General features: G+C 36.3%; 1 protein-coding gene across 9 annotated transcripts; it reads left to right on the top strand.

Moving 5' to 3' along the window:
* The first annotated feature begins 1817 nt into the window (after positions 1-1817).
* Positions 1818-51114, top strand: si:ch211-266o15.1. Of its 9 annotated transcripts, none has more exons than XM_073928260.1 (29): positions 1818-1961; positions 8205-8253; positions 8390-8572; positions 10786-10881; positions 11274-11332; positions 11428-11592; positions 11678-11753; positions 13600-14020; positions 17393-17555; positions 20797-21003; positions 21202-21346; positions 22985-23100; positions 23737-24108; positions 26190-26340; positions 26546-26718; positions 27104-27248; positions 28743-28859; positions 28934-28977; positions 30865-31012; positions 31103-31233; positions 31728-31860; positions 31954-32163; positions 34760-34854; positions 42885-43029; positions 43181-43329; positions 45299-45413; positions 47585-47833; positions 47935-48058; positions 50600-51114. In XM_073928260.1, the coding sequence occupies exons 2-29, from the start codon at positions 8238-8240 to the stop codon at positions 50808-50810; spliced, it is 4359 nt and encodes a 1452-aa protein (XP_073784361.1). In that variant the 5' UTR covers positions 1818-1961; positions 8205-8237; the 3' UTR covers positions 50811-51114. The 9 variants fall into 9 exon arrangements, with proteins under 9 accessions (XP_073784361.1, XP_073784359.1, XP_073784360.1 ...); XM_073928258.1 differs by having other exon boundaries at positions 43178-43329; XM_073928259.1 differs by having other exon boundaries at positions 21199-21346.
* Positions 51115-54584: the final 3470 nt, after the last annotated feature.

Raw genomic sequence — 54584 nt, 5'->3', positions numbered from 1 at the left:
GAGAAAATGCAGCCTGTTTCATTAATTTGTTTGTGTTGTGAGAAAATGCAGCACGATTCAGTAATTTGTTTGTGTTGTGAGAAAATGCAGCACGATTCAGTAATTTGTTTGTGTTTTGAGAAAATGCAGCACGATTCAGTAATTTGTTTGTGTTGTGAGAAAATGCAGCATGTTTCATTAATTTGTTTGTGTTGTGAGAAAATGCAGCACGTTTTATAAATTTGTTTGTGTTGTGATTGCATTAAAAATTGCAGTGCATTAAGCGCTCTTGGCCACTGTAAGAAAGCTCCAAAACAATGACATTCATCAATGATTAATGACTTTGAGTACATCCCTCTGCACATCAGACTCATTATATTTTTTGCCTAGTTAAAGTCTGCGTGAGCCGTAAATTGTTGAGTTTTTTTATTTTAGTAAGGTTCCAACTGAAACAGAATATTGAGTGGGGGAGGGGCTTTCTTTTTTGCCTTGTAGCAAACTAATAGTAAGAGGATCGTGGTTAACAATATTGTGGGTGAAGCTCTTGAACTGATGTCAACAGACAAGGACTGCCACTTCAAACAGAAGCAAATGGTCAGACTTTAATTGAAGACTACGAAACAATTTTTTTTAGCAGCACCGATTTTTCTAGCATCGATTAATTGTTTGCTCTAATGCTCTTTAGAATCTTAAGCACCCGTCCTCTTTGGTATAAATAACCTCAAACAACTTTCTCATCAAATCATGACCAATCAAATGCTCTATCTGACATGCACCCTTTAAGACTCTTCTCAATTGCCTGTCATTTTGATGCACTTGAGCTTATCCACTCTCATTGGCAGAGCAGTGATAAAAACAAAACACTATTGGCTGTTTTTTTTAAAAAGGGGAGGAGTTACACTATGTCCCACCCTCTCTTCGTGTTTCGGTTAAAATTACGTCATACATTGGATAAAAGAGCATATTTCAAAGCACTTCAAGGGACCTTTAAACAATATTGATGATGAACTTTTCAGACACCATAAATGTTTTCCATTGAGACTTTTATTTTTCAGTAAGCCAGCTATAGCGCTTCTTACGGACTGCCACATTACAAAATTGGCATTTTTAGGATCTTCATATGTCTGTCTATATCTATATAGAATAATGTGTTTATTGCTGTTAATGTACTTCAGATTGAAGAAGAATATTAAGTAGGGGCGGGGCTATTTTTTGAGCATCATTTACAAATGGCGAACTAACTAATAAAGGGGCGTGGTTACGCACATTGTGGCTGAAGCTGCCAAACTGATGTCAGAAGTAACTGGACTGCCTCTCTAAACGAGGATAAAAAGGTCAAGCTCTGATTGAAGATTACCAAAACAAACCTCTCCGTGGTTATCCGAGAAACTTGCACAGATTTCCTGTTCATCTAAACAATAACAATGTGTGCTAGCAGAATAAGCATTGTAAATTTTGATTTCACTTGGAGTTTAAAGCGATTTTTTTTTTAAGATTTAGACCAATTTTAGACTTTATTATTAGTCTGTGATTGTCATTATGATGTAAACAAAACTCTATTGGCCACTTTTTAAAAGGGGAGGATCTATTTGATATGCTCCGCCCCATCTTGTTTCAGTGAAAATTCGTCAACATATTGAATAACGTTACGTGTTTTAGGGCATTTCAGAGGAACTTTAATGTTCTACTAAAGAAAAATCTCACCTACATCTTCAATGGCCAAAGGGTGAGTAAATAATCAGCAAATTGTCATTTTCATTTACCGGTGAGCTATCACTTTAAGACCCTGCATTTATCCTCCTGGACAGCAGGGTGCAGCAGAACACACCGAGCTTGTTGGGAAGCAGCAGGAGCTCGAATCCCGTTGTGTTGCTTTGGCGAAAGGCTTTGTACGTACAATACAACAGTGAAAACCGAAAGACGTTGAAAACACCAGAAGAACGCATGAAAGCCCCCGTTTGACAGCCGAACTTCACCTTTTCGTGAGTATACATTTGAACGCGCCACTTTCCTTTAAATTAAAGCCCCATTTCCTCTGTGTTCCCTCTCAAATGTAGCCTGCTAGCACGCATGCGAAGGCAGAACGCGGGTACGATGCTGATGGTTAGCAGTTTCTTGCTCAGATTGTTTGATAAACCTTTTATAAGCGCTCATAGGCACCTAGTATCGCTATTAATAAAGATATTGGGTTACATTATTAACATAGCGAAATAATGCAGTGCATCCAGGGAGTCTGCAGCAGGCATCTCTCAATGCAGATGCAGAGTCAGAACACACACACACACACAACAGAGCGTGCACGTGTGGCTCGGTTTCCAGGGCAGTGCTGGTGAAACAAATGCTTAAATAAATGTAAACACACACGTGTGAGCTTCATGTTTGGGTATGTATGTGCTCTAGAAGAGATTTGCATTCTCGGTGCACTATGACGTCACGCACACTCCGAGGCAGGGGACCGGAAATACGTCATTACATGATGCTAGCCTTGGCCTTGGAATTTTGCCTCCAAAAATAAAAGAATTTTGCCTCCAAAACTCCATGGACTCTATTATTCTGTTGATAATTAGCATTTCTGTTGTAATCCTGTACTCTTAATATGTTGTCAATATCAAAAGTGCCACATCTACTGAAATATTAAAGCTAATTAGGTAATTGTGGCTTTAAATCTTTTCTTCTGTATTGTAATGTGAATATCAGTTGAAAAGATTATTGAAAAATAATAAAAGAGGGTTGACTCTACAGGTTTTTTAATCAGTGGCCACCCCCTTTTTTAGTAGTGATGGGTCGTTCATGAACAATTTGTTAATTTCGAACGAATCTTCAATATGACTCGGGAGCTACGAGTCCTCTCAGGGAGTGATTCGTTCATCCGAGCGTGCGCACATATGTGCAGGTGGTATTGTTCATTTCAAGTCTTTTGAGTCGTTCATCGCGGAAAGGCAGAAGCCCATCATATGCGTTTAGAGCCTGAAAAAGAATTGATCCGTTCATCTCTCGAGTCCTCTATCGCAGGGGTTCCCAAACTTTTCAGCCCGCGACCCCCAAAATGTCAATGCCAGTGACTCGTGACCCCCAATATTCTCTGAGGTGGTGGTTATAAATACAGAAACCTTGTATGCAATGACGCGCACAAACACACCAATAGACCCAAGTCTATTCTTTGTTTTATTTAATGTATGTCAGTGTTGTAAATGGGCTAGAAAGTTTAAGCTGGTGTTACAAAATCTGCTGCATCTGACAGTATTGCTGTGTCTTTAGTATAATGTAATTACCCGAGAAGTCGCAATCCAATAGAACTACTAACTATAAGCTACTATAGTAACTATAAACGACTATTTTTTTCTCTTCAGTAGGTTATTGATAAAATACAGTAAGTCTTAAGGTTTCATAAAAATTAATTGATTTTTAAAAATCACCAGGCGACCCCCCCTTCATTGTCCCGCGACCCCTCGGGGGGTCCCGACCCCCACTTTGAGAACCTCTGCTCTATCGGGTCTGAGTCATTCGTTCATCACAGGCCAATCATATGCATTTAGAGCTGGAAAAAGAATTGATCCGTTCATCTCTAGAGTCCTCTATCGCAGGGGTTCTCAACTGGTTTGGCCATGGGACCCACATTTTTACCTGGTCATCAAGCCGCGACCCAAATTTTTAGGAACTATAATACAATTATAGGTATTATAATTCATTTGTATTTATTTATTTACATACACAAGTTGTGACAGATAAATTATAAGAAAATCACCAAGACTTACAAATAAACAATATTTTATTGCTGTCATTGAACAAAATGTATTAAATTATAGAAATATTGCAAAGTAAAAATGACAAATACTGTAAACAGTGGTTAGGTTAAGGAAAGGTTCAGTTACCATTAACTAAACTGAACTGTTAATAAAACATGGTGTCTGGTTTCTAAATCTCGTTTTAATTTAGAAGGTTTTGTGCTCTCTTGTGAGAGCACCTCGCTACTTATGACACACTGAGGCTTTAAGCCTTTTTTGTCATCAGTATATGTAAATCCATACTTTACATATTCAGGTTCGTACTTGCGCTTCAACATATTTGTTACTATAATTAAATTAAATTTCACATCTCAAACGGGAGGGTTGTCGTGCACGCATTTCAAAATAAAAGTCAAAATAAGTAAAAAATTGAACTTTTGTTGTTTTTTTTGACCACACACTCCGCGATCCACTGAAAATGTTCCCGGCCCACCAGTTGAGAAATACTGCTCTATCGGGTCTGAGTCATTCGTTCTTCACGGGCCAATCATGCGTTTAGAGCTGGAAAAATAATTGAACTGTTCATCTCTTGAGTCCTTAGGTTTGAGTCATTCTGTCACGTGATGAACGTACGACTCAAGAACTAGAAGACTTAAAAGGTGAACTAATTATCATGGCTCTTATCGACTCAGACTGTGTACATTGTTTAAGATTATATGTGACTGTCAGTGTAACGTGAACGAACCACTGACATTTGAAGACATGAAGAGGTGAGACCAAAGAGATAAAAATACCTTTATAGACAAAAGAGGAGGTAAACATTGAATTATTATTTTCTACTTATAGTATTCCATTTACGACTTATTTGTCATGTGATCAACCTTTTGGGCTAGTTGTGTTTGGAACCAATTCGTAACATTTTAATAATATTTTGGCAAATTGAACCAAATGAACGAAATGACTCGGGGAAAAAAGACTCGTTCATCTAGATAAACGAGACTCAAAGATCCGAGTCAGTAAAATAATCCGAACTTCCCATGACTACTTTTTAGTAGCTATAATTCCAGAAATTGCTTGAATTGAAACGGCTTGCAATACCCAATTTTTTGTCATCCTTTTTAAAACATTAAAAAACTATGAACCAAACCAACCAGCTACATACAGATTTTTTTTTTGGGCTGTTTCTCAATATGCGTTATTGCGTCCTCGTTTAACAACATCAGCTGTTAAAGTTCAGTTCCAAAACTCAATACAGCAAGAAAGGACGACATGGGAAACTTCCCGGATGTGTTCTTGGTATCGAGGACGCATGGATGCAGACTTGAGCACTGAACTCGCTCTAGTCCCAGAAGTAATTTTCAGTGGAGGTGGAAAGCACAGCGTTTTATATAGATTTATTATTAAAGTTCAGAGATATAACTTATCTCTCTTACAAGTCTCTCTAAATGAAACTGTGAATATAAACATTACAGGACATCTTAATAAAGGAATAAACACATTAGGGTGTTTATTTGCTGAAATTCGTATTGAAATCATTTTTATTTATATTGTGCAATGTATATTTGTAAGGTCTTTATGCAGGATGCAGACTTGAGCACTTGTCCAGCAAATGCACAATTTCTGCGTTTTTAAGTAGTTGGAGCGATTAAATTACTCGCGCTCGCCTCCCTCGCTGTAGTATTCTGAACCGATACCAAATTGTCTGCGTCTGCATCACGGTGCACCAAAAAAACAATACATTTTGACACCCTTAATTTTAATAAGCACAATTGTTTGTAGAGCAAAGCATTTTCTGCCAGTTCTTGCTCCATATTACTTCAGTCACACAGTCTTTACATTGGCTGCCTGTTCATTATAGACTTCAGTTTAAAATATAATTTTATTTTTAAATCTCTAAATGGTACAACTCCCATTTACCTCCATGAGCTACTGACACGGTATCAGCCTACCAGATCTCTTCAGTCCTCCGATTAGGATCTGCTGTGCACCCTAAAATCAAGACTTAAATGTAGAGGAGGTCATGCTCTCTGCGATGTGGCCTCCAGACTTTGGAATGCCTTACCACCATCAATAAGACAAGCACCTTCTATCACCTGACTTAAGACAATTTGTTCACAAAGGCATTTGGCTGTTAGGCGGTTTGATCATTATTTTTAGTCTGTTTGTGGTTGTACTTCCGCATTATAAAATAAAGTCAATAGAAGCTCATCCATATTTGTAATAGTAAAGCATTCAGCGTTTGCATCTTTATTATTATGAACTGTTTGCATTTTTACTATGATTATTTGACAATTATTTTATTTGTTTTATTTTTAAGCTTTTTTTTATTCTAAATATAACTGTAATCATTTATTCCTGAGATTTTCAAGCTGCTTTGCTGTGTTAAATATTGACTACAGCGTATTTTTCGGTTCCAGCAGTGAGCCCACGTAATGTCACAAAGATCTGAATGTTATCGTGAGGCGGCGACTACAGGTTTGCTGTCAGATTCATTCTCTCTGATTTTCATATTGCTTGCGAATGAATCATCGACTGCTAAATATAGGGCTAAATATGAATAGGACTCATTCACTGAATAGAGAGAAAAGAAAGGTTTGAACGGGGGCCTGGCAGTGCTAATGCTTTTTCATGTGTTAATGTAGTATTCCTGAATCTTGCATATGTATTTTTACTGTGTCCAATTATGCTTACTTGTAAAATGATGGAGACCAAAAAAAGACAAGACTGCAAATATACTGTAGAAATGTTAATTCAACTTTAGTCTTTTTTTTGTAGTCCCTTTTAATAAATATTTAAAATGTTTTACTCTGTTATCAGGGTGTCAGTGGGGTCTTGAGTTGTTTAAAATTGTAGGTCTTAAGAAGTCTTACATTTATTTAATTATTGTAATTTAAACTGGTCTTAATTTGTCTTAATTTCCTGTGTCCATGTAAATCTACCCAATTTGACCAATAAACATTCAGTCTTCAATAATTAGGGTTTGCACAATATATTTTTTCAGCATTGATTTCGCAATGTGATCTTTCGCAGGTCATGCAGTGATGTGCAAAATGTAAATTTATATGGGTTTTTGAGGTGTGTGACTGTATAATGATTTTTTGAAGTATTCAGGCATAAGAGATTGTACAGTTTGTAACTTTAATAAAGATTAATTTATTTAAATATTTTTATTATTCAATTACTGCTCCTAAATACGGTTAGACTCGAAAAAGAATTCAACTGTTTATTTCATTTGTGATTTTTTTCCCTTTACTGTATTTATCTATATTTGTAGATTATTTTTAAAGTTTTGTGTACATGCACTTCTCTACTGAATCATCACACTCGATCTAAAATGATAATTTTTTCCAGTCATTTGCTGAAATTGTAGTCATATCGCAATATTTATTGCAGAATAACAAATCATCGCGATGTTAGATTTTTCCAATATTGTGCAGCCCTACTAACAATCCAACTTTAACAAAAGTTTTATTAGTTTATTTGTTAAGTTCTAATTACCTGTATGGTATAATTAGCTTGTATATTAATATTTGTAATGTAATGTGTATTTATATAGCGCATTTATTGTGTATGGCCATATACCCAAAGCGTTTCACAATCATGAGTGGGGTCTCTCCATACCACCACCAGTGTGCAGCATCCACGGGGTGATGTGACGGCTAAAACACTGTTTATTTGAATGATAAGATTTTATGCAGATTCACAAATAAGGCCAGGACACTGGGGTTACACCCCCTACTTTTTAATGATGCCATGGGATTTTTAATGATTGTAGAAAGTCAGGACCTCAGTTTAAAGTCTCTTCTGAAAGACAGCCTTACTGACAGTATAGTGTCCCCTTCACTTTACTGGGGCGTTCGGACTCACACAGACTGCTATTTGAGCGCCCCCTGCTGGTCTCACTAACACCACTTTCAACTTCAACCTAGTTTTCCCATGTGGTCTCCCATCCAGGTACTGACTAGGCTCAGCCCTGCTTAGCTTTAGCGAGTAACCGGTCTTGGGCTGCAAGGTGATATGTTTAAACGTTCACCATGTATTTATAGCTAAATGGTGAGGACAGACCTGGACAGACTGTTGTGCATACATTTTAGTTTATTATTGTTTTGAAAACTTGTCAAATTTCTTTTAAAGAAGAAACAATTTGGTTGTTTTGTCACAGTATTTAAAATATGTGGCTTAGAAATAACTACATTTGAATTTTCTAATAGGGCAGGTAAAACTATAAAAAAAATCTTTGGGCCATTAGAAATAATCCTTGGTGTTAAAAATGTCTTTTAAAAAGTCTTCAGTTTGACGTGGTAAAACCTGCAGAAACTCTAGTTATTTCATGCTTTGAATTATTTTTCTGAATTAAATGTTTTGAGAGACTGAAAGCCTACACTTTTGCATATAATGGAAGATTTATTAATTTAATTGTGTTCAAACTGTGGTTGCTTTACCCAATATGTTGATACCAAAAATAAACCTGTCATTCTTTTCATGTCTGTCTAACTCTAGCAATTCAGCACTCTTTGAGCAGATCTGGGCCAGATGGACCAGCCATCAGGTACAAAACTCTCACCGCTCAGTTTCACTGCTGTTTACTCTACTTTTACCACTGTTTGGAGTTGCTGTTAGTAAGTGTTTGCTTGTTTCATCTCTCATCCTGCTATTAAAACACAGCGGTTTTCTTTCTAATGTAGAGCTTGAGGTGAAATCATCTGGTGATCAGGGTGAGAGCAGCAGTGGTCAGCTGGGGGACGAGGAGCTTGATGGACTTCCTGTGTTTGGAACGGATGAAGACGACTGGGAAGTAGACAGTAGTTTTGCTCAGAAGGCTTTCAGTCAGACTGATGGAAACAGCAATGATAAGAATGATGCTGCAGGTGAGTTTTAGAAGTTGAATTTGAGCAAAACATAATATGCTAAATAGTTTCTATGGTGACTGAGTCTTATTTGCAACACTTGATGATTCATCAATAAACTGCACACTAGTGTTTTTTTATTTTTATTAAATCAAGGTAAATGCATGTTATGTTTTTCCTAGACTATTAGTAGTTATAAAAGACTGCATTAAAACAGGTGTTAAACAAACCATAAAGTTTTCACTTTGCAGCCATATTTGGGCAGCTATTTCGAGCATGCAAGTCCTTTCTACTTGACTCTGAAAATCCTTGTATGGAGTTGACGTGGGCATGTTTTATGCAAATGACTAACCTCATCTGTGCAGTAAAACACCAAATTCACTAACTTTAAAATAAGGTTATGAGCAAATTTATGCGCAAGTTAGGTGTGTAAGGAATCGCTGTTGATTAAGATTAATATCTTTCATTCAATTAATTTATTTAATTCATTAATAACTTGTAGATTTATTCATCATTTGTAACATTGCAGAGAAATTCAGCGCCTCCTGCAGAGCCTCCTGTGTCATTCAAATGGCATGTATGAAAGCATTGTGGATTTCCTGTTAAATATATTGATGGCAGAGAAGGCTGTGATGTGATGGCACCTAAATGCTTTCTTATGTTATTAATTGGGTCTTCTGTTACTAATTGTTTAGACTGCATTAATGCATTCAGTTTAGCTGCACAATTAAACATGAAAAGATCGGGTTTTCAATTCAAACGTCCAAGCAACAAATAAGATGATGATTTGCATGTTAAATATTTTTTTTTAAATCTTTTTATTGAAATGTAATAAACATATGACAATATAACATCATAATCATATTTGCATCTTTGTTTTCAATTTAGAGAAAAAAGACAAAAATTATGGGAAAAAAAGCAAAAAAAAAAAGATTTAAAAAAAGGGAAAGGGGGGCACAGGTTGTTTGAATTAGTAACAGATTATTTTAGAGAAAACATTAGGAAGAAATTGTTAAAAATACAAATCTTCTATAGAAGGCATGTATCAAATCATTAATATGACAATGGCTTGTTTAAACAAATCTTTGGAAATGGGGGGAATATGTAAATAAGCTAAATCAATGTCAGTTTATTTCTTCTTTTCCTGTTTCATTTAATAAATTGCTGAAATTTAAAGTAAGATATATATAAAGGGTGTCCACGTTTCTCAAAGACTGTAAGTTTGCCTTTTAACATGTATAATATATTTTCCATATCTAAACAGAAGGACATATTAGTGATTCACTGTACAATAGATGGCCTTTCCATTTTCCTGCAGTACACAGCTTTTAAACGCTTTGCTTGGAGTATACTTATATCGATACGTTTACGAGTACTGATGTGGCGCTCAATATTTTCACAAGTAATTATTTGCGTGTTCATTAATCTTTTGAAGCACTGCATTCAAGTCTGCTTTTGATCGAGGAAGAGATTCAGTTTTTACCCTTTTTCAGTTAGTTACAAAGTTACAAACAAATAACCCAGAAGTACTGGGAGAACAGTATATAGTTTAGATATAAATGTTTATGTTTATGGTAAAAATTCAAATCACTGTTTAATCACCGTCACACACCTTTAACTTGATGCTGAAAAATAAAAGCTGTAGCAATTACATTTTTTAACCAACCATCAATAATATGCCCCTGAATAATTATTTGAAAGTTATATATCTAGTAATTAAACATGAAACATTACATTAGTAATGTAACATTAATTAAAAATGAGACAAATTATGATTTTAGATTTGTACAATTAGCAACAGTAGCTAAGATCATTTTACTACTTTTTTTATTCAGCTGGTTATTTCATGATTTTATTTGTATTAAAATGAAATGTTTTAAGTTCTGTTTGTTAAAACCAAAAGTTCTTTTAACACTATTTTTGTAATAAATGGCAAGCAAATTACATTAGTCTCCTCCTTTTTGGCTTATCTAAAGAAATGGTCCGATCTGTGACTAAAAAATCTGTTCTGTTACATCACTAGTGTTAATGCATGTGTTCTGAAAATGCTCATGAAGTTTTATTTGAGAGTATAAATACAAATGAATCCATGCAATGGTTACTGAATGAGACCTGTTGCTTTATAGTGATTATTTAGGTTATTTAATTATATAGGTGAAATTTTAGAATGAGAGAGAGGGGAATTAGTTCTAGTAAAGTCCACTAATCTGGTCTCTGCTTTTCTTTAGCTACAGAAGAGAATAGCTCCTCTGCCAATGAAGAAATGGATGTGGAGACTGAGAGGGAGAAGGTTTCAGAGGACACCCGGGTCACCCCTTCATCTGTTATAGGTAAAACCTAAAATTATAGTTTACAATGTGCTTAAAAAAGGAGAGTTCACCCAAAACTAAAAATCCTTACAATGAAGTGTTTCTAAAGATGAATTAATCCCTTTCTTCTCTTAAACACAAAACAAGATATTTCAAAGAATGTTGGAAATCAGCAGCCGTTGACTTCCACATTAGGAATTAAAAAAACCAATGAAGTCGATATCTGTTTTTCCAATATTCTCCAGTATATCTTCAGTATATCTTCCTTTCTGTTCAACAGAAGAAAGAAACTTAAGTTTAGACGTGGAGGATTAGTAAATGATGGCTGAGTTTAAAATTTTGGGTGAACTGTCCCTTTAATGACACGTGAAGAAAAAATATATAAAAGGGCTACTTTTGTTGTCCTTTGTCAGATCTTCAAGAAGAAATACAGTCTGAGCTTAGGATCGAGTCATCGCGAAGTGATGCTATTGTAAGTTTCAATGAAGAACCAATATTTCACAATATTGGCTGCTTGTTAAAGATGTTGTCCTTTTTCATAATAATATCTTTTGTTTTTAATTACAGCCAGAGCCGCATTTAGAAACCACAGACAGAGATACAAGTTACTCACCTGTTATAAGAATTAAGGATGAGCCTATTGATGAAGACTATGATAAAGCGTTAATGCCAGAGTCAGACTTGAGCCGAATTAAACAGGAGCTTGACGGGTCTGATAATAATGAGACAGAGGTAAGTTTGGTTTTCGTGTGGAAGTGCTGTTTTTATCTCATGTAAAATGTGTTAAATGTGATAAAAGACGTCTGCCTCATTTCAGGCCTCCTCTGCATCAGATGAACTGAGGATTAGCTCTGTTTATTCTGTCAGTGGGAACAGCAGTGATGCAGTTTCTGGTAGGAGTCTACAGTGTTTTTTATGTTAATGTACAGTGCCCTACGCTAATATAAGCACCCTTGATAAATATGAGGATATGAGGCTGTAAAAAAAAAAGTCATTATTGTTTAAAGTCTGCGTGAAATTAAAAATAGCGCACATTGTTATTCTTTAGGTGAACAATTATTAAATTTTGACTGCTGTAGTCACAATATTCTTAACCACACCTCCATATTCTTAACCTCTAATGGCGATGATACACAGGGGAACTTTTTGGGCAATTTTGCAAAGCGATATTGCTTGGCTACATTTCTACCAAAAATTGGTAAGAATATTGTATCATTAACTCATTGCCCAAATTAGTTACCGTTTCCCACCTGGTTTCCAATTTATGGCATTATTTCAACAAATATAACAAAGTTGCCCAGAAATATTGCTCAAAAAGTTGCCTTGTGCATAATCAGCTTTAGCGTTAGTTTGTTATGAGGGAATGATGTTTAAAAAAAAAAAGCCCTGACCCTACTCAATATTTTGATTTAGTTGGAAGTACATCGACAAATAAAGCTTTAAATAAAATAAATAATAAAAAAAAAAAACTAAAATAAGTCTCAGCAAATTCCAGTTCACATGCACTTTAACCTTTTTTGAACTTATGCTCAAGATTTAACTATATCGTTACGTGTTTATGTTGTTATATTGGATGAGACGTAACTTTAAGTGAGTTTCTACTACTGCTGGGTGAAAATAAGAAAAATCACAGCAAACGGATATGTGAAACAATTTATTAAACAATAAATATATGAATTGAGAATGTAATTTAAATGACTGAATCAAACGAAAGACTGAAATGTTGCAGAAACAAATAAATAAAACAATCCAACTAAACCCCAACCCACTAAACTAACTAATCAAAGAAAAATGTGGAAATGTGTTGCTGAAATCCGTAATCTTCAGTGTATGCAACGCTTAACTAAACTACTCAAAATATTCAAAACATAGTTACAGGTGTGGCAACTCCGTAAACTAACACAAAAGACGATTCTACTAGAGTTCTCGTAAAGTACACACTGTTAGCAATTAGCAAAACAAAAGCTTATATGATAATCCGATTCTCATAAAGATTGTTCGACTTCTTAATAATCGAGTTAATTGAGCTACAAAAGCTTATCTTAACATTAAAGCACTTAATGAGGGACAAACTACACAACAACAAATCCAAACACGAAAGAACAGGCTGGTTGACACAAGTGAGGAATTTGGTGTTGAGTCAGGTGCTGAACAGTGAATGCTTTTTATACTCTGCGTACCAGCTCCCGATTGGTGCACCGTGCGACATTAGAATAATTATTGACGGCCATTTTAACCAATGTTGGCACATATGGGGCAGGACAGAATACACAACTGGAAAGAAAAGAGAAAACAAAACGCAAAAAAATGTGTGAAATGTAATAATATATATATAAAGCTTTCATTAGGGCTGTGCAAATAATTTAAATTCAATTTCGCTTTAGAAACAGTAATCCTTATAAGAAAAATCAAATAATCACAGCTGGAGAATTGCAGAAGTCAGTTTAGTCCTGGGGTTAGAAACTCTCCAAAACTACAACTCAACTCTCAAATCTCTTACATCTCCACAAACTGTTTTAAACAAAGGTTTTCAAGAAAGAAGCCTCTACTGTCATCCATAAACGCACATAGGCATCATTGTTCAGCCTTTGCATTTGCATCCTCAAAATATATTAACAAAAGACGTTTTTTCAAAACCTTCTCTTATGTAAACCGTGTAGATTGTGACTTTTCGATTAAAAACAATTTCAATGGTGTACAGGATTTGTCTACTATTCTAATGAGTTTGTTTTCACGCAGCATCCGTGGCACCTTCCCAGCAGTCTTCCTTCTCAGTAATCTCCCAGAGCGCTGCATCACTCAGAGGAACCACTATACTCCTGCCAGCCCAAGCCCAAACTCCACTTCAGCTCCAACTGCAGCATAAGGCCCAGATGCATTCTCAAATCCAGGCACAGGCTCGAATGCAGCCACCCATGATGGCCCAGGCCCAGCTGCAGGCTGTTCCTCCTCAGCCGCCCCAGATCCACGCTCCTCCACCCACAGTCAGGATCTGCTGCTCGGGCTGCTCGAAGGTCCTCCAGAAGGGGCAAACGGCGTTCCAGCGAAAAGGCTCCAACCAGCTGTTTTGCTCCACCGTGTGTCTAACGAGTTTCAGTTTACCCTCGGTTCAGTTTACACCCATCATCGCCCCCAAGAAAACCTGCCACCTCTGCCTTAAGTGAGTTATCATGTAGAATAATTGTTCTGCTTTTGGGTGTATACGTAACCCTTGTGTGATGTTGAGTGGGGCTGTGCGATTTGGGGAAAATATTAAATTGTGATTTTATTTATGTATTTGTTTTTATTTTTTTCACAATTATTGCGATTTCGATTTGATTTGCTATTTTAATTTTGTAGTCAATCTTCAGCTCAATATTGTGTATTGTTGCTTCTTACAGCTAAAATGCAGTGAGTGTTAGTTAAAAAAAGAAACTGAAAAGATATTAACTTAAACATTTATTCAAATTTGTTTTTAAGCATTCAGAAATTAAACACTTGTTTTTCTGTAGAGCAAACCGTAAGCACAAATAACATGACCTAACCTGTCTGTAAACAAGTTCAACTTAAAATAGGGAGATAGTGCAGCTTATTATACAAACAGAAAATAATAATTATTAAAATACAGAACACGCAGCAAACCAATGGCTGATAAGAGCCTTTCTGTAGCTTCTATTGTCTAAAAGAAAATAATTATCCCAGATGCCACACAAAATATCACAACGTTAAATTTACAGCTGTGGTACTCCAAAATGGCTAAAATAGGTGCGAGATGGAAGCAATCCTGACCCTCTTTGGTCACTGCATTAAAAGGCACCGTGTCTTTAGCGAGGTAGTGCGTTATGGAATTAGTTATTTTCTGGGTAGGGTTGCACCAGCTGTTTGTAAGTTCTTTCTAAACTGGAAGATAAAATCAACACTAGGGGCATTGTAACTACTAGCTAGTTTGTAACTAAATTTATTTACATGTTCAAACCGTAATTAGTAGGTCGTAAGCTTTACGCAAAGTTGCAGTGAACGACGTAATATCCAATAAGAAGCATTTAAATCGTTTAACGGCTATAAAATTTTGCACCTAATGCATCTACATGTATCTGTCCTATGAAAATGAAATGACTAATTATATTTTTGTAGTACATTACATTACAGTCAGTCACTACAGATGACTCGCACACGAGATACACGAAATACACATGAACATTAAACTTACATTTTTTGTGACTTTAAAACCAAAATATCCCCATATGACTGATGTCCTTTTTCTTTGATATTAATTTATCTATTAATGCTTATGAAGCAGCAGACGCCATAAACCCAGTCAACTGCGCTTTCCTGTTCCTGTTTTTTGTGGGCGTTCTGCATAGTTCAGTTGCACAATTCTGATTGGCCAGAACGAAAGTATGCTCACTGAATTGGCTAGTACAGGGGTCGACGAGCCGCATGCGGCTCTTTAGCGCTGCCCCAGTGGCTCCCTGGAGCTTTTTCAAAAAATGTTTGAAAACGGAAAAAGATGGGGGAGGTAAATATATTTTTGTTTTAATATGGTTTCTATAGGAGGACAAACAATCTTAACGTTTTCCAATGCTGTAAAAGTGTGTAGAATATTTATTTTCAACATTTCTGTCAACGAAGATTTGCGTCATAGCCTGCGACACACGGAATAGGCAGGTGGCTGTTGTAAACTATCCGGCGGCTGTGTGATGCGCCATGGAGCGCAAGCTGTCTTTGCCAAAGATGTACAGCGGGGCACGCTCTCTCATTTTCCCTCCCTGAGAGAATTCAAAGAAGCCCATCCCGATCACTCACTCGACTGTGATTATTTACAAGGTGCGATCGTTGATATGCAAACTGCATTTGGGAGCAGATTTTGCGAGTGGCGAAAGGAAAAAACGAGACTGTCTTTCCTTGTCACACACCCCTGGAGATTGACCCTTCCTTGTTGAGCACATTCCCAGTAAGGGGCACGTTATGCACGTTCATTTTGATGTTGTTTTTTGGAATCCTCAAAATAAAAAACATCAAAAATCTGATTTCTTTACTGCATTTCTTTAATTTCATCAAAGCAAAACATGATGCATTAATATTGTAATGAAGTTAAACTTGAACATTAAACATAATTCATTGATATTGTAATAAAGTTAAACTTTAACATTAAACATAATTCATTAATATTGTAATGAAGTTAAACTCGAACATTAAACATAATGCATTAATATTGCAATTAAGGTAAACTTGAGACGGCATCGTACAACAGAGTAGTCACGTGGTGCGTCATTCTCTACAGGATGCACTGCAGGGAAAAAAAAACATTTAATCATGAAGGCTCAGTATGTATTTGTAGCCAACTAAATCATTTTTATAGTAGGCTAATATAGCTAATATAAATACATACAGCATGTGTTGCCTTCATTATAAGGCTTATATAAGGCTTTTAATTTTTTGCGGCTCCAGACATATTTGTTTTTATTTTTTTTGGTCCAGTATGGCTCTTTCAACATTTTGGGTTGCCGACCCCTGGGCTAGTAAGACACCATGCATGCACTTGTTAAAATAAATAATACATATTTCATATCGCAGCCTCTTGCGATTAGCTAATTGCAACGTTTCAAATTCAATTAATCGCACAGCTCTACTGTTGAGGATGTTTTCATCCACTCTGAGGTGATTTTTAAGTCTTAATTTGTCCACAACTTTCTCTGTTTCAGCAAATTGAATGATTTTTTGGTGACAGATCTTATTGTCACTTATTTTGTAATGGTCTGAAAGTTTTCAAAAACTCAACAATACACTCTTGAAAAATTTACTACCTTACTCAATAGAACTTTATATAAAGGCTAGAAACTTTTTTGCACATGCCTATCTGAGTGGTTAATGATGTCAACTAATGATCAACAGTAAAAATGACATAATAATAAAATAATATTTTTACCTCTTCCCAACAGGGAAAGCCACAAACAATTAAAAAATGCCTAATTAGATGGTGTCATGGTTTTGAAATAAAAATAAATATAACCTTTATAATGGAAGTCAATGGGGCTTGATTTGAACAATACAAAAGGGTTAAAAATGAGGCAGAGCATTTATAACATGACATCGCGGGCATTCAGCAATGAATATAAAAATTGGCTTATTTTCCAAAATGAGTTAGTGTTTGCCAATTAAGATGTTAAGATGTATATATTATTACTGTAAGACTACTGAAAAAAACAATATATATTGCATTATGCAAAATCTTTATTGCATTGTTTTTTTACATAAATACATTTTTAAATGTATTATTTAGCATGTTTCATTTTCAAAAAATTCGTCTTATATTCTGAAAAATGCACTATTCAGGTTTTTAGTTGCAAAAGATGCTAATTTAAAAGGACATGCATTGGAATGCAAATTTGAAGGGTAAACTATCCTTTTAAGACAAACTTTTACTCTCCCTTTAAAATTGTATAACTGATTGTTCAGATGAAATTATGGAAATTAGATTTGACCATGTATAAATGAATGCAAATTAAATGAATGGTGGAACTGATATTTTTTTTCCTCTGTTGTCTCAAAGGGTCATTGTCAATCTAAAGGACTTGATTACCATCCCTGTGGGCTCCATGAACACACTAAAGGAATTCTGCAGCCAGGCTTGTCTAAGTATTTATAGAGACCGATATGAAGATGCACCTCCAGATCTGTTCACACACTGCAATGTCTGCAAGTTAGTCAAAGAGGTAAAGCTTAACCACGCATTAAAAAAAAAAAAAAAAAAAAGCATTTCATTGTTTGACTTTGCTCCCCCATGGGCTTAATTAATTTGATTACAGCATTAGCTCACTGGAAAATGAATATTCTGTTATTAATTACTCATCCTCATGTTGTTCCAATCTCCCAAGACCTTTGTTCATCTTCAAAACACAAATTAAAATATTTTTCTAATAGATGAATTTCGAGAGCCGTCTGACTCTACATAGACAATAACAATCCAGAAATGTTCAGAAAAGGAACCAAAAACATTTTCAAAATGCTCCACGTGACTTCAGTGGTTAAACTTAAGTTATTTGAAGCTTCAAAAACACTTTTGTGCACCAAAAAGAACTGCAAAATCTACTTTGTTAGCCTCTTCTGCATCAAATAAGGGTGCTAATTGGGCAGAACAACATATTCCCATTTAATTCAGCTGCAGCACAATATGCAAGCATCTGTAGTAAATGTGCAGTCTGTAGTCTTGTCATCTATCCAAATTTTAGGAACAACAAATAATAACTTGTCTTCTGGTTGATCATTTGGAATCAGAAGTAGTTTATTTAAAAGGCAAAGGCCTCTAGATTACACTTATTTTACCAAAATACAATATGATCATGCCTTGATTTTTAATTATTTAATTAGAGCAGTAAGGTCTGGCTTCGCTTAGAAAACAGAAGTGATGTACAGTATTGAATTTAAAGGGCTGTGAAACCCCCTTGTTTCAGCAGGGTTTTTCACACCTCTACTTTGGAAAAAATCTGGAAAGTGGGCGTATCCAGCTCTGTTTAGAGGGGAGTGCCGGAGGAGCAAAAGAGGGAGAGTATGTAAAAATTTTGCATAAATATGGGAGTGTTGATTGGGGCACGCCCTGATTTTCAGAGTCAACACATTTGATTCATTTTATTTGGAATGACTAATACTATTAAAACAACACAGCATCCAAATAATCGTAAGGAGCCCAATACAAGCAGCATGCAACCATTGATGATCTTTTGCCTGGCACTATTAGACACTCAATCCATTCTGCGTGCAGTATTAAGTAAATGGATTAAGGATAGAGATGGCATCGTCTTCTCCACACATGAAGACTGCCTATTATTGCAGAAACAGAACAATACTTTGCAATTTGTTTAGAGTTTTTTTTACTGAGTCCGGCAATTTGTAGTCCTCTCACACACAGTTTATGAACATGCCCAAGGCTACCGTAAATTAAAACCACCAACTTTGTGTTGTAACACACACACACACACAGGTGAAAAGACAGTGACTGTGTTTACTTGCACATCAGTAATCGAATTATTTGACATTATTAATTGGTGGACTTTAACTGCAGTTTGGCTCTTTCATTCAGGAATTTCATTCATGTCCCTCTTGACAAACTAGATATTTGATTCGAGGAACTGCTCTAAGCGTGTAATTTTCCTGCAATGTTTGATACCGCAAGGAGAATGAGAGAAAAAAACCCTCTGCATTTCCCAGAAACTTATGCCTCGTTTCCACTGACTCGTATAGTATGGTACGGTTCGGGTCGGTACGACAAGGTTTGTTTGAGCCCGGTTCATCCATGGCTGGTTATAATGTGCATGTAGTTTTTCCATGTAATTTCTCAGCTTTGTATTTAAAAAAACATGGAGGTTCCTTTGTTGTTCTGTGTAGCTCCACGAGCTAGTGCTTGATGTATCTCTGTAACCAATCAGCGTTCAGCTGCACGTGTAGCTCCACCTTTTGGTACCCTTTCTCCGAAAGGGTGCCAAAAAAGTGGTGGCTTTTGACAGTGGCAGTGTCTCCGTCATCTGAGCCATAAAAGCGTACCGTACCGTACCGTAACACTCAGTGGAAACTGGCCATTAGATGCACTCGGCAGGTAGCGCCAGAAAGCTGTGTGTGTTATTCCTGTCACAAAATGCGGTGAAAATCCTACACGACGGTAAGTTTGATTGTGGTGCTAACATGTGCTAACTCGGTGTAATAGTTAGTACAATACGAACTAATTACGCTCTCGGGTAAACAATGTTCCTTAGACGCGTACTGTTGTCGAGCGTCGCGTGGACTGTAATCCACATGTGAATCCAGCTGTGCTCTCATAGAGAGAAAATGAAAACAAAACCTTTACTGCAGCAAATTATAAAAGCAACACTGCTTGTTTTGGCAACACAACGTGGCGTCTCTCTGCCGTCTGAACACTGTAACTTTAATAAATATTAATGAAGTTGCACGATAGAGTGCACTGATTGGTTTAAACCAAGTCTTACTCATGCATTAATGCAGCACACTCAGAGATGTAATAAGGCACCAGTCTACAAGCTGGAATACAGATCTAAGATCTCATGGGTGTGACGCAGCTTCAAAAATTTGTTTTAAACCGGAAGTACGAATTTGCTCGAATAAACGCAAAATCAATCAATTTTCACTTTTTACTGTAATATATGTGTCCTAATAGTGTTTTTGGCAGTCTGGGACTCATATACGACTGTCAACAGATCAAAAAATGTGTCTTGGTGTTTTGTGACCCTTTAAGGTCACTGCAGTGGAAAAAGAAAGAATATTGTGTATGACTGCATCCATATATCTCTGCAATGAATCAAATAACTTGATAAAATCGTCTGGAATGGCAAAGAAAGCATTCCTGCAGGACTCTCAGAGTTCATCAAGAACCTTTGGATTTATCTTTAATGCCTCCTCCTTCATTTTATTCCAGACATGCTCAATAATGTTTATGTTTGGTGACTAGGCTGGCCAATGATCAATGACCATGATTTGTCCTTCAGCTAACTTTCAGCTACTGATTTCTATAAGAATCTTGGGTCCATGCAGGTTCCAGTTGGTCTTCTGGAGTATTTGTGGGGACTAAGATGCAGTTCAGCAGATGATTTTTCAGGAAAACCAACCTGCTAAAATCTGCCTTCTGATCAACTAGAAATCAAGTTATTATTTGTTGCTTTTACAACTGGGATCAACAACAAGACTTTCGTCATGTAGTGTACATGTGCAGAGTATGGTAATTAAAAACTAAACAGACCAAAAAATAACTCAGATAAACAATTCATGCTTGTGCTCAGCCTATGCATCATGTTAAAAAACACAACACTTATGGCACACTGATGTCATGCAAGGCTTGTATAAATAACACTTTAACCCAACACAAGGTCAGAGAAGGTCAAAGCGACTTGGACTCCACGCAGTTAAATGCAGCATTTAAGCCATGAGCTGTTTTTCTTTTCATTCCAGATTCAGCATGAAGTGACTCATTTGGGTGCCGTGCACAAGCTGTGCAGCGATGAATGCTTTGCACGCTTCAGATCCTCCCGAAACCTCTACATGAGCTACTGTGAAAACTGTGGCAACTGTAAAGCCTCAGGAAACTATCACCTGGTTCAGATAGACGATAGTATTAAGAAGTTTTGCTGCGTCGAATGCATCGCCAATTATAAACAGGTACTTCATTATTGCACAAAAGAACTGTAGTTATGGGATAATGGGATGTGCGGGTTAAATTTTTTTTCCTGATCATATTTTCTAATTTATTGTAAAAGGAATAAAAGTAAAAAAACAATGAACAGGACATAAATGTGACTTTAGAAACCAAATCACTGTGGAGTTAAATCTGTTGTCTTTCTTATGGTGACGAAGAAGAGTGGCAAGCGGCTTCACTGTCCATACTGCCAAGATATCAGAAACATTGATCAGATGATGGAGGGCACGAACATACAGGGCGTCACTGAGTTCTTCTGCTCTCAGAGATGTGTGGCTTTGAGTCAAGCATCTCCCAGTTTGACAGGTAAATAAGCATCATTACAAATGTCCTTTCTTATGTGTCCAGGTCACAGTTTATCACAAAATTACAAGACATTGCTTTGCAAGAGCAAAAAAGGTTTTTTTTAGCTGTACATTTTTTTGTTTATTTCTCATTTTTATTATTCTTATTACTCTAAAATGGATACTCACCGGCCACTTTATTAGGTACACCTTACTAGTACTGCAGATATGTCGGCTGCACATCCATGATGCGAATCTCCCGTTCCACCACATCCCAAAGGTGTTTATTGGATTGAGATCTGGTGACTGTGAAGGCCAGTACAGTGTACTCCTTGTCAGGTTCAAGAAACCATTCTGAGATGATTAGGGCTTTATGACAAGGAGCATTATCCTGCTGGAAGTAGCCATTAGAAGTTGGGTACACTGTGGTCATAAAGGAATGGAACAATACTCAAATTGGCTGTGGCATTGTCATGATGCTCAATTGTAACTAATGGGCCAGAAGTGTGCCAAGAAAATATCCCCCACACCATTACACCACCAGCCTGAACCGTTGATTTAAGGCAGGATGGAACCATCCTTTCATGTTATGGACGCCAAATTCTGATCCTACCATCCGAATGTTGCAGCAGAAATCGAGACTCTTCAGACCAGGCAACGTTTTTTCCAATCTTCTAATGTCCAGTTTTGGTGAGCCTTTGCGAATTGTAGCCTCGGTTTCCTGTTTTTAGCTGACAGGAGTGCCACCCGGTGTGATATTTTGCTGCTGTAGCCCATCTGCTTCATAGTTGGATGGTTTCAGAGATGCTCTTCTGCATACCTTGGTTTGTAACGAGTTACTTTTGCCTTTCTATCAGCTTGAACCAGTCTGGCCATTTTCCTCTGACCTCTGGCATCAACAAGGCATTTACGTCCACAGAACTGCCACTCACTGGATATTTTCGGACCATTCTCCGTAAACCCTAGAGATGGTTGTTTGTGAAAATTACAGTAAATCAGCAGTTTCTGAAATACTCAGACCAGCTTGTCTGGCACCACAACCACACCACGTTCAAAGTCACTTAAATTGCCTTCCTTCCTTAATCTGGTGCTCAGTTTGAACTGCAGCAGATCGTCTTGACCATAAATGCATTAAGCTGCTGCTATGTGATTGGCTGATTAAAAATTTGAGTTAAGGAGCAGTCGGACAGGTGTACCTAATAAAGTGGTCGGTGAGTGTATATGTATTATTTATTTTTTTTAATTGAAATGTTTGATCTAGCTTTGGTTGTGTAAAAGTAACACAATTATTTATTAAATGAAATTTTGACAATGTAAAAGTAAACTCTGATTTTTAAAATAAGTTTTAATGAATCTGAGGAATGCTCAAAATATCACCACCTGTGTGAATTATTACATATTTATCATTTTTGTTTTGATAGCTTATTTCAGTTTTCATTTAGCTAAAAGTTTTATTTTCCAGAATGTTCATTTGTAAATAAAAAAATAAAGAAAGAAAACGTTATTGCCTTCAATGTATGACAAACATGCTTTTTTGTTAATATTGTTAGTGAAAGTAAATTATATTTTTTTCAGTCTTCTCTTTAGATTTTGCATTTATTTGTTTGAGATTAACTTGTTCATTTGTTCTTTATTACTAAGCAATCTTGCTTTTCTTTAGGCACTGCTTTCCCATGCACATCTTGCAAGAAGGTTGTCATTCCTCAGTATCATCTTGCCATTTCTGATGGCTCTATCAGAAACTTCTGCTCATTAGATTGTGTGGGCAAATTCCAGGTACAAATCCTTAATTTGCTGTTTCCAATATACATTTTATTATGATGAGTGGTTAGAATGATTTAGCATATTTTGTATATTGTTATAAATTAGTAGAGAATATATATAAAAGAAAGTCATTTAATTCTGTGATTCAAAGCTAAATTTTCAGCATCATTAGCATTACTTCATTCTATATTATTCTTCCCTGTAACATGATTCTACAGAAATCATTTGAATATTTTTTTGTGTTCAGGAATCATTTCTGATTATAATAACATCAGTTACGTTGTGAATGTCTTCATAACTCCAAATGTCATTTAAAAACTCTGATGTTGATTTTCCTGATCAAAGCAGTGTATTTGAAGCATTAGTTTCTCGCTTCCTCACACTGCTGGGTTCAGAATCTACAATATCAGTTTAATTTTTGCATGATCATAGGGTGTTGAGATGATTCATAAACAACACAATAGAGGCACAGTAATTGATTGTTTAATCTTGAATAGTGAGTCATAATAAACAACAACACTTCAGGACGTCATGACAGAAAGAATAGCTTGTTCACATGTTTGTTTTCATGTGTACGTTGCATCTGCTCTCTTTTGTCTTCAATATTCTAATACAACAAATCATGATTTTTTTTTTTCTTTCCTGCAGGAGAAGCTAAACTCTCCTGTGCCTCATAATCAGATGAATGGTACTTCACATACACCCCAGCCCCAGAGTGCCGTTCCCCCTCCACCTCGTCCCACTGCTGACCATCTCCAGCCCATTCAAAACTCATCCAGCACAAGCCACAATCCTCCTCCTCCTCCTCCTCCTCTTCCACCTCCTCCACCATTTGTACCACCATCAAACCCAAATCCAGTTCCCACATACGTGCCTGCTCCTGGTGTGATGAACTCGCAGGACACCCAGCAGCAGCAGCAGTGGCCGAGCAAACCTCCCTCGTCCTCAGACCCGATGCGACTGACATGCAGACAGTGCCAGAACCACTTCAGCTCCAAGCCTGAGGTCTTCCAGTTCAAGGTACAGCTGCTGGCTGAATCACAGCTATGCAACACTAACAGTAATGCAACTGAAAGTGTTATTTTATTTTTATAAAACACCTTTATAATAAGCTCCAGACAGTATTGGATGCTTTTTTTTTCTGTTTTGTGAAATCATACTTAAAGGTGAGACTGTGCAGACAAAAACACTTCATTCAATATTGAGATTTGGGGCTTTTTGGCTTTTTATAAAGCATTTTTACACTTTAATATGAAGAACATGTAAAAAATTCACTTTTAAGTGTTTTTTTGTCATACTTGATCAATTTGTGTCTGCAGATTTTAATTGTAATTTATATTTAAGGGTAATTTTCTCAGAATTAGTTTTTTGTCCTTCATCAATTCATAATTTAGTTTTTTTACAGAGACGTAGGTCGTTAGGCCTGTCATGATATCTATTGTTTGGTTTAGGATATATTGCATCAAGATATATTGCAAAAAATGATATTATTGTTATTTTAAGACCATTTTATGCCGCTCATTATACAATGCCAGAATGACACTATAATATCACAATGCAAGTACACTCCTCCAAAGAACACATCATTTTTTATTCTTAAGAATATTTAAAAAAATTATCATGATTATTTTAACAATTTAATAAATAGAAATTGGAATCATTATGTGAAAATGCATATCTTAATAATAAATGTTAACAAAAAAGTGCAAGGTAAAAAGTAATGCTGTGTTCACACCAGGCGCAGCATTTTGAGATTGCTCGCTTCATTTACATGTCTAATTCGCATCACAATAAATGTGAATTCGCATCATGGGCAGGGCATCTGTCTGCCCGGTGACTCTAGCTTCATTGCTAAATGGCTAACATGGATTTTATTGAGATAGTAGTTGTGCTTTATGTGCTTTAGAAAGGCTAAAAAACAGTGTATATTTGTTAGTTGCAGTGTCTGTGTCTGCTAGACCCTTTAAGAGATGCACCTGTGAGTTCATCAACTCCTCTAGAAATAATACCTGGATGACGGAAGCTTTCCTCTGTGCTTCTGACTGAGCCGAGCCCAATTTGATGAACTATTGTCAAGTGCCAGCAAGAGGACTTCCAACAACAGGCACTACGTCACAATTACTCCCCTACAAGAGCAAGCTTTGATGATTGGTTAACACGTCGTGAATCTCTACTGAAGTTCAGATTTTCCAACTTGAGCAATTCGTGCGAAACACGCCAGTACCCATTTAAACATGCAAAACGTTCAACTCGCGCCAGCTCATTCTTGCGAATCACATCATTTGTGCGCCACAGGATGACTTTTCGCGTCTTTGTAACTGGTGTTAACACAGCATAACAGAGGCTGCGATATCTGCTACCAGATTTATTTTCAGTTGTCAGACACCCACACGAAAATGTTCTATAGTAATTTATAGTAAATAATATAGTGTATTTTTTAACCATACTGACACTGACAACTCCAATATATATATATATATATATATATATATATATATATATATATATATATATATATATATATATATATATATATATATATATATATATATATATATATATATATATATATATATATATATATATATATATTTGTCATGTCTTTGTGTTGTGTAATAAGTCGATATATTGCTTATTGTGACAGGCCTTGTGTTCGTTAATAGTTTGTTTGTATGCATATTATTTCACAACAATTAGTAAATATTTTTTCCCCCTGGCTTTTAACAGTATTTTCTGAATTATGGAGTAATTAAAATTGATTCCCCAAATCCTCTTTTTAAAAACTTTTGACTCTAATGTGTCCAAAGAAAAACAAGAATTTTGAACCTTACCAATACAATGTTCAAATTGTTGTGCTAAAAATGTATTCAGATTAGCGCATATTTAATTAAACCACCTCATTTTTTATATTTAAACTTGTATTTTAGAAAACCTTTTTGATACAGAATACTTTCATAATTCCTTATACAATCATTCAGTTTTGGAAGTATGGTTATAAATTACCACATTTGTTACCCAATTCTCCAGCAGTTTCTTGTATTAATATATAAATAACCTAAACATATAAATAATATGTTCATGATATTTCTTTTCTTTCTCAGGGTCATGCAGGTTTGTTCTGTTCGCGAGCGTGCTGTGACACATATAAGAAGGAAGGCAACGTAAAAGCTTTATGCGAGTACTGCAAACTAGAGAAAGTGGTCAAAGACATTATTACATACGAAAAACAGCCCAGATCTTTCTGTTGTGAAGGTTGGTTATACTTATGTTATATATTTATTATGCTTGCATTGGTATAATTGTATACTTATGTCATAATACTAACATGTTTATAAGTGTCTTTGGTTAAGAGTCGAACCATGTGATTTAATTGTAAATTTAACGTGGTTCACGTGCCATTGTTACAATTAAATGTTGAATTACTCTAGTTAATTTACATTCATTTTTCTTTTTATAGGCTGTAAACTTCTTTTCAAGCATGAGCTTGCCAAACGACATGGAGGTCAATGCCGGGTTTGTGCCTACTGTCAAAACATGACCCACAAAACCATTCAGAACTTTTTTGGGGGGAAACTGGAGGAGTTTTGCACAGAGGAATGCATGTCGCTCTACACTGTCCTCTTTTATGAGGTTAGAGATGCAGCTTTTTAAAAATATTTCTTTCTTTTTTTTTTTGGATTCTGTTCTTAATTTTTTATGTATATATGCATTTATTTATATGTGTTTTTTTATTTTTGTATTGAAAAAATATATATAATAAAACAATAGAACCAATATACTTATGTAAAACAATAGACTAATGTATTTGAGTATGCCAAATGTATTAATGAATGTTCAAATCCAGAGAAAGAATCTATTTTAAGTAGTGACAAGAACTATGTACGATTTGGTGATGCATGCTCAGACTGCACAGAGCAGCATTATAACAGAGTAATGATATTGCAAATTGAGGGACAATTGTTTTTTTCTCATACTAGTCATTTTTGATTATTCACACATGAATTTGTCGTGTCAGATGGCCAAGTGTAGCGGCTGTAAGAATCAGGGCTCGCTAAAGGAAAGCCTTGTCTGGGATGGAGTCACAAGACACTTTTGTAACCTGTCCTGTTTGCTGCAGTTCTGTTCAAAGTGCATTACACCTCATCAGCCATTGAGCAACGGTACGTCACCATGTAGTTCTTCATGTAGCTTTGCCAAGTTACAATATGTATGGGTCCCATTGTATGTTTTACTAACTCAATTTCACTTAGCAGTTTCTAAATTCACCTTAATTGTAGTTCAGATATTTCTTCCATGTATGTGCAAATCATAATATTCCCCAGGTGTTTGTTTTTGCTTTTGCCAAATTGGTTTATTTAAAGGGATAGTTCACCCAAAAATGTAAGCTCTTTCATCATTTACTTACCCTTTACTTAAACACAAACTAAGATATTTTGGAGAAAGCTGATGTTACGGCCCAAAATCCAAAACTGACTCCATTAATGAAATCATGATTTGAGCCAAACATATGAATGAGACAGACAAATTGACGTCCCCGTCAATATATTTTTAATCTAATTTAAATCAACCTTACAAGAAGAAACAGAAATTAGTAGCAAATAACAGTGGCACTGCAACAAAACAGTTCCCTGACGATAGCTGTTCTTTTAGGAGAGATCTTACCTAGCTCCCGTAAAAAAAAGAATAAAAAATCTTCCGGGCCACTGCTTCCCTTGGTGAACTAAATAAATAATGTAACTATAAAAGTTAATATCCACTACTTGCTACAAAAATAAACAAAGTATTAAAATAAATAAATAAAGCAAAAAAGTAACACATTAACAGCCAGACAGTGTGAGAGAGAGATACTGAGCCGACATTGCCATTGGCCTTATATAGAATCCCAATGAGGTCACCTGTGTCAACCAATATGGGCAAGCTTTTGCAAGCTTCACCCAAAACAAGCGCAGAAACAAAACACACAACCATACCAAAACAATCTACACTGATCCACATAACAGCTGAAAACCTGTTACCATTGACTTCCATAATGTTTGTTTTTTCTACCATGGAAGTGAATGGTTACTTGTTTTCAGCATTCTTCATAATATCTTTTAGTATTCTTATCTAATATCAAAACTAAGAATCTCAAAGTTTTGGAAAGAATGAGTACATTTTTGGGTGAACTGTCTCTTAACACGAAAGTGAACTGTGTTTAATAGTTCTGGGATAACCAGCTTTTTGTGCAGCTTTTAATTGTGCATTTATAAAACCTTAAATCAAGGCTCTAACTTGACCAGGTTTTTAAACGCAAGCCAGTGTTTTGTTTGTTGATGGAGTAACATGCACAAGCCGTAGAGACTCCATCCTCTTATCTGGAATAAAGGTTGGGACTCGGCTCATTTGCATATAAAGAAACACACAAAAAACATTTTTACTTTCACCCAAAAAGAGGCATTTACAGCATGGTATTATAATCAATGAGGTGTTTTGAGTTAAAACGTCAGACACATTCTAGGATTTCAGACTTTTATTACATCTTGAAAGCATAAAAGGATTTCTTTAACCATATTTTTATTTAGCAAAATGAGTCATGTTTATGAAAATGTTAAATGTGATTATCAAAACTGGTTGTATATAGACACAGACTCACACATGCTGTTTTTTTATTGAAGGTACTGTTTCTAACACCACTACAGTTCAAGCTCCGTTATCTCTGTCAAAAGACATGCCTGTAATCGGTGGTGTGGTGTCACTGGCCTCCACATTACCAGGGAATACCGCTCTCACAGGTATTCATTTCTCATGTTTCATTTTTTCGTTATTACAAAATTGTATGTTTTAATTAAATACAATTTCTTTGCAGGAGCTCTGCCTACCTCAAATGCCAGCTCAAAAAATATTGGCGAAGTAAGTACTGATGCACACATACATTGGGTTACAAAATGTTTAACAAAGTATTTAATAGGGCTTTAGAACAGACGTCACTAAACTTTTCAGCTCTTGGCCCCGAAATAGCAATGCAATCACTTGCAACCCCCAAATTCCTCAGTGGTGGTTATAGCTATACAAATGTTGCGCACACAACAATAGACCTATACACACACAAACATATTGGCAACACAAAAAAGTGCAACAGTCTAACAACCATATCATTTTTATAATCATTTATTAATTTGTTTAATTAATATTAACCTTGCCTAAAGAGACTGGGGGTCACAATGTTTTCAGCACAAGTCTATTCTTGGTTTAATTTTTGAGAACGCCACTCCGAGATCATCCTCAATGTTCAGTTGTGGTCTGCATTCATTTTTAATGTATTTGATTGCCATAAAGGTGTCAAAGTTTAACCTGGTGCTATAAAATCAATCTGCTGCAGCTGACAGTGTTGCTTGTGTTGGTAATCTAACGTAAACACACCAATACTATGAAAAAAAATCATTTGAAGGCTGATGGCTTTTCATTTGGAGGTTGTTGGTTTTTTTTTACTATTAAAAACTACAATTTTTGTCTTTGGTTTATGGTTAAAATATAGTAATTCTAATAGTTTAATAAAATGCATTTGATTTTGGAAATCGCCAAGCAACCCCCTGTCATTGGGGGTAGTTTAGAAGACACTGCCTTTCAGAGGTTTGAAAATAATTTAACTTTTTAAGTATACATTAAATAAAAAAAATTGACAATGTTTTTACAGTGGTCCCTCGTTAATCGCGGAAGTTACATTCTAAAAAATAGCCAGCAACAGGTGAAATCCGCAAAGTAGTCAGCTTTATTTTTTACAATTATTTTAGGCCTTTTAAGGCAATAAAACCCGTCACTACATGCTTTTCTCTCCTGTTTAAACACTTGCATAACATTGAACTTCCTTTAGCATGTGCAGAAGTCAAACTTTGTACGATGGTTAGCATCTTCCTCTGCCTTTTGGGTGCTACTATGGGTGCTATTAATGGTGGACTGTTTTGTCGATGTTAAGAGGTTTGTTGGGGAGAAAACTTTTAAACATACAGTACCTCACTTCAGAGTCGCACTGCTAGAGATCAAAGATTTATGTAAATTTGGCGAGCTGAACGCATTCTGTACTGTAACGGAAACACGGCATGGAGTAAATTGATTGACAATGGTTCACAGCCAATCAGGACACAGAACACAATGCGCTGTAAAAAAAAAATAGAAGCATGTCAAAATGCAAAAAAAACGCAAGACTGCGAGAACACAACACACGACTTATGAAAAATAATAATAATCAATAAAAAGTAAAGACAATATAAAAATACAGTTTAGTTTTTCAGCTATACCACATTACAATATGATAAAAACACATAGATTGAGAAAAAGATGATGAGGGACCACTGTATTTCTAATGGGATCTGTTAATTTGAACGTGCTAATGAGTCCAGGAAAACAAAATACATTTAGCTGCACAATAAGTAATAAAAATAATGTTTCTTGAGTGGCAAATCAACATATTGAACTTTTTAAAACTAAGTTTTGCTATTTTAAGTAATATTTGGAAACATTTTAACTACTTTTGACCTCAACAATAATGTATTAGCATTAAAAGTATTATCTAATTTATGTATTTGTTTGTTTGCGGTTTTTAATTGTATATTTATTATTGCTGTTTTTGCCATGAAAACAGGCCTTGTTGCTGACATGGCATTAAATAAAAACATATGAGTGTGATGATAATGACCTCAACTCTAGTACCTTTTAATATTTTGTAAAAATAAGAACGCCATTAATTACTGTTTTATAATGTTGATTTTAGCCCTCAAACATTATTGCTCTTTCTTACAGGCTAGCACACAAACGGATGCTGCAGTGGGTGCTATTCCACATCGAAGAATGTTGAAGAACAAAGCTCTTATGTGCAGACCTATTACGGAAGAGCAGGGTGTCCAGTGTCAGCCAGAGCCGCCAGTCCCTCCAAACATGTCTGAAAAAGGTTGGCCTTCTTTCCTTTCTTGACATTGTTATACTGCCATAATACACAATACTTAAATATTGATTTCACACTTTTTTTTTCTGTTCACAGTGATTAATGAAAACGGAGAGATTGTGAGGTATGTGCCTGTGCCGGTGCCTATTCCGATGCCAGTCTACATCCCAGTGCCAATGCATCTGTACACCCAATACACACCCTTCCCAATGGGGTTCCCTCTACCGGTATGAGATCTTTGCAAAGGCTAATTTCTTTTTTCGATTTGATTTGGGCTAAAAACATTTTCTAAATAACTTGACAGTTTTGCTGTTTAATGCACATCCACATGTCTTCATTTGATTTCTGTTTAGTTTGATTTTGACCTGTCGGATTAATGTCCTCTAGAATCACTTTTTACATGGTCGACTCTTAATCAGAGGATTGTCTTAATCGTATTAAATCAGACTATTGGTGTTCATGTAAATGTACTCCGCCTCAGTGTTACTTTCACTTACTTTTTTTTGTTACTTTTCAGTAACTGAGTGTTACTTAGTTGGCTTTGGCTAGCTGTTTTTGAATGTCTGAAATGACAAACTACTAAACTTTGTTTGTTTTTACACATCCCATAAACTCAAATCCTACTATTTCACTTTAAGTATATCAGGGGTTCTTTAATTATCTAATCGAGTTGACACCATAGTTTGAAGCTAATCTTTGATTTCATGCTGTTCTCGTCCAGGTGCCCGTACCCATGGTTATTCCAGGACCTCAAGATGCTCCTGAACAGAAAGACACTAAATGCAGCCTGCCTGCACAGAGCTCGGTAGAAGATGATGAGCCGGAGAAGGGAAAAGACAAACCTGCGTCCCATGGTAAATAAAGAATTTAGTATCACTCGTCCATTTGCTTCTCCAAGCTTCTCTATGCAAGTGTTAAATTAATTTGTGATTTATTGTCATGTTTAGACCAGGGCAGCACTTACAGTGGAGATCTGGAGTCAGAGGCCCAATCGACACCATTAAGCTGGGCAGAAACTGAGGATGCAGGAGCCAGCGTGAAGCCAGCGGTGCCAGCAACTGAAGCAGAGGAGCCGTCAGCTGAAGCTGAGGACCATACGCCTCCAACCACCAATTTGACAAAGGAACAGCCTGATCTGGAAAATGATTTTCCTCTCAGTGAGTTTCATAAAAAAAAGCATTTTAGGCCAGCTCATTGATCAAAATATTTAGTTGCAGTTAGTATCAATTATATGCTCTCTGTTCAACCTTGTCAATGTTGCTTATCTTAACTCATGTTTCCACTAATCCAGAGGTGTCCAAACTCGGTCCTGGAAGGCCTGTGTCCTGCTGAGTTTAGCTCCAACTGGCTTCAACACCTCTGCCAGGAAGTTTTTAGTATATCTAGTAAGAGCTTGATTAGCTGGTTCAGGTGTGTTTGATTAGGGATGGAGCTAAACTCTCCAGGATGCCTTCCCTCCAGGACCGACGTTAGACATCCCTGCACCAAGCGATATGGTACGGTATTGTAGTGTTGTCACAATACTGGAATTCAATAGCAATCGGTTCTGAAATTTTAAAAACGTCCATTTCCCGCTAAGATTTGAACGCTGTTGAACACATTCTTAAACATCGCTGATTTGCCGGTATGTTTACTTGCTCAACAGAAATTACTGGGATTTGCTGTGAAGGGCATTAGTTCACCAAACTCACCACTGTTAAAGTCACACACACCACAAGTAACCACAAATACAGGGACAATGGAGGGTTTCAAAGTCACGTCGATCAGCTGCTTTGTCTACAAGCTGACATGCAAGCGATCTGCTGATGAATCGTGGCTTTAAAACCCTCTAGTGTCCCTGTATCTGTGGTTGCTCGCAATAAACAGCCATGAGTTTGGTGAATTGATAACGGTCAATCACAGTCGTTTCTGTTGAGGATGTGAACACAATGGCAAGTTTATAACTTGTTACCATAAAGCTATTATTGCAGACATGATCTTAAATCATGTATATATTATAATAATCAAAAATAAATGTAACCTAGCATAATTGAAATTAAGCCAATATTGGTCAGGCTGGAGAGTGATTGACAGATTTGAGCAGACCACCATCAAAGTTTTGATAGTCCAGAGTGATACATTTTTTATTTTGACAAAGAAACTAAACTTCAAATTTTATCTTTCAGTTTTCTTTTTATTTTATGGTTTAAATGGATAGTTCACTCAAAAATTTCAATTGTCATCATTTACTATTTCAAATCTTCATGAGATTTCTTTTTCCGTTGAGCACAAAAGAAAATATTTGGAAGAATGTTAGATATCTGTAAGTATTGACTTCTATAGTTTTTGTTTTTCCTACTATGGTAGTCAGTGGTTACACGTTGTCAGCTTACTTCAAAAATCATCTTTGTCTGGTATAATGTTAATGTTGTTTTCTTGTGTTTATGAAGGTGAATATGGCTATGTGTAAAGTACAGTGCAGTTACGAGCTTATTGCTTATCAGCCATTTTATTAGGTACCCTTACTAGTACTGGGTTGGACCCCTTTTTGCTTTCAAAACTGCCTTGATCCTTTATGGCATAGATTCAACAAGATACTGGAAATATTCCTCAGATTTCGATCCATATTGACGTGATAGCATCACACAGTTGCTGCAGATTTGTTAGTTGCACATTCATCATGCAAATCTGCTGTTCCACTACATCCCAAAGATCCTTTATTGGATTGAGATCTTGTGACTGTGGAGGCCATTTGATTATAGTGAACTCATTGTCATGTTCAAGAAACATCTCTGAGATCGAGACACATTAGACCAGACAATGTTTTTTCAATCTTTTATTGTCCAATTTTGGTGAGCCTGTGCGAATTGTAGCCTCCGTTTCCTGTTAGCTGACAGGAGTGGCACTCTGGTCTTCTGCTGCTTTAGCCCATCCGTCTCAGGGTTGGACGTGGTGTGCGTTCAGAGATGCTCTTCTGCAGACCTCGGTTGTACCGAGTGGTTATTTGAGTTACTGTTGCCTTTCTATCAGCTTGAACCAGTCTGGCCATTCTCCTCTGAACTCTGGCATCAACAAGGCATTTGAGCCCACAGAACTGCCGCTCACTGGATATTTTCTCTTTTTAGAATCATTCTCTGTTAACCCTAGAGCCCGTCTGGCACCAACATCCATGCAATGTTCAAAGTCACATAAATCACCTTTCTTCCCCATTCTGATGCCCGGTTTGAATTGCAGCAGATCGTCTTGACCATGTCTACATGCCTAAATGGATTGAGTTGCTGCCATGTGATTGGCTGATTAGAAATTTGCGTTTAACGACAGTTGGAAAGGGGTACCTAAAAAATCAGCCAGTTTGTGTATATCGTTATGGTAACATTGTTTAAGCATTTTATCCTAAATATAAAAAAAATACACAAAAAAACCCCAACTGAAATTACTACAGCAGTCGCCATCGTTGATCTCATTCGAAGTACGAGCTTATGGCGACATATGATGACCTCTGCAGGTGTTGTATTGCTGTCCCATGTCTAAGTGAGAAATTTGAAGTCCTTCCTCTTCACATTCTGTTTCAAGGGCCAAGGTGTGTGGGTGCAAATCTAGAATTGGGGTTGGGTCTTCATTTCAATGTCGCACTGTTTTATCATTTAAAATCCATGATTCAGTGACGTCACTCATCTTTGAGTAGTCATTTAACACGCAATTTTGACAGCTTTTGTGTATTTAGAATGTGTAAAAATCCCCCAGAGTTGTAACACGCGTCATGTCATTTCACAGCAACGGCTGACCCCGGATCAGCAAAAGAGAACAGACTGGTGTTGACGCTGAAGAGACGTAAGAGGGGCAGAGATGGCCACCCTCCTAGGAAAAGGGTATGTAATCCCACAGAATCAGAGTCCTGGCTTGTTGAGGAGGCAGAACAGAGCGACAGCAGCACATAAATTCAGCCACAGTCTTTTCACAGTTGGGAAGGTTGAGAAGTGTGAAGTCTGGCGAAATGACTCGTTTCCCAACTTTACACAAAGACTCCAGTGTTTGTCTCCGGTCCAATTATGAAACTCGAAAGGTTTTTAATGTCATCTTTTTCACTTGAAATGAGTATTAGCAACAGTTACGAACGTGTAGAACGACAGCCTGACGCAAACACACACTACAGAAAGACGTTTTTAAGAACATTTGAGATCATTTTGGCTGTATTTATTACGATTTATTGTCAGGATGTTTCAAAACACTTGTATTATCATGTTTTTTCATTGGCTTAATATCATGGTCGTTTCAAAAATTAACAATAATCTTTTGTTTATGGTTAATCCGTATATTGATGTTTTTAGTTGTCAGACAGATTTTGCTATTCTTTGTGTTTTTTATACATCAAAAACGGTTTTATAGAGAGATGTACCTTTTGGTGATACAAGCTGCTGTGCAATAAACTCTTCACGTTCACCGAGATGAACACCTGTTACTGCTGTTGTTGAAAATTGGACATAATTAGGCTGGATTTCTTATTAAATTTTGAAAGAAACAAAATGTTGTGGACCATTGAATGAGTGTGAAGTCAGTCAGACAATCTGGCTAAATGAATTGAATAAATATTTAATGAAACAAATTTGTCGCTATTATCCATGAAAATTATCTGTATTGTTCATGTCGTGTTTGCTTCAATGAGAAATGAATTGGAAAAACTTCTGAAAAATATGAGTCTCTCCCTGCTTTTGGATGCAATATGAAACCAACTGAATAAGCAGTTTGTAAAACTAATTTAACTCTGCAGTTCACCCCCCCTTAAATCATAAATGACATTTTCCTCACCTTCACAGGATTTTACACTGGCCTGCATGTCATTTTAAAGCTTTGATTTCTTTCTTCTGTGAAACAGTTGAACTCGAGTAACATTTCATTTGAGGGTGAACCGCTCCTTTAATGATTCTGTCTTGTGCTGAAATTAAACATGTAGATGTCAAAGCCCCGTCGTCCCCTGCAGACTGGCGCTCATTACAGAACTTTACTAGGTTACTGACAGAAATAAAACTTCTTTTTTAAAAGCCCAAAATACCAGCTCCAATTTCTGTTTAGGCTCATCTTAATCTATGAAGCAGTGGTCATTTTCTTTCTTTTCTGCCCAGCGGGCAAAAAATGGGCAGAAATCATTGAAATGTGAAATGTTTAATGTTTTTAAATCTATCCCGAGTCCAAAAAAAGGTTTGTTTGAAAAAATATATATAAGGAAATTAAGGCCTTTTAGTTTGATAAAGGACAAAATGCCCTGTCGAAAATGTACAAAAATGACACTGATTTATTTACTGACATTAGTCTTGGGACACATTTCAGAAAGTAGAGGAAAACTCTAAAATGAGAGAAAGTCTGGGTTTTCGGTTTCAAAATGTCAGGTTTGTCAATCTCAAGAAAGCTCGGTAAGTCAAGTCTGTTTCTGAAAGAGAGGTAACTTTTACTCAGAGTCAGTTACCGTGGTAAATTACTTTGTGAACCTAACCTGGTCACGAGCAGGTTTTATTCTCTAAACTGAATTTCTCCTCTGAGTCTCCTCCTCTTTTTTTTTTTTTTAAAGATGAAGCGGTGTTTCTCGCCTAAGCCTTACCCATTCATTGCCTACATTTCAGTCACACTAAGAACAAAGTTACAAGAATGGCTTGTCCTTTTTTAATAAATAATTAGCTTAAATTCACTGACTTTTGACAGGGACATGGACTGTAACTAGATTAATAGGCTTACTATTCGTTCTAAAAACTATTTGTTTTGTTCTGCTTGCATTCTAATAGTCATATCAACCTCTACCACTTAATTAATAATAAAGACAGACAAGCATGTGCACTTTTAAATCTATTATAAACTCCATTTTAGACATTTTATCTTAAACCTGATCAACGTGTGTAAAAGTGGGAACCTGAAATTAAACATTTCCACTGAAAATTAAGGTTATATGCATTCTTGGTTTGTCAAATTTGTTGTAGAAACTATGCAGTAGTATTTTTTTATATAATTTAATGCAGTTACATCTGAAATAACTTTACAATTATGGCCAATTCCCCACTTTTTTAAGTCAAAAGTCAATAAACCTCATGCATTGCTTTTTTTTTTTGTACTTTATACTTAAATATGTAAATACTTTATTTTAAATGTAAACTTGCGCATTAACTTGAGCATTCATGATTTCCCACACTAACTGTGACTGTTTCGCCAATGCAGCTCCATTGATAATGCCTTTTTATAGCCGCGGTGTGCGCACTTAAATCTTGAGTTAGTCTACTCAGACTTAATTGACCTAACTCAGGTCAGCTATTCTGAAACCGAAAACTTAATTGAGTTTTTAATCTCTTGGTAAGTCAACTCAATTAAGTTCAAGTTTAAACTCTTCAAACTGAAACAGGCCCCAGATGTAAACTCTTTTTTTTTTTTTTCTTTTTTTCTATTATTAAATGTTAAGCACAATCAGGTTTATTCTGTACAGTTGCTTATCTAAATAATAATTAGATTTTCATTTGCAGTGTCTGATTAAAAAAATCTAATACACAGAATTTTCTCTGTACATAAAAACTACTCTGATATACCAAACCACCCATGTGACTGATACATTTTAATTAGATTTTCATGCAGTGCCATAATTAAAAAAAAAAAGCTAATAGGCATGGGCACAGATCTTAAAGGAAAAAAGAATTTAGAAAAACTCTTTTTTTTTTTTTGGTTAAATGACACTGAAATTAAATATTTACTGGAATTAAATATTGTTTTTATGGGTTTCATCTATTACACACATTTTATTATATTTACTATAAACATTTAATGTAATATATAACAAATATATATATATATATATATATATATATATATATATATATATATATATATATATATATATATACACATAATTAATTTATAAATGTATATTTTTTATTATATATAATAATTATTATATTTATTTGTGTTTTATTTATGGGGTGGCTCAGTGGTTAGCAAGAAGATTGCTGGTTTGAGTCCCGGCTGGATCAGTTGTTATTTCTGTGTGGAGTTTGCATGTTCTCTTTGTTTTGGCGTGGGTTTCCTCCAGGTGCTCCGGTTTCCCCCCAAAGTCCAATGACATGCAGTAAAGGTGAATTGAATAAACTAAATCGTCCATTGTGTGTGTATGGGTGTTTCTCATGAGTGTTTTTGCAGCTAGAAGGGCATTTGCTGAATATGCTGGAATAGTTGGTGGTTCATTCCACTGTGGTAACCTCTGAAAAAGAAATTGAGCTGATGTAAAATGAAATAATGTATTATATTTTTCTGTAAGGAAAATGGTGAAAAGCTTTTAGCAAATTTCACGTCGTTTGCTTTTACAGCCAAAATGATCACAAAAATATAAATAAATATACATCAAGTTTAATTGCGCAATTTATCAAAAACAAAAAAACTACATTACCCATGAAGCCCTACAGAAAATTCCACCAATTAGAGATTTGCAGTGAGCTAAGCACCCTAAAAAAAATGTTTATATATAAAATATAACACACACACACACACACACACACACACACACACACACACACACATATATATATATATATATATATATATATATATATATACATAGTCAAATTTATGCACATTTTGAAATGCTTGTAATTAATAATATAGTAGAAATGTTAAAGTGATTTCTTAATGTTTTACCATATTCAGACTTTTTTTTGACATGTTTGGATGAAAAAGCCATTTGATGAACTCATCACAAACAACCTTGTCTAATATACAGAAGATGCTCATTGTCATTTACACAACTTCTATTAAAGTCTATAAATAATCTATTCAACTCTAAAGTAGTGCAATAAACTATATCAACATTAGTTATAAACAAATCTCTTAGGTGCATAACTCAAGAGAAAAATCTAAAAAGAACCATGGTAACATCAACAAAAAGCATGCAATATTTACCCTAGCATTGTTACAGTTTTTTTTACCATTGAAATGACAGACATATTTAAATGATGAAAAGGTATTAACTTAAGAAATATATTTTATGACGGCATGAAATAAATGATAAATATATTAAATGAAAGGACTTTTTCATTTGTCCATACCATAAATATCGTCGTATTGCACAGCCCTACTTAGAAGTTGATAAGAGGCACACAGGCCAGTGCAATGAGACTGAATGTGCAGGCCAGATGGAGACACAAGGAGCTGGAAGTGAAGGAGATCAGGATGATGGAGGACTGGTTGCCATGGAGTCAGTTGAAGAAAGTGGCCATAAAAGGAGATGAATGTGTCGGCATCTGTCAAAATCAGCATTTTTTTTTTAACATTCAGAAGTGTCTGAGACTGCTTTATGAGAACTGAACATTATCGTTAATGTGTTTTACTTGACGTTTATTTTTGTATAAGGCCACTCAAGTCATCATCCTTCTTTGTCTTCATTCTTTCCCGAATGAATTTATGTACATACTTTATTATTTTCAGAATTGAGAATAATACATTTTAATGCTGTTAATAGGATTCTCAGTGTTGTAGGATTCAGTTTTGCTAGTAAAATTCTGGATGCTTCTGATGAGGAAATAAAGCGCAACAATATTCAAATCATAGAGAACTATTTTGGTGGCATTTTTCAAGTGTGGCAGAGGTCTTTCTCGCATTCAATGAATTTTTTTTTCGGCTTAGTCCCTTTCTTAATCAGGGGACGCCACAGTGAAATAAACTCTCACATGGTTGCCCACTGAAGCTAAGCAGGGCTGAGAGCAGTAAGTACCTGGATGGGAGATCTCATGGGAAAGCTAGGTTGCTGCTGGAAGTGGTGTCAGTTTGACCAGCAGGGGGTGCTCAACCTGTAGTCTGCGTGAGTCCTTACGCCCCAGTATATTGATAAGGACTCTAGACTGCTCAGTGAGCATGGTCTTTCGCAAGAGACGTTAAGCCTTGCTCACAATGTGAGATTTCAGCCACGATTCTGTCATCTGAGATAAATTTGGGAGATCTTTAAAAATTCCTGAAATCTTTGGCTAAAACCCGTGCTCTTTGATCGTTGGTTTGACGTGTTCACAGACAGCCACTTGGTGCGCGTTGCGATTCGATTTTTCCTCTGATAAAGTTCTGGCATTGTCAGAAGATTTCAGACAGTGGGTATCCTGCAGTGTGACAACAGCTGTGATGAGCGTCAATCGAAGAACCAACAGGAACTCGAGTTTCATGACGCAATCCATGCGACAATTCAAATGATCGCGGAGGAAATGTCAAAACATTTTTTTTTCTTCCTGGTTTTAATATTGAGGCACGCCTTGTGCAAAATTTGCCGCTTCAGATTATTTACATTTGGTGTAAGGAATCATTTCAGAACGCGGGATAGTGAAAGTGTCACGGGTGGACGACGTCAAACTCTTGGGGTATTTTCTTTCGTGTTTGGTGCGTCTTCATTTCCGTTAAGTCTGACTTTATGACTGCTGAGTTCTTACAGTGTGACATGGGAGCCATGATTGTGCAGTCTGTCATGCTAAAATCGTTCATGATTATGAAAAATCACACCATGTGAGTCGGCCTTAAAATCCTGACTTAAGTTGTGATTCTCTGTGGTCCTTAAAAATCCCTGGCTTTATCCCTCTGTCTCCTCTCCACCAGTCAGCTGGTGTGTGGTGTGAGATCTGGTGAAATAAGGGGCCGATCACACAGAACGCACTTCTTGCGTTGAGAGACATCTTTTTTTGAATGATTTATTAACGGCTGTGAGCGTTGTGCTTGCTGCTCATACACCTGCTCACTTCACGTTTAAACTGCCCGTTGCACTGTGTGCTCACTGTTGAAAAAAGTCAACACTTTTGACTGAAAAAGCACGTCAGTCTTTTTCATTCTCCAATCAAATGAAAGCAGAGGCGGAGTTTCCGTTGAGGTGATAGAAGTGTTTGTATTGTCAAGACAACTACGGAAACTTTTAAAGATGGAGGAGAGACTTGTGGTTGCTGTTTTAAGTTATCCAAACCTGTATGACTTTGCAAATCTTGAATTTCACAATATTATTAAAATTGTAAAATTATATTAATATCAACGACAACACTCTCGCACGTTTCGCAGCTGATTTAGACGTTGCCTAGCGACATAAAAACTGCACCACACTCCTTTTTTTGTTGTCAACAAAAAAGGCAGTGTTGTGCGCCTCGCATTTTTGGAATGTAAAAGCGCATTCAGTGTGATCAGCCCCCAAGGCTGCCATGGTGTCACCCAGGTGGATGAGGAGATCCCTATAAACCTCCCCAAGCCCAACAAATTGTGTAAAGCGCTTTGAGTGTCCAGAAAATCACTGTGTAAATGTAAGGAATTATTATATGAAACGCTCTTTTGACATGTTCTGTATTTGCTCTTGTAAAATCTGTTTAAAAAAGATTTTATATTTTTAAAAGGAATAGTTTCAAAGTCCTTTCAGTATTGTGCACTATTATATGATTTTAGATTTAATTTTTTTTATTTAACAGTTATTTTAAAATATTATGATTATAAAATATTTTAAAAAATGAGCTTTTACTTGTGTATTTATTTCTGTATTATTCCCTTTTCGTTCAAATTAATTTCAATAAATCCATGTGCATTTTTAAAAACAGTTCTGTCAAGCATTTTTATATAGTATTAGTTTAGTAGTTTCAAGGTCTCATGAAATTAAAAGAAAGTTTTTTAGATGTTAATATGAGTATTGTTAGTTTTTAGGATATCTATAAGCTAGTGCGCACCAAAACAGTGACAAAGTTAGCATTTAGAAAATATAAAACCGATATATACATGTAAAGCTTGTATTTTGTCACTTCCGCTTAAACCAGGGGTGGCCAAACTCGGTCCTGGAGGGCTGTTGTCCTGCAGATTTTAGCTCCAACTTACCTCAACACACCTGCATGAATGTTTCTAGGGCTGCTTCCGAAACCGCTTACTACTCAGTAGGTACTGCATTTGAATTTAAACGTACTACTCGGCCGTTGGAAAAGTACGTTCTATACAGTATGAATGTGAAAAGTATGAATGGAATTTGGACGTACTACATCCGCCATTTTGTCATGGTCACGTGACCTACCTGCGTCAGTTGCATCGCTTTACTTCCATTCATGAATTCGCTCGCGGGGCATCATGGGATAGCGCAGCATGCATGGGATGCGCACTCCAGAATCTCGCCGGAAGTAGTAAGTCATCTGGGTACTTCTTGCATACTGATTTTCGAATTCTATGAATTCGGACATACTACTCGGCTCGCATACTGATTTTAGCGAACTATATAGTATGGAAGTATGCGATTTCGGACGCAGCCTAAAAGTCTAGTAAGAGCTTAATTAGCTAGCCCAGGTGTGTCTGAGGGGGTTGGAACAAACTTTGCAGGACACCGGCCCTCCAGGACTGAGTTTGGACACCTCTGGAATAAAAGACAACAAGGGTTTTATTCACGTCACCTCATACTTCAGTTTCTCATCAAATAGTGACCAATTAAATGCTCTCTAGTGTTTGATGTGTTTGAACTCAAAAAACACTATTGGCTGTTTTATAAAAAGGGGAGGAGCTACACTATGTCCCTCCATCTCTTCATGTTTCAGTTACGATTACGTTAAACATCGAATAAAAATGCATATTTAAAAGCACTGCACAGGATTTTTAAATATATGTTTTTAAGTTAATAATCTAAAAAGCTGTGTGTAAATGTATTTTTAAATGTTCATGTTCCATGTTCAAGTTTGTTTTTAATAATATTTTTATAATATTTTTCTTTCAATATTTGTTTTTCTTTATATTTAAAGAATATTTAATTTCAGCAAGCATCCAAAAAAACCATGCTATGCCACCTTTTCACATACTTTATCCTCCATTAGTTTTTTTGTCCTTGTAAACTTCCTTCATGGAGTCCTGCTTCTTTCTTGCATAGTAACGCAAACCGTTTCTATGTGTCACCCAGGGTCGTAAGCGATCTGGAACGGACACGTCGAGCAGTGTTTGGCTCAGTACCTCCAGCTCCAAGCTCAACCAAACGTACGGCGTTGAAGCCTGGGCCAGCTGGGTGCGAATGAAAAGAGGCCACGCTGAGCAGGAGCAGCAGGCTCGTAAGTTCACACATATGGGTCAGAACAAGAAGTCGAGACCTCTGCTGTGTGTCATTAGTGAAGGTCACCGTCTCAGCTAGTTTGTGACATTACACTGACCCACCATGTGTCTTAGCAGCTCTCTCTGCACCCACTGTGCTTTATTCAGCAGAGCCCATGACCATGAAGGAGGATGTGTTGCAGTGCTCGTCTGCAGATCTCAGTTATGGTCTGTGCCGCTTTATCAAGGAGGTTCGCAGGCCGAATGGAGAAGAATATCAACCCGACAGCATCTACTACCTGTGCCTGGGCATTCAGCAGGTTTGACCTATTATGTCCCATTTTACAACATTAAAAATTTGTCTCTGATGTCGCTAGTGTCTATGTGAAGTGTCAGCTCAAAATACTACACAGATAGTGTTTTATAACTCTATAACTCCCTTTTAGGCTTTGATCCTAATTTTGGTGGCTGTGGCTTTAAATTTAAATGAGATTTTACTTATTTTTAAAGAGGGGTTGAGCTACAAACGCCTATGTGTCAGCATAGTGGCAGATTTAAAAACAAGACTATGCTAATGAGGGAAAGATCGTCACCAAAGGGCGAGGCTTTCGCCCTCTTATGACACATACAAAAGAAGAATGTCAGTCAAACTGTTTCTGCAGTCTGTTTTTATGATTATAAACAATTCAATTACTACATTTTTACCGTTAGAAGCTGGCTATATTCACAGACTGTTGCCACACAACTGTTTTAAACACTTGGATTCTCTTTAAAGGGCACCTATTTTACCCCTTTTACAAGATGTAAGATAAGCCTTTGGTGTCTTCAGTATGTGTCTGTAAAGTTTCAGCTCAAAATACCCATCAGATAATTTATTATAGCTCTAGAATCTGCCCAATTTAGTGTCTGAGTACAGTGTAGGTGTTTTTATAGCCTGTGGCTTTAAATGCGAATGAGCTGCTTCTCCCCGCCCACCTTTTCCACGTGTGTCTGCTACTAATCATGCCTTACATTAGATAAACAGCAGTTAGTGATAGAGAGACTCTGATGAAGCTAAAATACAACTCATTAGTTAAAAATAGCAAGTAAGTTTATTTAATGTATTTGTGGTGGAGTTTATTCAAGCCTTTCTGAAATGATGAGTCTCACACAAATGCCGTTTGCTGTACACACACGCACACACGCATATTAGTGTTTACTGACACCATGCGGTCGTGGTGATTATAGCGGTTAAGAACTACATAGTAATTTTACTGTCTATTACAAACATCCTCTGTTTTAAAAATGTTTTAAACTTCTAAAAATCACAGAGAGTTGTAACAAATATTTTAATCCGAGTTTCTTTGCAAAAAAATGTTTTGTGGACATGTGTAAACATGTTACTTTAGAAAAATACACCTACGTCACGTTGTGGTGGGCCTCAAAATCACTGGGATTTGGGTCCTATTATAACGTCAGGAAATTTAAAAAAAGACACTTGTTGGGTTTTTATCACTCCAATATGACAGTGGACACACTATACCTACAGACTGTTCTGTCCAAACAGCCTGCAAAAGTTGATTTTCATCATAGCTGACCTTTAAAACATTACAGGACTGCTTTATAAAGTAAACTTCTTTAGGGCTTTTCACACTTGACATTTTTATCCCTGGGTCATCCTAAAACCAGGATAAATGGAAATTCTGGCTTATCTGTTCTCATGTTTCGCACTGCTCATACCATATACCTGTGGACTGGCTTTTCAAAACCAGAACAATTTTATTTAATTGTATTAAATGTGTCCAATTAATTAACAAATGACAATAATCACAAAAAAAGCACAATCATATTTTTGTCCTTTGTAAATGAACTGGATCATTTTAGTTTGTTATTGGTAGATGTTTTGTAAGTGTCAGGCTGCTCGGCCTTGAACATGAACATAGCAGTGAACAGCATTGAGGAGTTTTCACTGAAGATTTAAATGAACAGACAAAAAGATTACTAAAAACACTTTATACTATATAAATGTACACTATAACATTGATGAGATTACACTGAAGAATCTAAATTTTTAAATGTACATTAATTAAAAAAACTATATAAAAACACATTTCCATAAAAATAACACTATATTCCATTAAAAATAAGAACCTAATATATTTCATGGCCATTTCATGCAGATGTTTACAATTGTATAGACACCCGTCTTTAAAAGTTTGTCTTGTTATTATTGCATTAAATTATTATTACAGATTAGATAAGATTAGATTGTGCATTAAGTCATATATTTTATCTTCACTCAATTTGTAGTGCCTGCTTGAAAACGAGCGTCTTGAGAACATCTTCACAGACCCACTGTATAATCAGTTCATCACCGACATCACCACACTGCTCAAGGACTGGGTCAACAAAGTGTCACCTGGAGGTAAACATTTTTAAAAATCTTTTATTTTTTGTTGCTGATTGTGTATCAGACATATAGCTTTAACTTTCCACTGAGGCCATATCAATAGCTAAACCTGAAATGCTAGTTCTGGGCACATCATCCAAATGCTTTGAAATTGTAGGTCTGAGGAGTGTTTTTTTGTTTGTTTTGTTTTTTTTAGAATTGATTTGAATAAACCGTATTTACTTGTATGCACACTAACTGCTTGCTTACAAAGCTGGTTAGCTTAATAACTTGAAATGTCATGCATTACACAATAAAATAATATTTTAAATCCTGTTTTGTGATAGTATTATTGTTCATGCAGTTAGACTTGTTTAATTAATTGTAATTCGGACGTAATTCATTTTGATGGTCCCCATTGGACATTTTATTGACTTTAAGTTTAATTGCAAATACATGCCAAGTACTTCTCATTTGAGTATTAGTAGACTGTCTGCTTAATATCTGCTGATACTGCTCCTTCAATTAATTGATTATAAGAAACTTTGCAAGTACATGTCAGATCACATTAACCCTAACAGTCTACCTATAATCTAATGAGAATTAGTTGGCTTGTAGATGAAATGTAACTCAATTTTAACAAAAAGCATTAAAGTTACCATTAAAATAAAGTGATACCCAATTAAGAAAGTGCATGAAATGTTTGTACCTTTAAAATATTTGTTTTAATACTAATAAAAAAGGATTAAATAAATTATTTTACTTATATATTTATGTACTTATCATTTATATTTTTTTAGCAATTCACAATATAATGATATTTTAAAACCTACTTATGTAATAGTATCATTGTTCATGCAGTTAGACATCATTTTAATTAAGAAACTGCATGACATATTTGTACCTCTTTAAAATATTTGTTTTAATACTGATAGAAAAGAATTTAAAACGATTAAAATATTATATAATATAAAATCCATATAATATAAAATATTAATCTACTTTATTATTCATTTATTTATTTAGCCAGGATGTATTATTATGTTTATCAAAAGTGACAACTTTTTAATGAATATTTATTATAAATGATTATAAAATTATATAATTATTATGAAATAAAAAAAGCAATTAGAATTTTACAAAGTGTTTAAAAGGTAGATTTTTCCAATGAATCATCTGTTGAACTGCATCCCAATCATCCCAAATGCTGCAGAAGAACTATTGGAACTCGCAAGTACCCAATATTCTCACAGAAATCAGTCAAGTTTGTTGAAGGAAAAATCATTGTTTGGGGTTACATTCAGTATGGGGGCGTGCGAGAGATCTGCAGAGTGGATGACAACATTAACAGCCTTAGGTCTCAAGGCATTTGTGCTGCCCATTACATTACAAAATCACAGGAGAGGGCAAATTCTTCCGCATGATAGCGCTTCTCCTCATACTTCAGCCTCCAGCCTAAAGAAGTTCAAGGTGTTCCAGGATTGGCCAGCCCAGTCACCAGACATGAACATTATTAAATATGTCTAGGGTAAGATGAAGGAGGAAGCATTGAAGATGAATCCAAAGAATCTTTTTTTTTCCCCTTTATTTTTATGCCTAGAACAAATTACATTATTTATACAGAAGATTGTAATTTTTTAAAATCCAAAGAATCTTGATGAACTCTGGGAATCCTGCTGGAACTTTGTCTTTGCCATTCCAGATGACTTTATTAATTAGTTATTTGAGTCATTGCAGAGATCAATCGATGCAGTCCCCCAAGCTTATGATGGGAGTCATACACAATATTCATTCTTTTTCCACTGCACCATGGCTATACTGTACATTATTTCAGTTAAGTGACAAGACTTTTGTCTCAGCAATGTCAGACCTTACGTAATTAAATAATTGAAAATCAAGGCATGATCATATTCTATTTTGGTAAACAAAGCCTAAGCGTAATCTAGAGCCCTTTGCCTTTTTTGTAAGCCACTTTTGATACCAAATGATCAACTAGAAGTCAAATTATTATTTGTTATTCCTAAAACTTGGATAGGCGACAAGACTTTAGTTAGGTAGTGTATGCCCAATTTGTAATCAAGATAATATAGGCTTGCTAAGTATAAAATACTTTTCACAAACAACAACAGACTCAACAAACCTTTAATGGTAACCTTTCTTGATCTCTTTTGAAGGGTTTGATTGTGTGTGCTGTTGTGTTTGCACAGGATACATGCACTCGCGGGTGGAGGAGGAATACCTCTGGGAGTGTAAGCAGTTGGGAGCTCTGTCTCCTATTGTTCTGCTTAACACGCTGCTGTTTTTCGGATCCAAACTGCTCAACCTGAAAACGGTTGAAGAGCATCGACGGCTCGCCTTTTCCAATGTCTCCCACTGCTCCAAGACCACCAAAAGTGGCTTGACCTCTTACCTTCGCTTTAGGCTACCTAACAAAGAGGAGGAAAAAGAGAAGAAATGTAAAAATCCACTGACCACATTGTGTTTAAATCTTAACACGGAGCCTCTATTTGTGTGCATGTTTTCATCGTTTTTAATTTGTGTTTTTTTGAACATGAAGCACCAGCTGGGAAGAGGAAGAGAGATGAAGAGAGCGTGGAGGAGGAGTTTTTGGAGATGCCGGAGAATGTGGAAAATCCTTTACGCTGCCCTGTCAGACTCTATGAGTTCTATCTCTCCAAATGGTGAGTTATTTTAAAGCCGTTGAATATTGGAGAATGAAAATAGCCATTTTGTCTTAATCTGTATTCTTTGTAACACATTTTTCAATTTGACATAGTTTGTGAACTAACTCCTGTTATCTGACTTATGCAAGTTGTTTGTTTTATTGGAGTGACTTTTTTTGGAAAGTTTTGTGTCAATCATTCTTCTGTCTAGTGGTTTAATTAAATAGCAAAAGAAATTTGTCAAACAACATAAATGGTCAAATCAAGCTTTTGTTATACAATCACTGACCACTTTATTAGGTACACCTGTCTAACTGCAATTTAACACAAATTTCTAATCAGCCAATCACATGGCAGCAACTGACGATCTGCTGCAGTCCAAACTGAGCATCAGAATGGGAAAGAAAGGTGATTTAGGTGACTTTGAACATGACATGGTTGTTGGTGCCAGATGGGCTGGTCTGAGTATTTTAGGAAGTGCTGATCTACTGGGTTTTTCATGCAAAAATATCTCTAGGGTTCACAGAGAATCGTCTTAAGAAGAGAAAATATCCAGTGAGCGCCAGTTCTGTGTGTCCAAATGCCTTGTCAATGCCATAGGTCAGAGGAATATGGCCAGACTGGTTGGAGCTGATAGAAAGGCAACAGTACCTCAAAAAACCACTCGTTACAACCGAGGTATGCAGAAAGCAGCTCTGAACGCACAACATGTCCAACCTTGAAGAAGATGGGCTACAGCAGCAGAAAACCACATCAGGTGCCACTTCTGTCAGCTAAGAACAGGAAACTGAAGCTACAATTCGCACAGGCTCCCCAAAATTTGGTGTGACATTCGGATGGTAGGGTCAGAATTTTGCATCAACAACATGCAAGCATAGATCCATCCTGCCTTGTATCAACAGTTCAAGCTGGTGATGGTGTAATGGTGTGGGGGATATTTTCTTGGCCAATTTGGGCCCTTAAGTACTAATTGAGCATCGTGTCAACGCCACAGCCTACCTGAGTATTGTTGCTGATCATGTCAAGTTGTTCATCCCTTTATGACCACTGTGTACCCATCTTCTGATGGCTACGCCCAGCAGGATAACGCGCCATGTCACAAAGCACGAGTCATCTCAGATTGGTTTCTTGAACCAACCCTGTAATAGTGAGGTGTACCTAATAAAGTGGCCGGTGAGTGTATGTGCGTAATTATTCACAATTAACCGCACAAAAAGTTTTTTTTTTTTTTTTGGCTTAGCGTGATCAAAAATGTTAATATTAAGTGTATGGACAGTTCTCTCAAAGTTAAATAAAAAATCTGCCCAAAAATACCAAATTTAAAACTCTTAAAACAAACATATTTATAAATTACTATTTATGTACTATGCAAATAATAATTCAAATAACAAATCATTTTAAGTGTTTGTTAATTACAGACTTACAAAAGCTAAATTCCACCATTTATGTTGTAACACATTTATTTTGTCATCACTATCCAGCAATATAAAAAAAGAGCTTAAATTTACCACTTATGCTGTTTATTGTGTTTATTTTGTAATTGATATCCTGCAAAGTAGTGATGACACTGCTTTGTTGGATGTCAATGAAAAAAAAAAACTGTCAAAAATGTTCATATTAAATGAATGGACAGCTCTACTAAAATGAAATTAAAAATAGAACTGAATTTAATTCTCAAACTCTTAATACTAAGATGTTCATAAATAATTCTGTATGTAGTATGCAGATAAAAATTAAAATACATAATTGTAATCAATTTTAATTGTTATAAACTTGTAGCAAAAGCTTATTTTCACCATTTCTCTGCTAAAAGAAAAACTGCCTTAACCAGCCTAAGCTGCTTAGCTGGTTTTAGCTTGTCAACCAGCCTGGTTTTATAGGGGTTTTGACCATTTCTAGGCTGGTTTCAGTCATTTCTAGTCTGGTTGTAGTTGGTCAGTCTGGAAATGACCAGCTAAAACCAGCAATGTCCAGTTTAAACCAGGCTGGTCAAGCTGGTCATTTCCCAGCCTGACCAGCTAAGACCAGGCTGGAAATGGCTGGAAACCAGCCTGGTAGTGGCTAAACTCATAAAACTAGGATATTAATAACTACTATGTACTGTATGTGTAGTATGCAGGTAATAAAAAAAATATTAATCACATAATATGCTTATTGTAACTCAGGATGGAATCATAAGAAACAAAGCGCTAAATTAACAGCAGTTTTGATCATATAAAGCTTTTGTATGGATTTAGATACTCAGAATATAATGGCTTTGTGTATTAAAAAGAGCAGCTTGGATTTCTGCCTCATTTCTGTTTCACAAAAGAATTCAAATAGCATCACGAATTTGAGTGAATTATACCTGTCATGCATTTTAATATCACACTCAACAATTTTAGAGAGCATGATTTTGAAACTGCATTTGAATTACAGTAATACAGATATTTAAATCCTGCATCATAAGGCTTTTTTTTTCACAAATTGCACTTGCTTAGAGAAGCAGAATCACTTCAAGTCTTTTTCTGGTGCTTTTAGTGAAGCGACACCTTTTATGATGTTCGTTCTCTCTCACAGCTCAAACTCTGTAAAACAGCGTCCAGATCTTTTCTACCTGCAGCCTGAAGCATCCTGCCATCCCAGCAGCCCTGTGTGGTACTCAGCCCAGCCACTGGACAGCACCATGATGGAAAGCATGCTAACACGTATCCTAGCTATACAGGACATTCACCTGGACTCGAAACATCAGCAAAAATACCTGGACTCGTCAGACGAAGAGAGCTCTTAATGTGAATCTATAAACTAGACATTCAATGACATCTACTTATTATTTTTATTCAGACCGGGAATGGGATGCAAACAGAAGCGTATGAAATTGTGCACAAGCTCAACAGACATTCCTTAAGCCCATCTATCCTATCATGAATGTTACAGACAGTTCAAATGAACATTTTTGGAGGGAATCGTTTGGTTTTTAGTCACAGTAGACATTGTTTCTCAGTATTTAGTATTATTTAGTGAACGCATTTTAAGTTGAAACATTCATCATGTCATTGTTGGTAACCTTTCAAAAATATATATATGAATTCTCAGATGTTGTGTTTGATAACATTTGTCCTTGATGTAACTTTTTTGGTGATGAAGAATATCTACATATTACAGGACCGTTCACATTGAAAAAACTTTGCAGCCACAAAGCAACCAGAAGTCTTATGGGCCCCGTTTAAACCCTAGTGGACCAAGCTAATTACAGGTGTGTATAGTTTAAACTCAACTGCATTCAAGCCGCATAACATTAGTTGGTTAACTGAGGCAGGCAATGTATTCCAAATGGGATATACTGCCCTCCAAAGGTCACTTAGGAATAAAAAAAAAATCATGGCAGTCATATGGTCATGGTCGTTCCAAACCAAAGTCCTCAAAACTGGCAACTTCAAAGGGCCCTTCAGAATTAAGGGAAATTGAAGGATACAACTGATGGACACTTTAGGCCATGATCCTTTGAGCAGGGAAATTTTGTGGCATACACTGGGTTCAATTTGGAAGGACTCACCCCTATGCTCCAATGCAGAGGTCACCAAACTTGTTCCTGGAGGGCCAGGGTCCTGGAGATATTAGCTCCACCCCTAATCAAACAAGCCTGAACAAGCTAATCAAGGTCTTGCTTGGTATACTTTAAACATTCAGGCAGGTGTGTTGAGGCAAGTTGGAGCTAAATCCTGAAGGGACACCAGCCCTCCAGGACCGAGATTGGTGACCCCTGCTCTAATGCCTTCAGAGTGACCCTTCGAAGGGATTAGGGCAGGGGTGTCAAACTCAATTCCTGGAGGGCCGCAGCCCTGCAGAGTTAACACACCTATCTGTGGCTATCAAACAAGTCTAAAGCACTCAATTAGTTTGGTCAGGTTTGTTTATATAGGGTTGAAATCATGTAGATTTATGGCCCTCCAGGAACTGAGTTTCACACCTGTGGATTAAAGCATAGGGATGAGCCCTTCCGGATGGAACCCATCATACATTTACGCCACAACAATGATACCAAAAACAGAAAGGTTTTTGCCTTGTGTTTTAAAAACTTTTCATGTTTAAGGCTGATTTATACCTCTGCATCAAGTGATGATCGCCTTGATCCACGGCGCACGTCATGCATTTATACTTCTGCGTGCTGTTTGTGTTGCTCTGCAATAGCCCTTTTGAAACGCTAGCTGGCTGTGAGGTTTTTGTTTCTCTGTGTTGAGTTTCTTCAGGGGTGTTTTGTTTTTTCTAAACGCTACCTTAGTTTACAAGTAGCTAAAACTCGCTCAGTCAGAGGCGAGAACTGGTGAATATGCAACAACTATAATGAAAATATAAACATAAAACAAAAGTTTCCATCTGGAGCTCCTTCACGGGATTCTGCATTTGTAAACACTCGCTCCATCGGGCTCGCAGCTCTGCACCGCCCACACCACTACCAACCCAACCAATCACAGAGCTTGCTCTGCACGTCACTGCGACATGTAGTTACATTTTTTCGAAAGTTGCGCTTCAGCGTTGGCGTCAGCTACAGTGAGGGCTATGCGACCACGCGAAGACTGCACCAGACCATATGTGTGCACTTGACGCAGAAGTATAAATCAGCCTTTACACGACAACATTTTGAAAATGATCCACACTTACACATCCGCAAAAAAACAGCCTAAAGTGTATGAATGTATTAATACTGGCCTGGCATTATGTATTACATATACCAGGCCAGTATTTGGCACCGTCACCTTGTTAGTAAACAATGCTTCGGTGTGACCCATGGCACCTCCCTTGCGCTTAGTCGTGCATTTATAGTTCTGCATGTTTGTTTTACACTGCAATAACACTTCCGAAATGCTAGCTGGCCGTAGGTTTTTATGTTCCTCTTGTTTCGAGTTTCTTCGCGGGCGTTTTTTTTTTTTTTTTTGAACGCAGCTCAAACTCGCTCATTCAGAGGCGGGAAAGGGTGGACATGTAACAACTTTAACCATGAGGTAAACACAAAACAAAAGTTTTCATGTGTAGAACTGTTTGTTCACATGGAAACTTTTGTTTTGTGTTTACTTCATGATTAAAGTTGTTGCACGTCCGCCGGTTCCCGCTTGTAAAATGCGTCTCCGTTTTGGTTGTGATGTAAAGTAAATCCACACTTTGCTGATGGATCGTTAGCAAACACTTCAGCAGCAACAACACCATCATGTACTATGCCATTGTTGTATTTACATTTGTGCTTGCCTTTTATCTACCACTACTTGTTTTCCTTCCTAAACACGTACCATCCATGCACATGGCGTCATTGTATTCATAGTCTCTCATTTTTGAATGTATAGATGACATGGCAATGGCTAGGTTTTCAAAAACTTCCACTCTGTAACCAATTTTTCAGATTAATGCATTTTCAATTCCACAAACACTTTTGTAATGCAAACGAACAAACAAAGCACATAGAAAGTTTCCGTTTTTGTCTAAAAACCTTGTCATGGCCCCTAAAAACTGCTTGATATATATGACAAAAAATAGAAGGAACTACACTACTTAACTAAAGTCTTGTCGCCTATCCAAGTTTAAGGAACAATTAATAATAGCTTGACTTCTAGTTGATCATTTGTTATCAGAAGTGGTTTATATGAAAGGCAAAAGCCTCTAGATTTCGCTTATTTTACCTTATTTTTTGCCTCCTCTTTTATCTTACCCCAGACATGCTCAATAATGTTCATGTTTGGTGACCGAGCTGGCCAATCCTGGAACACCTTGACCTTCTTTGCTTTCAGTAGCTTTTTGGAGGCTGAAGTATGAGAAGCAGCACTGTCCTGCTGAAGAATTTGCCCTCTCCTGTGGTTTGTAAAGTAATGGGCCGCACAAATGTCTTGATTCCTCAGGCTGTTGATGTTTCCATCCACTCTGCAAATCTCTCGCACGCCCCCATACTGAATGTAAACCCAAACCATGATTTTTCCTTCGTCAAACTTGACTGATTTCTGTGAGAATCTTGGTTCATGCGGGTTCCAATAGTTCTTCTGCAGTATTTGTGATGATAGGAATGCAGTTCAACAGATGATTCATCAAAAAAAAATTTGCCTTCTGTCACTATTCAAATGATTAACTAGAAGTCAAGTTATTTGTTGCTCTTACAACTAGAATCGATGACAAGACTTTTGTCAGGTAGTGTAGATCATGGGTGTCCAAACTCGGTCCTGGAGGGCAGGTATCCTACATAGGCAAGGCAAGGCAAGGCAAGGCAAGTTTATTTATATAGCACATTTCATACACAGTGGCAATTCAAAGTGCTTTACATAAACAAGAATAAAAGAAACAAGTAAAATAAAAATAAAAACAAATAGTATAAAAAAAACATAAATACAGGTTAAATGTGATATAAAAGAATGAAGAAGAAGAGAAAAACATAATAGCGCAGTCTGTCGGACGCAGCACAGTGCTCATTCAGTAAAGGCACAGTAGTTTAGTTAGTTTTGACGTAGTTTAGACATAGTTTAGTTCCAACTTTCTTCAACACACCTGCTCGGAAGTTTCTAGTATACCTAGAAAGAACTTGATT

The sequence above is a fragment of the Danio rerio genome, chromosome 17 (genome assembly GCF_049306965.1).
Source record: "Danio rerio strain Tuebingen ecotype United States chromosome 17, GRCz12tu, whole genome shotgun sequence".
Taxonomy (NCBI): domain Eukaryota; kingdom Metazoa; phylum Chordata; class Actinopteri; order Cypriniformes; family Danionidae; genus Danio; species Danio rerio.
This window is presented reverse-complemented; position numbering and strand designations above follow the sequence as displayed.

Bases quoted from the DNA above. Each gene is read 5' to 3' on its own strand.
- si:ch211-266o15.1 (XM_684300.11), top strand. The intron at 21,004-21,198 runs GTACTTCATTAT...ATGGTGACGAAG, and splicing joins GCATCGCCAATTATAAACAG to AAGAGTGGCAAGCGGCTTCA. The intron at 21,347-22,984 runs GTAAATAAGCAT...GCTTTTCTTTAG, and splicing joins AGCATCTCCCAGTTTGACAG to GCACTGCTTTCCCATGCACA.